This window comes from Salmo trutta, chromosome 7, assembly GCF_901001165.1.
Source record: "Salmo trutta chromosome 7, fSalTru1.1, whole genome shotgun sequence".
NCBI lineage: Eukaryota > Metazoa > Chordata > Actinopteri > Salmoniformes > Salmonidae > Salmo > Salmo trutta.
Genome location: NC_042963.1, coordinates 37455471 through 37526890, shown reverse-complemented (window position 1 = coordinate 37526890; position 71420 = coordinate 37455471). Strand labels below are relative to the sequence as shown.

General features: G+C 42.0%; 3 protein-coding genes and 1 long non-coding RNA gene across 10 annotated transcripts; all 4 read right to left on the bottom strand.

Annotated features, from left to right (window-relative positions):
- Positions 1-16306: 16306 nt before the first annotated feature.
- Positions 16307-35738, bottom strand: LOC115197339 (protein NEDD1). 4 transcript variants are annotated; one of them, XM_029758752.1, is made up of 16 exons: positions 35493-35738; positions 34540-34683; positions 34235-34329; positions 33988-34104; positions 32020-32160; positions 22153-22382; positions 21678-21882; positions 20929-21097; positions 20659-20784; positions 20483-20536; positions 20055-20162; positions 18238-18461; positions 17780-17948; positions 17419-17566; positions 17256-17322; positions 16307-17115 (listed from the first exon to the last, which is right to left on the bottom strand). In XM_029758752.1, the coding sequence occupies exons 2-16, from the start codon at positions 34673-34675 to the stop codon at positions 17011-17013; spliced, it is 2094 nt and encodes a 697-aa protein (XP_029614612.1). In that variant the 5' UTR covers positions 34676-34683; positions 35493-35738; the 3' UTR covers positions 16307-17010. The 4 variants fall into 4 exon arrangements, with proteins under 4 accessions (XP_029614612.1, XP_029614613.1, XP_029614614.1 ...); XM_029758753.1 differs by having other exon boundaries at positions 17419-17563; positions 35493-35737; XM_029758754.1 differs by having other exon boundaries at positions 20489-20536; positions 35493-35737.
- Positions 35739-38777: 3039 nt separating this feature from the next.
- On the bottom strand, positions 38778-47600 carry sh3gl3b (SH3-domain GRB2-like 3b). The gene is made up of 11 exons (XM_029758751.1): positions 47411-47600; positions 43963-44031; positions 43731-43803; positions 43494-43637; positions 42837-42970; positions 42368-42526; positions 41949-42052; positions 41682-41806; positions 41452-41484; positions 41249-41302; positions 38778-41028 (listed from the first exon to the last, which is right to left on the bottom strand). The coding sequence occupies exons 1-11, from the start codon at positions 47453-47455 to the stop codon at positions 40820-40822; spliced, it is 1149 nt and encodes a 382-aa protein (XP_029614611.1). The 5' UTR covers positions 47456-47600; the 3' UTR covers positions 38778-40819.
- Positions 47601-47951: 351 nt separating this feature from the next.
- glsl (glutaminase like) lies at positions 47952-60771 on the bottom strand. Of its 4 annotated transcripts, none has more exons than XM_029758749.1 (22): positions 60685-60743; positions 60452-60495; positions 57981-58081; positions 56543-56610; positions 55649-55748; positions 55241-55382; positions 55065-55131; positions 54839-54951; positions 51969-52098; positions 51736-51800; positions 51435-51598; positions 51164-51222; positions 51019-51063; positions 50845-50903; positions 50595-50661; positions 50409-50459; positions 50148-50324; positions 49445-49576; positions 49242-49334; positions 48697-48758; positions 48424-48564; positions 47953-48167 (listed from the first exon to the last, which is right to left on the bottom strand). In XM_029758749.1, exons 2-22 carry the CDS (start codon positions 60475-60477, stop codon positions 48071-48073), a joined length of 1959 nt encoding a protein of 652 aa, XP_029614609.1. In that variant the 5' UTR covers positions 60478-60495; positions 60685-60743; the 3' UTR covers positions 47953-48070. The 4 variants fall into 4 exon arrangements, with proteins under 4 accessions (XP_029614607.1, XP_029614609.1, XP_029614606.1 ...); XM_029758746.1 differs by adding an exon at positions 59368-59479 and having other exon boundaries at positions 60452-60734; XM_029758747.1 differs by lacking the exons at positions 60452-60495; positions 60685-60743 and adding an exon at positions 59368-59599 and having other exon boundaries at positions 47952-48167; positions 51736-51797.
- A 1322-nt stretch (positions 60772-62093) lies between these two features.
- On the bottom strand, positions 62094-64758 carry LOC115197337 (uncharacterized). Its single transcript, XR_003878997.1, has 4 exons — positions 64514-64758; positions 64045-64169; positions 63448-63568; positions 62094-62866 (listed from the first exon to the last, which is right to left on the bottom strand). It is a non-coding gene; the product is annotated as an uncharacterized LOC115197337 (long non-coding RNA).
- Between the last annotated feature and the right edge of the window lie 6662 nt (positions 64759-71420).

The following is a 71420-nucleotide window of genomic DNA, read 5'->3' as shown; positions in this document are numbered from 1 at the left end:
AGACAGTACCGTGCATTATTGAAGAGCCCTCTCTGCTGCTCGATCATCCTATTTTTTCCAACTTAATTGAGGAAAATAAGAACAATACAAAATGTGTTTTTGATACTGTCGCAAAGCTAACTAAAAAGCAGCATTCCCCATGAGAAGATGGCCTTCACTTCAGCAGTGATAAATTCATGAACTTCTTTGAGGAAAATATCATGATCATTAGAAAGCAAATTACGGGCTCCTCTTTTAAATCTGCGTATCCCTCCAAAGCTCAGTTGTCCTGAGTCTGCACAACTCTGCCAGGACCTAGGATCAAGGGAGACACTCAAGTGTTTTAGTACTATATCTCTTGACACAATAATGAAAATAATCATGGCCCCTAAACCTTCAAGCTGCATACTGGACCCTATTCCAACTAAACTACTGAAAGAGCTGCTTCCTGTGCTTGGCCCTCCTATGTTGAACATAATAAACAGCTCTCTATCCACCGGATGTGTACCAAACTCATTAAAAGTGGCAGTAATAAAGCCTCTCTTGAAAAAGCCAAACCTTGACCCAGAAAATATTTTAAACTATTGGCCTATATCGAATCTCCCATTCCTCTCAAAGAAAATTGAAAAAGCTGTTGCGCAGCAACTCACTGCCTTCCTGAAGACAATGTATACGAAACGTTTCAGTCAGGGTCTAAAACCAATCATAGCACTTAGACTGCACTTATATGGGCGGTAAATTACATTTTAATGGCGTCAGACTGAGGCTCTGCATCTGTCCTCGTGCTCCTAGACCTTAGTGCTGCTTTGGATGCCATCGATCACCACATTCTTTTGGAGAGATTGGAAACCCAAATTGGTCTACACGGACAAGTTCTGGCCTGGTTTAGATCTTATCTGTCGGAAAGATATCAGTTTGTCTCTGTGGATGGTTTGTTCTCTGACAAATCAACAAAGTTTTGGTGTTCCTCAAGGTTCCGTTTTAGGACCACTATTGTTTTCACTATATATTTTACCTCTTGGGGATGTCATTTGGAAACATAATATTAACTTTCACTGCTATGTGGACGATACACAGCTGTACATTTCGATGAAACATGGTGAAGCCCCAAAATTGCCCTTGCTGGACGCCTGTGTTTCAGACATAAGGAAGTGGATGGCTGCATATGTTCTACTTTTAAACTTGGAAAAAACAGATACTTGTTCTTGGTCCCAAGAAACAAAGAGATCTTCTGTTGAATCTGACAATTAATCTTGATGGTTGTACAGTCATCTCAAATAAATCTGTGAAGGACCTCGGTGTTACTCTTGATCCTGATCTAGCTTTTGACGAACATATCAACTAGCTTTTGACGAACATATCAAGACTGTTTCAAGGACAGCTTTTTTCCATCTACGTAACATTGCAAAAATCTGAAACTTTCTGTCCAAAAATGATGCAGAAAAATGAATCCATGCTTTTGTCACTTCTCGGTTAGACTACTGCAAGCTCTACTTTCCGGCTACCCGGATAAAGCACTAAATAAACTTCAGTTAGTGCTAAACACGGCTGCTAGAATCTTGACTAGAACCAAAATATTTGATCATATTACTCCAGTGCTAGCCTCTCTACACTGGCTTCCTGTTAAGGCAAGGGCTGATTTCAAGGTTTTACTGCTATCCTACAAGGCATTACATGGGCTTGCGCCTACCTATCTTTCCGATTTGATCCTGCCGTACATATCTACATGTACGCTACGGTCACAAGACGCAGGCCTCCTAACTGTCCCTAGAATTTCTAAGCAAACAGCTGGAGGGAGGGCTTTCTCCTATAGAGCTCCATTTTTATGGAATGGTCTGCCTACCCATGTGAGAGACACAGACTCGGTCCCAACCTTTAAGTCTTTATTGAAGACTCATCTCTTCAGTAGGTCCTATGATTGGGTGTAGTCTGGCCCAGGAGTGTGAAGGTGAACGGAAAGGCACTGGAGCAACGAACCAACCTTGCTGTCTCTGCCTGGCCGGTTCCTCTCTCTCCATTGGGATTCTCTGCCTCTAACCCTATTACAGGGGCTGAGTCACTGGCTTACTGGTGCTCTTCCATGCCGTCCCTAGGAGGGGTGCATCACTTGAGTGGGTTGAGTAACAGACGTGATCTTCCTGTCTGGGTTGGCACCCCCCCTTGGGTTGTGCCGTGGCGGAGATCTTTGTGGGCTATACTCGGCCTTGTCTCATGATGCTAAGTTGCTGGTTGGAGATATCCCTCTAGTGGTGTGGGGGCTGTGCTTTGGCAAGGTGGGTGGGGTTATATCCTGCCTGTTTGGCCCTGTCCGGGGGTATCTTCGGATGGGCCACAGTGTCTCCCGACCCCTCCTGTCTCAGCCTCCAGTATTTATGCTGCAGTAGTTTGTGTCGGGGGGCTAGGGTCAGTCTGTTATATCTGGAGTATTTCTCCTGTCTTATCCGGTGTCCTGTGTGAATTTAAGTATGCTCTCTCTAATGCTCTCTCTCTCTTTCTCTCAGGACTTGAGCCCTAGGACCATGCCTCAGGACTACCTGGTCTGATGACTCCTTGCTGTCCACCTGGCCGTGCTGCTGCTCCAGTTTCGACTGTTCTGCCTGCGGCTATGGAACCCTGACCTGTTCACCGGACGTGCTACCTGTCCCAGACCTGCTGTTTTCAGCTCTCCAGAGACAGCAGGAGCGGTAGAGATACTCTGAATGATCGGCTATGAAAAGCCAACTGACATTTACTCCTGAGGTGCTGAACTCTTGCACCCTCGACAACCACTGTGATTATTATTATTTGACCCTGCTGGTCATCTATGAACATTTGAACATCTTGGCCATGTTCTGTTATAAACTCCACCCGGCACCCCTCATAGCCTGGTTCCTCTCTAGGTTTCTTCCTAGGTTCTGGCCTTTCTAGGGAGTTTTTCCTAGCCACTGTGCATCTACACCTGCATTGCTTGCTGTTTGGGGTTTTAGGCTGGGTTTCTGTACAGCAGTTTGAGATATCAACTGATGTAAGAAGGGCTTTATAAATACATTTGATTTGATTTGAAATAAATCATTGTTTATTGTCAGTGTGCTGGAGAGGTTCCAACAAATGTAATGCATCATAGTGAACGTCAGAAGCTCTGATGGGGCAGTCCCAGCAGTTGTCTTATATACGACTATACACAGACAAGTTATATTTGCATGATTTAGCATATTTATTTCATCATTACCGTTTTGTTTCATTCATGTGACTGACCAATACTGGTTCATAACATGTGACAGACCAATACCTCATGAGGCTTTTTCTCTCTAAGCTGGGACCTTGAAACTGAGAGATCTTTCATTCTCAAAACAAGGTCTGGGCATACTGCTAAATTGCAGCTACTGATGGTGAGGATTGTTCAGTCAGTGACGCTCAGATTAAACGAGCGTCGGTGGCGGCCGCACCCCCCGAGTAGGCAACAGCATGGGGATTTTGTCTCCGACCTCAAACTTGTCTGGGACAGCTAAATCGATGCCAAAATCGAGTAGTGAAATGAACGAGTTGCTCAAAATTCATGACTCTCGAGTCAGTAAAAATAGTTGTTCAAAAAGAACAAATCGTTCACGAACTGCACATCACTACATGCAAACTATAGCTGGATGTGCATCCTGCTGGAAGCATGAATTATTGAACCGGAGCCGGAGGCATGTTCAATCCATATGGGGCTTTTCAGTAAACTGCTGTGATCCTTTGAACGCGTTTGGGGGGATGAAACAACGGAGCCCCATTCAAGAAGGGAAGCGAAGTGGGCAGAGGGGCGATTTGCACGTGGAGCTTGGCAAACGGGGGCATGATTTGTTGACCTAATTGTAATCCAAACCCAACCTAATTTACTGTTAGGATGCACTGAGGTTCCAAACTCCATTTTAGACAAGACTGACTTTATGACAGAAATTTGCCTGTTTATGCTTTGTTGTTTCTGACTCGTATTGATGCTACAAAGGACGTTTTAAAATGGATTAGTTGTTTTTTAGCTAGTTCAATGGTTTTTAGGAGCAGGTCCTCTTTTTAAATGTGTTTTTACCAGATCTGTGTTGAAGCTCCTCCATAGAGAATGATAGAGGGCATTAGCATGGGAAACACCATTAAGGGGTTCCACCATTTTAATGTAGTCAACTGGGTGGGACTTTCAACTTCATTGACAGATCCCTCCTGGTGACCCTGTTGGAGTGATGTCCAACCAGGTCGTTAGGAGGGATCAGCTAATCATGAAGAAGAAAATTGACTACTTCAAAATGGATATTGCCTCAATGGTGCTGCCCATGCTGTCACGGATGCTATAAAAGAGCTTGCCAGCTTGTAGTCCTAAAACCCGGAAATGAGTTACCTCTGGTTCGTTCAGCCATCCCTATGTGAAAAATGAATGGGGGAAAGAATAAGGTTTTGGGATAAACACAGAATTTGTTTATTTAACCTTTTATTTAAGTAGGCAAGTCAGTTAAGAACAAATTGTTATTTACAATGACGGCCTAGGAACAGTGGTTTAATTGCCTTGTTCAGGGGCTGAACAACAGATTTTTACCTCATCAGCTTAGGGATTCGATCTAGGAACCTTTTGGTTACTGGCCCAATGCTCTAACCACTAGACTACCTGCTGCCCAAAAATGAGGTATGAGGTTAACACAGGCTTAGGATATCTTATATGTTTTGTTCTATAAGATAATAGCAGCCAGTTAAAATAACATTTATGCATTATGAAGCCTTTATGCTCCTTTTTTTTATAACAATTTTTCAAAATTCACAAGTGACATTAGCTGATTATCTCATGGAACAAACAGTGTAAGATCTATGCCTGTGTTTGCTACAGACCTTATTTTCGATATTTAAAAATGGAGAAAAAAAAAAAGTTTTCCCCATAGGCTTTGTCCAACGAATCATAACGAAATTAGTACGTACAAAATACCGTTACTATTTCTCTCTCAATAGCATATACAAAGATGAGTCCTCTGTCTATCTCTGTGCTCATCTCATGACCTGACTTCCGATTTTCTCAAAGCTGTTAATGCTTCGAACACACCGACTGTTATTGCGTTTTGATACACCAGAAGTACATTCATTTCCAATGGAACGCTGCATTTGCCTTGCAGCATTGCATTGCAGAGGCAGTTGTTGTGCGTTCTGTGTGGTGCATACGTTCGATAATGAACGTATGCATCAAATTGTATGCGTAGACTTGACAGAAAGTAGCAAAATGTGAATGTAAAATTTTTGTTACACACATATCCAGTAAAAATGTGCGATAACATAATAAAAACAGTTTAATTGCATAATTTCTTTTAAAAATGTATTCATTTATTTGCCAAGAATATTATTTATTCGATGACATCCGCAAATTAATTGTGAGCCTATAATATAATTTCCCTCAAATACAGTTTTGGAGCGAAATGCAATAATAAATAGTCAAGATAGCAGAGTAGGCTCTTTCAACAATGAGACCAACGTTGAGGAAGGTGGTCTTGATCGCGCTGTTGGGCCGGGACCAGCCCCGCCGAAAGCGCAGGTCTGTGTGGGTGCAGAGATGGTTAAAGTCCCGAAAGCAGGCAGGGGAGTTCCATCGTCTCATTCAAGAGCTTCGACTGTTTGGAGAGGAATTCCGAAGTTACTTTCGTCTGGACTGAAGTCTGTTCGATCACCTGCTCCAGATGGTTGGAGCCAGGATCGCCCGGATGGATACCAACTACCAGGAGTCCATCAGCCCAGTTGAACGCCTGGCGATTTGTCTCCAGTAAGATACATTCTAGTACATTTTTAAAGCCTTTGATACCATAATTGATTGATATTTGATACATTGGTTTTATGTGCAACCTAGCTAGCTAAAGGGCTCTCTAGTTAATAGTCCCCATTTGACATCAGATGTACTTTTACAGAATGTTCATTAGGACTATAACTTTTCCCAAAGTTGGTTTATAATCCTTTTTTAATTATGCAATGTTACCAAATGAAAAGAAAGTTGAGGTGCCTTCTGCCCTGATGAAGGTAGGCTAGTCTTCTCCAGGACCCATTGTTGTTCATTACATTCTTATTGGACTCACATACACTCTTAAAGAAAAAGGTTCCAAAAGTGTCCTGCTTTCCCCATAGGATAACCATTTTTGGTTCCAGGTATAACCCTTTGGGGAAAGTGTTATACATGGAACCCAATAGGGTTCTACTTGGAACCTAAAAGGGATCTACTATGGGGACAGCCAGAGATCCATTTTAAGTAGATAGTACCATTCTTTCTAAGAGTAGAGTTGTCCTAGGCTACAGTTTATTGATATAGTCATAGACTGAATTGTACTGTTTCAAGGCAGTGTTAATGATGGTTGATGAGTAATATAATTAGTAGAGCATAAACGGTAATGAGGTAGATATAATATGTGGGTGGAATTCTACACCTGCATTGCTTGCTGTTTGGGGTTTTAGGCTGGGTTTCTGTACAGCACTTTGAGATATCAGCTGATGTAAGAAGGGCTATATAAATACATTTTATTTGAATTCAAGTTACACACAATATTGATCATTATTTTTAATTATATTTCAGATTTTTGGCGACAGGACTCCTACAGGACCATAGGATTCAGCTTCGGAGTTGGACGGTCCACGGTGGCAGGCATTGTCCCCTCTGTGGCACAAGCCATTTGGGACTGTCTGGTTGGTGAATACATGCCTGTCCCCAAGGAGGAAGACTGGAGGGTCATCGCTGCCGAGTTCCTGGAGAGGTGGAATTTCCCCAACTGTCTTTGCTCCATTGATGGGAAATGTAGTAATCCAGGCTCCACCGTGCTCAGGTTCGCAATTCTACAACTACAAGGGTACATATTCAGTTGTACTCTTGGCTGTAGTAGATGCCATCTACTGTTTCCGTGTTGTCGATGTTGGTGCTTACGGCAAGGGAAGTGATGGCGGGACCCTCCGGGACTCTGGCTTCGGCCAGGCACTTGAGGATGGCACCCTGGTGATTCCACCACCTGCATCACTCCCTGGGGCTGAAGACCTGGGACCTGTTCTCCACGTCTTCCTTCGGCGATGAGGCCTTCCCTTTAAGACCCAACCTCATGAGACCCTACGCTGGACGCCAGCTGCCATTGCCAAAGCCTGTAAGGATATTTAACAACCGGCTGTCCAGGGCAAGGTTAGTTGTTGAATGCGCCTTTGGGATTCTGGCAGCCCGGTGGAGAATGTATCGGAGAGTGCTTGGTCACAGCCCCTCAAATGTCAATGCCTGCATGAAGGCCACATGTGTTCTCTACAACTACCTGCGGAGGTCATTCCAGGAGCCGCTCCGGATGGAGATGGGCACGCCAAATGGCCACCTACCTGATGTCACCAGGGCAGGTGCCAACAACGCCCCCAGACAGGCACTCCAGGTGAGGGAGAAGCTGACCACCTACTTCTCATCGCCAGCAGGTGAAGTCCCATGGCAGTATGCCGTGGAGTGAAACAGCTCTTTTAAGAGCCCCATAACACAAAGGTTATTTTAAGAACCATCCACCGTTGACCATAAAACTGCATTTTTTTCCCCCAGATTACTTTGTATCATTGTCTCTCTTCATTTGGAAGCTATATTTAAGTGACATTTGGGAGTAAAGACCACACCTTAACCCCTTCCCTCTCTCATTAACGTCAGTATTATACACACCTGGCACGGTACATCAGGTGAGCAGGAGCACTAATTAAGGTTATACGACATACAGTTAGTATGATAACAAAGGGAAAGGGTAACCTATGGTCCATACAAATAGTACAGTTTACCACCATGTTCACTGGCCTGACAAAATACAGGTGGGAAAAATGCAAATTAGGAAGAGAATGTGTTTTTACTTTCATCTTGTCTTAGATCTGCAAAGGTGTAGGGAAGAAATAAGCAGATTAAGTCTAAATGAGATATTAATAAACAACTGACTATGAAAACATAATTTAATAAGTAATCAAGTACTGGAAAAAACATGACAGGTATGTGTTGTAAAAATGTTTAAAAAAATACAACTATTGAAAGAGGTGTGTGTGTGTGTGTGTGCGCGTGTAAAATATTTTTTTTTTAAATGAATGTGTAGCCTGTAATCTGTAAGAGAACAACAAGAGCATGTATTTTTGGCACAACTGCAGACAGATACAGGGACTACTCATAAAGCCTAGACGTAGTAGGGGAACTTCAGACATGGCCATAAAGAGCGAGAGGGCAGGGCACTGGAGATCTGAGGTACAAAGAGGAGTGGAGGAGAGGTGTGTGTGTGTGTGTGTGTGTGTGTGTGTGTGTGTGTCTCTGAAAAAGATAAAATAATATAGTCACGAGAATTTTATCCCAATGTTCTAACCAAACTATTTTATAGCTTTGACCAATTCACCCGAGGTTGTAAATCCCAGGTTCAAAATAAGAATTAGGCAAAGTCTCAGATAATGCAAAAGGTTCGTAGTTTATTCAGAGAATGTTCTAAAGTCAACCAAAATTTTAAGTCTTTATAACCCCCCTCTACACACACACACACACACACACACACACACACACAGGTTGATCACTTTTCTATCACCCTTGGCAGTTACTCTCCTTTCCTCCCCAGATAAGAGGGACCTTGGAAGGGCCCTCCTGTTGTCAGCTTTTTCAGAGTTATCACGTGTAGTCTACCAGCCTCTGTTTTCTCAATCATACATTTCTCCCTCTTAACTTGTCCCACATTACTACATAGTAACACAATGGTCTAGTCACACATATTATGGAATTATGACTCAACACATTTCATACATTTGTATGATTTCAGGGTGGAATCCTTTAGTCATTACTTTAAACATATATAAATTCCCTTTTCAAATATGTAGCCATAACACAGCTAAACAAACAAATGGCCCCTGGACGTCATGGATCAGTTGATGGAACATAACTTCACAAAAAGTTTCAACACCCTGGTTTTCAAGAGGTTTTAAATGAAATAAATATATTCACCTTAAGTCTCGTAAAAGACCAACAAGAGCATCTGTGAATTCTCCGGTGTATGAGTTTCAATTCTGTCAATTCAGAAATCTTTGTAACACTAATAATGAATGCTATCCTAAGACTTTATAAACAAATTACTTTATGAATTGACTGAATTTAAACGGAACTGACGTGTGTGAAAAGAAAAACACAATGAGGGAGGTCAAAACAACAACCAGACAACGCTTCTCCTCTTCCTGTCCTTCCTGTGAGCTGGTCAGCTAAACTGACTCCATCTCTGGAAGGGAAGACAAAAACAACACATACAAGCTTAACATAACAGATCTCACCTTTTATGGTGTTATATTAACTAAATACTGCTTGTATAGTGTAGTTAGAGGCATACATATTGGAACAGTGCGGTAAAGTTGGTAATACTCGCTGTTTACTTATGGAATTTGTATTTCAGATCAAAAGATGAATATGACAGGCAAATATTTAGACAGCAAACTGTTGTTTTGGGATATTTTCTAACCTAGAAACAACAGCTATACATTTGCCTCATATTAATACTTTGATCTGAAATACCAATTAGCCTACATGAGTATACTGTAAAAATGACCTACTTTACTTCACTGTCGCAACACTTATGACACTACCTGTGATGTAGAGAAGAAAAAAAATGTACCATTGAACTCGGCTTCGAAAAGTAGCTGATACATTTTAACCTTGACTGCTGTTTTTTTTTTGCTGAGGCAGCCTCTTCAGTGTTGGCACCAGGCTCATGGCAAAGAGGGTCTCTTCATCCTCCTTCCTGTGAGCATCAGGTTGGGCTGCATCCCTCTCGACGGCTTGGAGGAGCCTCTGCTGAAATGAGTTGAGTGGATCTGGGGGCTGGTACCTCCGATGACGCCTGGTGTGACGTTGTTCCTCTTCGTTTCTCTCTCTGTTTCTCTCCTCGTTTGTCTCCACGGCCACATCCTGTTCAACGAGGTCCTCAGTGGTTACTTCCGTGAAGTTCATAATAATCTCAGGTGGTCCTAGATCCAGAGGTGCTTTCTCCATTTCATCGTCTTCCAAGGCTGCACCGGTGGTGGTCATACTTGTGGATGATGTAGATGTTGGAGAGGGTCTCGCTGCACCGTTGGAGGCGATGGTCGCACTTGTAGATGACGTTGAGGGTCTTGATGCACCGGTGGCGACAACACTTGTGGATGACGTAGTAGAGGGTCTGGCTGTAAAATTGCCACTTGTTGCCATAGGCACAATAAATGGATCCAGAAAAGAAAGAATGTAGCAGAAGCGCCAAGGCTGCTGACCTGAAGCTGCTGACCCAGACCTCTTCTTCTCTTTCTCTGCCCTTCTCTCTCTCTGAAACCTGTCCCCGAGTCCTCTCCACTTCCTCCTAAAATCTTCTTCTACATAGACATGAACATAAGCTAAACCATCACCTAGCATAACTATAGTTATTAGATAGCTATCATGAACATGTTGCCTACTGTACACACAGTTATCTTACCAAATTATCAGGGGAAAAGTAGTATCTACCATTTCTATTACTATTTATCTGACAAACACTTTCAAACATGATTATTTGGTAAAGTTATCAGGGGTAGTAACTAGCATAATTTATGACTTTCTTTCACACTCACACACCTCATTGGCTAGGTTAGCTAGCTAGCTAATGTTAACTAGCCACATCTATCACAAGCTCACTACTAAACTGACCTGGCAATCCTACTATCGTGGACACTTGTCTACAAGCAGCATTTTTTGTGTTTATGTCCCTGTAGCTGTCAGCAGTTGTGTCAAAGACACGGTTTTGAGGATACTGTGAAAATGATTCTCTCCTCTATGTGTCCAACCGCATGCGACCATCTGCAAAAGATACCTGCATCAGTATAGTTGCCTAGCTGCGCAAAATGTTATGCAGCAGTAATGACACAGTTGGTGTGTTTGAAGTGTAAGCTAGCAGCTGCAGTGAGCAGGTTTTCAGTGTAACCGGCAATGGACTGATACCACTGAGCTGATATATTAACCTGTTTAGGATAGGGGGCAGTATTTTCATGGCTGGATGAAAAAACGTACCCGATTTTAAACTGGTTACTACTCTTGCCCAGAAACGAGAATATGCATATTATTAGTAGATTTGCATAGAAAACACTCTGAAGTTTCTAAAACTGTTTGAATGGTGTCTCTGAGTATAACAGAACTCATATGGCAGGCAAAAACCTGAGAAAGTCAACCAGGAAGTGGAGGATCTGAGAATTGTAGTTCTTCTTTCTAGTCCCTTTCGAAACTACAGTATCCGTGGGGTTACGTTGCACTTCCTAAGGCTTCCATTGGCTGTCTAAAGCCTTCAGAAAGTGGTTTGAGCATTCTCCTGTCACTGGGCAGAGTATAGTAGCTCAGTTTCTCAGTGGTCTGCCTGGTGACAAAGAGATTGGATATGCGCGTTCACGCGAGCACGCTGTTTTTTCTTTTCCTCTTTGAATGAATGCACTATTGTCCGGTTGGAATATTATCGCTAATTTACAAGAAAAATACCATTAAAAATTTATTTTAAACAGCGTTTGACATGCTTCTAAGTACGGTAATGGAACATTTTGAATGTTCGTCTCTGGTACCGCGCTCGCGCGTTGTGCCTTTGGATAGTGCTCTGAATGCACAAACAAAACGGAGGTATTTGGACATAAATATGGATTATTTGGAACAAAAACAAAATTTATTGTAGAAGTAGCAGTCCTGGGAGTGCATTCTGACGAAGATCAGCAAAGGTAAGAGAATATTTCTAATACTAATTCTGAGTTTAGGTTGCCCCGAACTTGGCGGATGTCTGTATAGCTCGCCGTGATGGCTGAGCTATGTACTCAGAATATTGAAAAATGTGCTTTCTCCGTAAAGCTATTTAAAAATCTGACACAGCGGCTGCATCCAGGAGTAGTCTATCTATAATTCTTTAAATAATTGTTATATATTTTGTCAACGTTTATGATGAGTATTTTTGTAAATTGATGTGCACATTCACCGGACATTTTGGTGGGAAAACATTTTCTGAACATCACGCGCCAATGTAAAATGCAGTTTTTGGATATAAATATGAACTTTATCGAACAAAACATACATGTATTGCGTAACATAATGTCCTAGGAGTGTCATCTGATGAAGATCGTCTAAGGTTAGTGCTTCATTTCGCTGTGTTTTGGGTTTTATTGACACATGTCCTTGCTTGGAAAATGGCTGTGTGATTATTTTTGTCTATGTACTCTCCTAACATAATTTAATGTTTTGCTTTCGCTGTAAAGCCTTTTTTAAATCGAACAATGTGGTTATATCAAGGAGAAGTGTATGTTTGAGAAAGTTGAATTATGACATTTTGTTGTTTTTGAATTTGCTGCCCTGATATTTCACTGGCTGTGTCCCGCAGGTGGGACGCTAGCGTCTCACGTAGCCCATAGAAGTTAAAGCTAGCTCGCTCTCATGTTTTCATTGGAGAAAGTGGTGAGTTGCATACCGCCAGTCCTTGTCTTTCACCTCTGAATGATGCGGAGGCGTGGGTCCATGGCATGTACCGTTAGCTTTGAAAGGTCTAACCGGTAGCTAGCATTCTAGCTAAACCAGCTGTAGCTAGCTAGCTAACTAACTAGTTACGACTAGTAGCTAGCTAGCATAATGTCGAAACGGTTCTTGTTTTGTTTCAGATTGAAGATCATTGCCATCAACCCCTTTGAGCCATTTACTCCACGTCGCCCATTTCTTTCTCAGCCATGGCAATGAGACAGACCGTCCAGACACTTGCTCTGGACACACTAGACCAGTTGTCGCACTTTGAAGAATCTCAAATATAAAATATTTTGATTTGTTTAACGCCTTGGTTACTACTGGATTCCATAGTTTGTCTAAACTATTATTTTACAACGTAGAAAATAGTACAAATAAAGAAAAACGCTTGAATGAGTAGGTGTCCAAACTTGACTGGTATAAGCAACTTTAGTGGGAAAATGTTCAGCTTCCATGGCCACTGGAGAAGTGTGCGCTTCACGAATTAATCCTGGTTAACTGTACTGGTCAGATAGCATGTGGGTGAGCGGTTTGCTGATGTGAACAGAGTGCCCCATGGCGGGGTTGTGGTATGGGCAGGCAAACTACAGACAATGAACATTTGCATTTTTAATCGATGGCAATTTCAATGCAGAGATACTGTGACGAGATCCTGAGGCCCATTGGCATGACATTCGTCCGCCACCATCACCTTATGTTTCAGCATGGTAATGCATGGCCCCATTTCACAAGGATCTGTACACTATTCCTGGAAGCTGAATGTCCCAGTTCGTATTCAGCAACTGGGACTGCACCAGATTTGCCAGTTCTTGTTGTGAGCTGTTACCCCACTTTTCCACCAAGGCACCTGCAAGTTCCCAGACATTTCTGGGGGGAATGGCCCTAGCCCTCATCCTCCGATCCAACAGGTCCCAGGCATGCTCAATATTCAGCAACTTCGCACAGCCATTGAAGAGTGAGACAACATTCCACAAGCCACAATCAACACCCTGATCAACTATGCGAAGGAGATGTATTGCGCTGCATGAGGCATGGTGGTCACACCAGATACTGGCTGGTTTCCTCACCAGATACTGGCTGGTTTTCTCATCAACCCTCCTCCTTACTGTTTTAAGGTATCTGTGACAAACAGATGCATATCTGTATTCCCAGTCATGTGAAATCCAGATGAGGGTCTAATGAATTTTTTTCATTTCCTTATATGAACTAACTCCAGTAAAATCTTTGAAATTGTTATTTATATTTTTGTTCAGTGTGTGTGTGTATGTAAACTCAGCAAAAAAAGAAACATCCTCTCACTGTCAACTATATTTATTTTCAGCAAACTTAACATGTAAATATTTGTATGAACACAGCAAGATTCAACAGACAAACTGATCAAGTACCACAGAAATGGAATAATGTGTCCCTGAACAAAGGGGGGGTCAAAATCAAAAGTAACAGTCAGTATCTGGTGTGGCCACCAGCTGCATTAAGTACTGCAGTGCATCTTCTCCTCATGGACTGCACCAGATTTGCCAGTTCTTGTTGTGAGCTGTTACCCCACTTTTCCACCAAGGCACCTGCAAGTTCCCAGACATTTCTGGGGGGAATGGCCCTAGCCCTCATCCTCCGATCCAACAGGTCCCAGGCATGCTCAAAGGGATTGAGATTCAGGCTCTTCGCTGGCCATGGCAGAACACTGACATTCCAGTCTTGCAGGAAATCACACACAGAATGAGCAGTATGGCTGGTGGCATTGTGATGCTGGAGGGTCATGTCAGGATGAGCCTGCAGGAAGGGTACCACATGAGGGGGGAGGATATCTTCCCTGTTAGGCATAGCGTTGAGATTGCCTGCAATAAGAAGCTCAGTCCAATGATGCTGTGACACCATGACAGACCCTCCAAATCGATCCCGCTCCAGAGTACAGTCCTCGGTGAAACGCTCATTCCTTCGACAATACACGCAAATCCGACCATCACCCTTGGTGAGACAAAACTGCGACTCGTCAGTGAAGAGCACTTTTTGCCAGTCTTGTCTGGTCCAGCGACGGTGGGTTTGTGACCATAGGCAATGTTGTTGCCGGTGAGGACCTGCTTTACAACAGGCCTACAAGCCCTCAGTTCAGCCTCTCTCAGCCTATTGCGGACAGTCTGAGCACTGATGGAGGGATTGTGCGTTCCTGGTGTAACTCGGGCAGTTGTTGTTGCCATCCTGTACTTGTCCCGCAGGTGTGATGTTCGGATGTACCGATCCTGTGCAGATGTTGTTACACGTGGTCTGCCATTGCGAGGACAATCAGCTGTCCATCCTGTCTCCCTGTAGCGCTGTCTTTTGCGTCTCACAGTACGGACATTGCAATTTATTGCCCTGGCCACATCTGCAGTTCTCATGCCTCCTTGCAGCATGCCTAAGGCACATTCACGCAGGGACCGTGGGCATCTTTCTTTTGGTGTTTTTCCAGTCAGTAGAAAGGCCACTTTTAGTGTCCTAAGTTTTCATACCTGTGACCTTAAATGCCTACCGTCTGTAAGCTGTTAGTGTCTTAACGACCGTTCCACAGGTGCATGTTCATTAATTGTTTGGTTCATTGAACAAGCATGGGAAACAGTGTTTAAACCCTTTACAGTGAAGTTATTTGGATTTTTACGAATTATCTTTGAAAGACAGGGTGCTGAACGGATATTTCTTTTTTTGCTGAGTTTATGTCCATATGAATCTGTCTTTGAAGTCAAGCATCTCACCTTGGGAAAAACTTCAATAGAATCTTCCATCTCTCTCCTTTGTGTAGAGTCATACAAGGGACACTTTGGGCCGGTCCATTGTGTTCGCTTTAGTCCAGACGGGGAGCTCTATGCCAGCGGATCAGAGGATGGAACACACCCATGGCTGTCTGCCACAGACGTTAAGAAATGCGTGCTGCCAGACAATCTGACCCTGTGGTCCATTTCAATTGGATATCATTCCAGAAATATGAAGTAGCTAGCATTTAGACTAAGTAAAAAAATACTTAGTCGGTTCACAGAGGAGCTAATCTCAGACAACTGATGTCTCCTACCCGGCTACACCTGAAATAAAGGCCTGAGGTCCAGGTCCGAGCACAACTTCTGGCAGGGTCCCTATCCACTATCCCTAAATTGGACTTATGTGGAGAAGAGAAACTTGGGAGTCCTAACACATGCGCTAGGTCAGTCAGTGGTCATCCTATTGCATTTCTCTATTTTGATGTGACCATGAAGTGTTTGCCAAGCATCAGATGTCAGTTTTTATCAATAGTATATGGGAGACATGTTTACATTGAGAAAATGCATCAAAGTACTTTGTCTCTTAATTCCAGTGTTGCAGCTGTATTTAATTTAACATGCTGTCTCTATAGAACCATTCATGGTGAAAACTTTAAACAGTCACCTTGAAACCAGAATGAATTACATTACAAAAATCTCTGAAACTGGAAACACTTATCTCCCTCACTAGCTTTAAGCACCAGCTATCAGAGCAGCTCCCAGATCACTGCACCTGTACATAGCCCATCTATAATTTAGCCCAAACTACTACCTCTTCCCCTACTGTATTTATTATTTTGCACCATATTATTTATATTTGAACTTTCTTCAAATTACAAATCTACCATTCCAGTGTTTTACTTTGCCACCATGGCCTTTTTTGCCTTTACCTCCCATCATTTGCTCACATTGTGTATATAGTCTTATTTTTTTCCTACTGTATCACTGATTGTATGTTGTTTTACTCCATGTGTAACTGTGTTTTTGTATGTTGTCGAACTGCTTTGCTTTATCTTGGCCAGGTCGCAATTGTAAATGAACTTGTTCTCAACTTGCCTACCTGGTTAAATTAAAAAAACATTAACAAAATTGTACACATCTAGTATTTATATTCCTCTTCACAAAACATCAATAACAAAATAAACAAATAACTGATGGGCAAACTTGGCACCACTGCTTACTATTAGAAATTGATGACCAATATGGCATTTTCTTGCCTAGTCCAAAGACAGTATCATGATTGGTGAAAGACATGCCCTCATTCTGTTTCAGTGTGCCAGTAAAAGCCAAAGATACTGTCAACTTCAACCATACTATGCTGAAGAGATGTACACAAAACATTAAGACCACCTCTTTCCATGACAGACTGACCAAGTGAAAGCTATGAGTCCTTATTGATGTGACTTGTTAAATATTGCAACTCAATATTAGGAAGCTGTTCCTAATGTTTGGTATACTCTGTATTTAAGCAATGCATCTTTCTGCCCCTGGGTCCTTGTTGACCTCTCTTTATGCGAGGGGAGAGAACAGTTTGGAATTGGGCAGCACAACCACGGTCACAGATGATTTATGTGACTGATAGCACACTTTGCATAGAACATACTGGTCAACCCTTTAACTACCAGTAAGGCACTGAAGAGTAAATTCATTCCAAGATGGAAGGGGGTTAAACAAGGACACAAAAAAAGGCAGTGTCCCACAGAGACCTAATGCTTTGTGGAATACATTCTGTCTGAGTTGAGGGGACAACTGTTTCTAGGGGTGATGAGGTGGTAAGTCCATCAAGTCAACCTCTCAGTAATTGGCTCGGAGTCGTTTGTTCTCCTCCCTCAGCTTCTCGATCTCCTCCACCAGCGTGTCGTTGACTGAGTACTTCTCGATCAGACCATGGATCTCGTTCTGAAACGCAGCAATGAACCAAGAGGTAGGTTAGGGAAATGGAACCACAATGCAGACTGGTTTAGCTAGTGCTTTGTCAAGGGACTCTAAATAGTGTGTGGTGTGTCAGTGGAGTAGAACCAGAGGGACATGTCACTTACCAGCTGAATGTAGAACTGTTTGACCATCTCCACCTGGAGGTTCACTATGTCTCGGTGGCAGGCGTCCCTGTTGAGGAAATGGAGTTAGCCAAAAATTTACAGAACTATTGACGCGCAAGACGGTTCAGCAACAGAGTGATCTGCTGTGAGAAAGTGCAACCACCTGAAGTCTTCCAGGGTCTCGTGGATCATGTTGCGGATGAACTGGATCTGCAGGGATGTGAGGGGAGCGCCTCCACCCTCTGCGCCAACAGCATCCACTATTCTCTCTGATACAGAGGATGCTACCACTGAAGAAACTGCAGGGCCTGCTGACACAGGGTGTTTTTCATTGATGAAATCAATGTACTACCACACACTTAATGTACTATTGTGCTTAGATAATCTCTCATATGCTCTAGCATACAAATACACAGTAGCCATACACAATTTAAACAGTCATGCTGTTATACATAAATGTCATATCAATTAATATTGTTTATCTGCAGCTGTTACCCACACACAAAAAACAACCACAAACTCACCTGGTGCAGTAGTGGGAGGACCACCATTGATGGGTGTGTTGTAGCGCAGTTGGGCCTGCATGTCATTGGCCCTCCTCAGGCTGGGTTCAGGGGTGAAGAACAGCTGTGCTGGTTGGCTGTGTGGGGTGGGGCCTTCACCCTCCAGACTGGAACCACCACCCTTCTCATACTGTCAATCGAATAGACAACAGGTGAAAAGCAGTTTGAACATTTAGACAGGAAAAACAGACCGACTAAATAAGGGGTCTAATTTCAGGTTCTGGGGCCTCCCTGCCCAACTTTGATCCAGCCCAACATTATCACACTTGATTCAAGTAATGAAAGTCCTTGAATATTTTTTATCAGGTCTGATTGTTTAGGTCTGGGAAGACCCCAGGACCAGAATGGAATACTCATGGTTAAAATGGTCTGTCAGCATTCCAAATTGTACAACAGCTGATTGAATAAGGTAAACTGACCCTTTTCAAATCCCGTGTGTCTGTCTGCGCTGGAGGCTCGGCCTCCTCTTTGATTGGTTGAGGGGTCTGGAAGACAGACAGGGGGCTGTAACAGCGCCCGCCTCCAGGTGTGCCCAGGGGAGTCTTGCGGTGTGGGGGTCCACCAGAGTTGGAAGGGAGGAAGTCCAGATTGTTTCCTTTCTTCCCACTTGTTACATCTGCGGTCATTCCATGGGATTTGTAATCTGGAAAGAATGAGTGAATCATGTCAGCTTGTACATTACAGTTAACCTCTACGGGCCACGGGGGCAGTATTGAGAATTTTGAAAAAAATATGTGCCCATTTTTAACTGCCTCCTACACCAACTCAGAAGCTAGGATATGCATATTATTAACACATTCGGATAGAAAACACTCTGAATTTTCTAAAACAGTTTGAATGGTGTCTGTAAGTATAACAAAACTCATATTGCAGGCAGAAACCTGAGAAAAATAGATAAAAAAAAATGAGAATTTTGTGGCTGTACTATTTAGTGTCATTGTTTTAAAGATACCACAGTGAGAAAGGATTCAGTTCGCAACTCCTACTGCTTCCACTAGATGTCAACGATCTTTAGAAAGTTGTTTGAAGCATCTGTGATAAATACACACCGAATTAGAAAGCTTACAAGTTGACACGTCATCACTTCATTTTTTGCGCCTGCGCATGAATCTGAGAAGAGTGCCTTTGTCATTATCGTTTATTCTAGACACTTGATAGGTTGTGTGAAAATATTACTGATGTTTACTGATGTTTCACGTTAAAAATGGAACAAAAGATTAGTGCTAAACAACGTTTGACATGTTTAAACAAACGTAAATAGATTATTTACTAGGTTTTCTTTAGTTTTTCGACGTGACTTTACACTGCCCACCTCATTTTGTGGGAGCCTACTGAACGCTAACTATTTGGACATAAATTATGAACTTTGTCAAAAGAAACCACATTTGTTCTGGACCTGGGATCTCTGGCAGCGCCTTCTGATGGAGATAATCAAAGGTAAGGGGATATTTAGAATGTTATTATCGATATTAGATGATGCTAATGCTAACGGTATAGCTTAGCTTAGCTTAGCATATAGCTTATTGTTGTTAGCATAGTACCCAGTTTATACAAAATGTGATTTCCCAGTAAAGTTATTTTGAGATCTGGCCCTTCGGTAGCAATTACGAGATGATAATATATTATTCTTTGAATGACAATATTATAATTTACCAATGTTTTCGAATAGTAATTCCGTGATTTGTAATGCTGGATTCACTGGGTGCATTCGAGCCGAAAAAAATTCTGAATTTCACCGCGACTGTAAATGCTGTTTTTGGATATAAATATGAACTTGATGGAACTAAAAATGCATGTATTGTATAACATAATGTCCTATGAGTGTCATCTGATGCAGATTGTCAAAGGTAAGTGCATAATTCTAGCTAGTTTTCTGTCTGTTGATGCCCTTCTTTGAATTGGCTAAACATTACACGCAGCTATTGTCAATGTACTCTCCTCACATAACCTAACTTTATGCATTCTCCGTAATGCCTCTGAAAATCGGACAGCGTGGTTAGATTTAGGAGATATATCTTTCAAATGGAGGAAAATAGTTGATTATTTGATTTTTTGAAATGATTACTCTTGCAGTTTTGAATTCCCCGCCATGGTCACATGACAATGAATCCCAATACCGGGATAAGATCGGGATAAGATCCTCAACAGGTTTAATGAGTTTGGAAAAGTTTGCAGGTTTGTGAAGCTGTGCAGACCAATATGAACTTTGAATGTCAAAGGACAAATGGAATCTCACCCTCTCTGACTGGAGAGAAAATGTCCAGACTGTTGCGTCCCACTTTGCAGAACTTCTCCGTGCTGTTTTGCCCTTCTCCTTCTCTGGAGAACATATCCAAACTGGTCCCTATGGTACATGCCACAAATGTGGTCTCAATCATGTATAGATGATGTACAGGGGACAGTGAACTTTATTGAATGTTTTCAGCAGTGTTTCTCAATCCATTCCTGGGTGAACCAGTGGTGTACATTTTTGTTCTATCCCAGCACTAACACACCATCTTTAACTACTCACCAAGCCCTTGATTAGTTGCATCAGGTGTATAACAGAGGGTTAATTAAAAAATACGCACATCTTTTACTCATGGTTAGCTGTGCAGGGTCCTCATGAACTTTCAATGAGAACTTGAACTGTAAAAGAGGACATGCATGGCATTTTCCACATACCATTACCTTTGATTCCACCAGGAGCATCACCACCCATCCCATGGGCTTTGTAATCTAAAGACAAAAAAACAACAAGCTGTCAGTTTAAAAAGAATACAGATGAGAGAGAGTGATGACCAAATCCAAACTTAATACCAGTGAGTTGAAACTAAGTCAAAGACGAGTGGGGAGCTCACCGTCTCTTACGGGGGAGAAGATGTCCAGGCTGTTTCTACCCACGCTACTGAACTTGTCCAGACTGGGCAGGCGGTCAGAACCCGGCTGGCCCTCCGCCTCTCTGGAGACCACTTCCACACTGGAGCCTACGCACACACACACAATGACAACCAGCTCTCGACCTCCAGGCTCAGGGTACCCCTGGTCTAGACCATGAATTGGAAATGGGGTGATGTTTCAGGTCAAGATGTTGGCCAGGAGTATATTTGAGGTAGTAGAGCAAGTCTGACCTGTGCCCTGTGCATCCCCTCCATCTACCGTGTGGGGTGCAAGCAGGCTAGAGGGGGGTGTAGAGGTGGAGCTGTGGGTGGCTGCTGGTAAGTAGGTATTACCCAGCCTGGCTGAGATCCTCTTGCTTGTGTGAGCGCTGGAAGACTTGCTGGATGCCATTTTACTGGACTAATGGGAAAAAAGGGACATGGTTAGCTTGAAAAGGCTAGGTTTAATTGATCTCAGGTTACACATTCCAGTTAAATACCTACGAGCTTCAATACAGTCCCTATTGAGCACATGATTTAAGGTTTTAGATGCATCTTCATTAGTCAGGAGCCCAGCCCATAGCCACACAATACAGAGCTTACAGCACATGCTGTCAAGATATACACACTGAACTAGCAAAGCGCATCACTCTGGGAAAATTATTACTGTAATGACGAAAGGTGACAACATATCCTATCAAGTGAAGTAGAACACTGTCAACTCATTTACATGAATTAAGGAAAAATAGTTGATTCCGTACAATATGCACAACAGACACATGGTCTTGGGGCACCTCCTTGTGCAGACAAATGGCATTCCAAAATCATCGTCTCTGTCACAGTACACCAGTGGTCCCGAACTAAAATTTCCTCTGAACTCAGCTCAAGAAAAGTCCATTTGCGGGATTGAAAAGTAACATTTAAAAATGTTCTAATCTTGAATAGGACTTTTAATTCCCTGACTGGATTGAATTGAAAAGGCGCTGTGGTGTGTAGCCTACCTTGAGGTGTCTGCTCTGGGAGCTCTGGAAGCGCAGGCTGGTGATGGAGGTCTTGTGTGCGGTGGCAGTCTTGGTGGGAGCGCTGAGGTTGCGCAGGTCGTACAGGTACAGTCTGCCCTGGGTGGAGCCCACCACCAGGCCTGCCCCGTCTGGAGTGAAGTCAATGGCGGTCAATGGGGACTCCACACGCATGCTGCGGAGAACACTGCGAGAGAGCAAAAACACAAAATGTCAAGACTACATTAAAGCAAAAGAGCCAGCTCTGATGTCCCTTTGCGCTGTTGAAGAACTAATTAATAGTAAAGGACCGCATCATTGAAAAAAATACAAGGACATTTCAAATGTGAACGTGTTTGACCCCCAAAAAATTGCAACAAAAGCAGCTTGCACAAAAAGACCAAGGTAACAGGCTCTCTCTCAGTCATACAGTATGTCTCTATACTTGTGAGGTCAATACTAAATCCCATTTTCTTACATCTTGCTGGAGGTGTCGTAGCAGATGATCTTCTTGTCCAGGCCCACGGTGACAAAGAGCAGGTCGTTGGCTGGGGAGAAGGCCAGGCCCGAGGCGGGGGCCTTGTGGGCTCCATCAAATACGTGCAGCTCTTTCTGAGTGTTGGCGTCCCACAGGACCACAGAGCCACTATCTGACACACTGCCCAGCAGGGAGCGCTTCACCACAGAGTACTTCAGGTCGTGGATGGGCTGAGGTGGGAGGAACAGTGTTATTTTAGACCTATGAGTAGGGCTCTAAAGTGTGACCATTTCAGTCATATATGCTCTTAAATATTTTGCTGTGTGACCTGACATTTTACTTTGGGAGCACCGTGAGACTATTTAAAAAAAAAATCATCACACAGATAATTGTTGTAATGATTAGGCTTCGCTTTAGCACTTTATGTTCCCTAGAGATAAAATATATGACCCACATTACTGGCACAATGTATTTTTTCTATCGTGAATTGGCTCTACATTCATTAACCATTTCGCAGGCTTTCCCAAAACCACTCGTGGGCATTCGTTTACACCTTATTCAGTCATCTAACCTCATTAGCTAGCTAACAACTTGGGCCCGATTTACCAATAGAACTTAGGCTTGCAAGTGTTTTAACAATACATCTTTCCTACAACGGCCAAAGATGTAACATGTTTCAAACATCAGACTTACCATGGTTACACCATGGATATTCAGTCTGAGAAAAAAATAAATATATATTTTTTTAAAATTGTATGGGTCTCTACAAACCAGAATGTTGAATAAAATGACATTTACACTTACCGTTGTCCGTGCTGTTGGTCCTTTTGACAGTAGGTGGTGGAGATGGGGTATCCACAGGAAAGTATTGTTTACCCAACTTTTTGCGGTGCAGGTAGGTTCTATCGCTTGTGTGTTCAATCTCCTGACGCATTGCATGTGATGCACAATAGCCAAATATAACCGAACGTAGTTGACCGAAGCACATTTCCTGCAATCAGCTGGAAGTGTTTATGAAATTTGCCAGCTGATTTTGTGGGACGACGTTCGGTCTGTGGTTCGGTCATGCTTGGCCATATTGTGTAAGTGTTTATCACGTGCGAGTTGCATCATTATTGAACATACAAAACCAAACCGATATACAGACCAGCGTACTGAAGGTCGGGTTGATAACACTTCCCTGTGGATATTTTGTCTAAGATTACCTCTGACATCGGGCCAAAATCATCAGACAAATGTAAGTAGAAATTAAGTTGGTTCAACATTCTGACTTAAATGGGACTGTTCGGGAGCCTACATGTTAGAGATGAGTGTAAGTATTTCAGATTCTAAAAGAGGATAGTGCCAATACTGATAGGATCAAAAAGGCAGTGCTGCTCTGGGATTCGCTTTCTCCATTCAAATCTTAACTTAAAAAAGGGACATTTCATAATTTTTCAAAATGTATATTCATCATCTAAAGCAGCACCCCAACATTCACTACATGTGGACACCTGCTCATGGAACATCTCATTCCAAAGTTATGGGTCCCCTTTACTGTTATAACAGCCTCTACTCTTCTGGGAAGGCTTTCCACTAGACGTTGGAACATTGCTGCTTCCATTCAGCCACAAGAGCGGTCGACCACTGATGTTGGGCGATTAGGCCTGGCTCGCATTCGGCGTTCCAATTCATCCCAAACTGTGTTCAAAATGGAGCTGAGGTCAGGGCTCTGTGCAGGTCAGTCAAGTTCTTCCACAAACCATTTCTGTATGGACCTCACTTTGTGCACAGTGGTATTGTCATGCTGAAACAGGAAAGGGCCTTCACCAAACTGTTGCCACAAAGTTGGAAGCACAGAACCGTCTAGAATGTCATTGTATGCTGTAGTGTTAGGATTTCCCTTTCCCTAGGGCCTTCCCACTGGAACTAAGGGGCCTAGCCCGAACCATGAAAAACAGCCCCAGACCATTATTCCTCCTCCACCAAACTTTACACTTGGGACTATGCATTGGGGCAGGTAGCTTCTCCCTGGCATTGCCAAACCCAGATTCTGCCGTCGGACTGCCAGATGGTGAAACATGATTCATCCCTCCAGAAAATGTGTTTCCACTGCTCCAGAGACCAATGGTGGCGAGCTTTACCCCACTCCAGCCGAAGCTTGGCATTGCGCATGATCTTAGGCTTGTATGCGGTTGCTCGGCCATGGAAACCCATTTCATTACGCTCCCAATGAACAGTTCTTGTGCTGACGTTGCTTCCAGAGGCAGTTTGGAACTCAGTAGTGAGTGTTGCAACTGAAGAGACGATTTTTTTACACGCTACAGCACTTAGCGGTCCCGTTCTGTGAGCTTGTGTGGCCTACCACTTCACGGCTGAGCCATTGTTGCTCCTAGACATTTCCACTTCACAATAACAGCACTTATAGTTGACTGGGTCAGCTCTAGCAGGGCAGAGATTTGACAAACTGACTTGTTGGAAAGGTGGCATCCTATGACAGTATCACATTGAAAGTCACTGAGCTCTTCAGTAAGGCCATTCTACTGCCAATGTTTGTCTATGGAGATTGCATGGCTGTGTGTTCAATTGTCAGCAACGGGTGTGGCTGAAATAGCCGAATCCACAAATTTGAAGGGGTGTCCACATACTGTAAATACAAAAGTATGTGAAAATGGCGTGTTAATGTTTTGTAGTAAAAAAGATGAAGATAAGTGTTTGCAATGACAACCAATTAGTAGGTAAAATCACAATGCACACCAATGATGTCATTGGAAACTCTTCTTACTATAAAACATAGAAATGCGCAATATTCACATATGTTGATGTTGGGGTGGTGCTGATGAAAAAGAGTTGAAACATTTCCCTTTAACATAATTATTCCTATTGAGATACCGCCCATGTCTGCAAATAAGAGGCGGCTTATTCTTAAAATGTTCTCTTTATCAAAAAATAAATACACATACAAAAGACAACATACAAATATGTACAAACAATACCCACTTGTTCTCACCCCTTATCTCCAGTGCCTGCACTACTCTCCGTACTCAAATTGGACCATTTTGTTCTTCTCCTACACCCACTCTCTTTCAATATTTAGATAACGAAGCATATGATTTTTCCATTGTCTTAACAATTGAGGATTGGTTGATTTCCAGTATATACACCCCATCGGGTATCTCACATGACATGTCTTGACATATACAGACAGATTAAAAGTAAACTCAATACAGTAGTTTATATTGGATTAAGCATACATTGTTGTTCCAACATTCCCTCCATCGAATATCAGTTATTTTTAAGTCTTGGTACCAACAGCTGATATTTTTTGCTAAGCGGGTGTCAGTTAGGCTCTCTGCAAGGTTTTGTATATCTTACCCATCACATGAATATCCTTTTCTGACTCAAATAGGATCCTCCCAAGATTTGATATTTACACCTTTCATGTAAGTTGCAGGTATTTGAAAATATCTACATTGGTCAGTGCAAAATAGATTTTTAATCCTATCAAGGAAATGTATTTATTTCCTATTACCAAGTCATTCACGGTTTCTATGCCTTTAGTTTCCCATAGGGGCAAACGTATTGGTGCATTCTGAAAAAGGTATCCAGGGATTGTTCAATAGGGTTTTTTGGACGCGATATTGGTTCATGTAGAATCGGTTTAAATTCCTTCCATATTGTTAATACGTATATCTTCAATATGTACCCATTGTTCCTCTTTAATGCATTTAACAGTAGGTCTCAAGTAAAAGCCTTGGGTGGCAATTTGATACAATTTCAAGTCTGGAAGGTTAAAACCACCCTTATTGAGATGTCCCTGTTCATTCTATGAGTTGTATTTGCCCATAAAGTCTTATGGATAAGTATACCTTTTTAACCTGTCTGGGCTAGGGGGCAGTATTGAGAATTTTGGAAAAAATATGTTCCCATTTTTAACTGCCTCCTACACCAACTCAGAAGCTAGAATATGCATATTATTGTTCAGGTTTGGATAGAAAACACTCTGAATTTTCTAAAACTGTTTGAATGGTGTCTGTGAGTATAACAGAACTCCTATGGCAGGCAAAAACCTGACAAGGTTTCAAGCAGGAAGTACCCTGTCTGACAAGGAGTCGTGCGTCTTACATCTTTTTATTGAAAAGTAAGGATCTTAGCTGTAACGTGACAATTCCCAGGGCTCCGATAGGCTCTCAGAGCCCGGGAAATAACTGAAGGTTTACGAGGGAGTCTCAGGCTGAAACACATTATCACCTTTTGTAAGTGGCTGCTCCGAGGACCTTTGAATGAGGCGCGTGCACGAGTCGCTTCTGAGGAGAAATTTTATTCGGCTGTTTAGGCTCAATGCATACTCCCGGTCGGAATATTATCACTTATCTACGAGATAACTGGCATAAAAATTGGTTTTAAACAGCGGTTGACATGCTTCGAAGTACGGTAATGGAATATTTAGACATTTTTGACACGCCAATGCGCCATGCGCGGGACCGTGAAGAAGCATTCTGATAGTGTCTAGAACTCACGAACAAAACGTCGCTGTTTGGATATAACGATGGATTATTTGGGACCAAACCAACATTTGTTATTGAAGTAGAAGTCCTGGCAGTGTATTCTGATGAAGAACAAGCAAGGTAAGAACATTTTTCTTATAGGAAATGTGATTTTGGTGGAGGCTGACCTGGGTGGGTATCTAAATAGCTAGCCCTGTAATGCCGGGCTATGTACTTAGATTATTGCAAAATGTGCTTCATCCGAAAAGCTATTTTAAAATCGGACATATCGAGTGCATAGAGGAGTAATGTATCTATAATTCTTAAAATAATTGTTATGCTTTTTGTGAACGTTTATCGTGAGTAATTTAGCAAACTGTTAGTAAATTCCCCGGAAGTTTGCGGGGGTTATGCTTTTTCTGAACGTCACATGCTAATGCAAAAAGCTGTTTTTTGATATAAATATGAACTTGATTGAACAGACATGCATGTATTGTATAACACAATGTCCTAGGTGTGTCATCTGATGAAGATCATCAAAGGTTAGTGCTGCATTTAGCTGTGGTTTGGGTTTATGTGACATGATATGCTAGCTTGAAAAATGGATGTCTGATTTTTTCTGGCTGGGCACTCTGCTGACATAATCTAATGTTTTGCTTTCGTTGTAAAGCCTTTTTGAAATCGGACAGTGGGGTTAGATTAACGAGATTCTTGTCTTTAAATAGCTGTAAAATAGTCATATGTTTGAGAAATTGAAGTAATAGTATTTCTAACGATTCAAAAATCGCGCCACTGGAATTTCAGTAGCTGTTACGTAGGTGGGACGAAATCGTCCCACATACCCCAGAGAGGTTAAAGGCCTGTCTTCGGTTGGGTAGTTGGTATTACCGAGAATATATATAAAAACTTTGGGAGCCTGCCATTCTGAAGAGGTTTATTCTACCTGTAAGATTTATGGGAAGATTGTTCCATTTGTCATGACTCTCCTGTGAGGACCCGAAGGATCAGGTTAGTGGGTCAGCTCTACAGAACCCTCTCTCTACCGCAGAGGGGGAGAAGGATGAAGTTGGCCCGGTTTTACGACTTAACAACTGGATCGTAAAATACCTTTCAAACTCTGCCTTTGGGCTCTGCAGTATTGAACATTTAATTTCAGTGTTACAACAGAGAGACACTTGGCCAAAACTGTAACATCAAAAGGTTGGACATTGAAACAATATTTCTAACGTAAATAAACAATAATCATGTCAAATAATTTGTTGTTTTGTGATATCATTAAGGACGGTATAACTAAATAACGATAACTCTACAAATGTATACACCCCAGTTATCAGATTTAGATCTAAATGTTGTGGAACTTATGAAATGTTATTTTAGCCTTCTACATGAGAATTATCTTTCATGTAAAGTTTTACCTAGTCAGTAACCACGCACACGTGAGCACAGACATTAAGCCAAAAGGATGGAACGCCCCTTTTGCCAGAGTGCTTATAAAAGGAATCCTATTTTTTATAGGAGATCAAAACATGCCGGGTTGCTGCCGATGTGGACAGTGGTCTTAGCTGTACCCTGAATAATCATTTAACTGTTCTACTGCAGTGGATCTCCTCCTCATGGACTGCACCAGATTTGCCAATTCTTGCTGTGAGATGTTAACCCACTCTTCCACCAAGGCACCTGCAAGTTCCCAGACATTTCTGGGGGGAATGGCCCTTGCCCTCACCCTCCAATCCATTAGGTCCCAGATGTGCTCAATGGGATTGAGATCCGGGCTCTTCGCTGGCCATGGCAGAACACTGACATTCCTGTCTTGCAGGAAATCACGCACAGAACGAGCAGTATGGCTGGTGTCATTGTCATGCTGGAGGGTCATGTCAGGATGAGCCTGCAGGAAGGGTACCACATGAGGGAAGGGGATGTTGTCTCTAACGCACAGCGTTGAGATTGCCTGCGATGACAACAAGCTCAGTCCGATGATGCTGTGACACACTGCCCCAGACCATGACGGACCCTCCACATCGATCTCGCTCCAGAGTACAGGCCTCGGTGTAACGCTCATTCCTTCAACGATAAACGCAAAGCCGACCATCACCCCTGGTGAGGCAAAACTGCGACTCGTCAGTGAAGAGCACTTTTTGCCAGTCCTGTCTGGTCTAGCGACGGTGGGTTTGTGCCCATAGGCAACGTTGTTGCTGGTGATGTCTGGTGAGGACCTGCCTTACAACAGGCCTACAAGCCCTCAGTCCAGCCTCTCTCAGCCTATTGAGGACAGTCTGAGCACTGATGGAGGGATTGTGCGTTCCTGGTGTCACTCGGGCAGTTGTTGCCATCCTGTACCTGTCCCGCAGGTGTGATATTCGGATGTACCGATCCTGTGCAGGTGTTGTTACACGTGGTCTGCCACTGCGAGGACGATCAGCTGTCCATCCTGTAGCGCTGTCTTAGGCGTCTCACAGTACGGACATCGCAATTTATTGACCTGGCCACATCTGCAGTCCTCATGCCTCCTTGCAGCATGCCTAAGGCACATTCACGCAGATGAGCAGGGACCCTGGGCATCATTCTTTGTGTTTTTCCAGAGTCAGTAAAAAGGCCTCTTTAGTGTCCTAAGTTTTCATAACTGTGACCTTAATTGCCAACCGTCTGTAAGCTGTTAGTGTCTTAACCTGTTGGGGGTAGGGGGCAGTATTTACACGGCCGGATAAAAAAACGTACCCGATTTAATCTGGTTACTACTCCTGCCCAGTAACTAGAATATGCATATAATTATTGGCTTTGGATAGAAAACACCCTAAAGTTTCTAAAACTGTTTGAATGGTGTCTGTGAGTATAACAGAACTCATATGGCAGGCAAAAACCTGAGAAGGTTTCATGCAGGAAGTGGCCTGTCTGACAAGGAGTCGTTCTTCTTGTCTCTGTTTATTGAAGAGTGGGGATCTTAGCTGTAACGTGACACTTCCTACGGCTTCCATAGGCTCTCAGAGCCCGGGAAAAAGCTGAACGATGACGAGGCAGCCCCAGGCTGAAACACATTAGGGCGTTTGCCAAGTGGCCGATAAGAGGACAAAGGAATTAGGCGCGTGCCCGATTCGACCCCGTGCTGTATTTTCTTTCGGCTGTTTACCTAATTGCAGATTCCCGGTCGGAATATTATCGCTTTTTTATGAGAAAAATGGCATAAAAATTGATTTTAAACAGCGGTTGACATGCTTCGAAGTACGGTAATGAAATATTTAGAAATCTTTTGTCACGAAATGCGCCGTGCGCGTGACCCTTATTTACCATTGGGATAGTGTCTTGAACGCACGAACAAAACGTCGCTGTTGGAACATAACTATGGATTATTTTGGACCAAACCTACATTTGTTATTGAAGTAGAAGTCATGGGAGTGCATTCTGACGAAGAACAGGAAAGGTAATCAAACTTTTCTAATAGTAAATCTGACTTTGGTGAGTGCTAAACTTGCTGGGTGTCTAAATAGCTAGCCCTGTGATGCCGGGCTATCTACTTAGAATATTGCAAAATGTGGCCTCGGGATCTCTTCACGGAATCTCTTCATTCAAATTGTCATCGATAAAATGCAATTGTGTTAGTTGTCCATAGCTTATGCCTGCCCATACCATAAACCCACTGCCACCATGGGGCACCCTGTTCAGCAAACCGCTCACCCACACAAATCCATACATGCTATGCTGTCTGCCATCTGCGCGGTACAGTTGATACCGGGATTCATCCGTGAACTGCACACTTCTCCAGTGTACCAGTGGCCATTGAAGGTAAGCATTTGCCCCCTGAAGTCGATGACAAGCATGCAGATGAGCTTCCCTGAGACAGTTCGTGCAGCAACTCCTCAGTTGTGAAAACCCACAATTTCATCAACTGTCCAGGTGGCTTCTCAGACAATTCTGCAGGTAAAGAAGCTGGATGTGGAGGTCCTGGGCTGGCGTGGTTGCACATGGTCTGCGGTTGTACAGCCAATTGAACGCTTGCCAAATTCACTAAAACAATGTTGGAGGCTGCTTATGATAGAGAAATGAACATTAAATTCTCAGGCAACAGCTCTGGAGGACATTCCTGCAGTCAGCATACCAATTGCATGCTCCCTCAAAACTTGAGACATCTGTAGCATTGTGTTGTGACAAAACTGTACATTTTAGAATCGCCTTTTGTCCCCAGCACAAGGTACACCTGTGTAATGATCATGCTGTTTAATCAGCTTCTTGATATGGCACACACGTCAGGTAGATGGATTAGCTTGGCAAAGGAGAAATGCTCACTAACAGGGATGTAAAGACATTTCTACACAACATGAGGAAAACGCATTGTGTGTATGGCCAATTTATGGGATCTGTAATTTCAGCTCATGAAACATGGGACCAACACTTCACAAGTTTATATTTTTGTTCAGTGTACATTTTGAGACCTGCCTATAATGCATCTTAATTGTCACCAAAATGGTTTTTAATTGTCTTTAATCCTTCAGCCACATATTTGATGACCAGTAACAAACCCTGGTCCCTACCACCCAGAGACTGGGTGAGAATTGAATAAGTATTGGGTAAATCCATTAGAATTCATTCACTTTTTGACAACACAGCTTCTGATTTTATGAAACCTTCCATTCATATTTGCCCCTTGTAGAAGCGCTCAGAAAGTGACTTTTTGGACCTGAATGCCAAAACATTCAAGAGATCGAGGTGCTCAACATTAACCCATTTTGCATACCCCACCATACCAAGAGACCCTGTCTTCAGGAACGTCTCAACCAATGGCGGGCACAAAAAAAAAAAACTTGGATGTGTAATAGGGTTTAAGCTACAACATATGAAAATAAAAAAAATGTACGTTAAAAACAAAATGTTTTATTCCAAAATGGTTTTTTTTTGTTTTTTTTCAAGAAATAAAATAGTTTCACAACACTAAGCTTTTAAAATATAAAAACTTACCCGTTGATCTTCTCCACTGATGAAGACATGGACGTCTCATGGTATGCAAAATAGGTCAACTTTTGAGCACGTTTATCCCCTGAATGTTTAGGCAAAAGGTTACTTAATGACCATTTTTTCCATGGGCAAAACATTTATGGAAAGGTATTTTTTTATTTATTTAACTAGGCAAGTCTTAGGAACAAATTCTTATTTAGAATGACGGCCTACCCTGGCCAAACCCTAACGACACAGGGCCAATTGTGCGAGTCCTATGGGACTCCCAATCACAGCCGGTTGTGATACAGCCTGGAATCGAACCAGGGTCTGTAGTGACGCCTCTAGCCTTAGACCACTGCATCACTCTGGAGCCAAAGGGATGCTGTCAAAAAGTGAGTGAATTCAAATGGACTTACCTTATAAGCAAAAGGGCCATGGTTAGTGTTAACTGTGTCCGGGCCGACAGAACACCCACCTGGTTGGTGCCGTGTCCAAAGGCCTTACTAGACAGGTTGGTGGTGATGCTGTGCAGGATGATGTCACCACTGGTGGAGCCCGATGCGATGTAGCTGTCACTGCCATTAAAGGACACACACGTCACCTCTTCATTGTGGTCCTGGTGAGAGAGCGGAGAGACAAGTGAGGAGGTAGGTTGTGTTGGTAAAAAAGTTAACTCCAAAATGTCTCGATATCTACACCGAAAGCTTTGCCCAAGATCAAGTGCAATGTTACATAGCACCAGGTTTTCAGGTGAGATTCGTTCAAAAGGTAAGTGCTAGGACATACAGTTGAAGTCGGAAGTTTACATACACTTCAGCCAAATACATTTAAAAACTCAGTTTTTCACAATTCCTGACATTTAGTCCTAGTAAGAATTCCCTGTCTTAGGTCAGTTAGGATCACCACTTTATTTTAAGAATGTGAAATGTCAGAATAATAGTAGAGAATTATTTATTTCAGCTTTTATTTCTTTCATCACATTCCCAGTGTGTCAGAAGGTCACACACTCAATTAGTATTTGGTAGCATTGCCTTTAAATTGTTTAACTTGGGTCAAACGTTTAGGGTCGCCTTCCACAAGTTTCCCACAATAAGTTGGGTGAATTTTGGCCCAGTCCTCCTGACAGAGCTGGTGTAACGGAGACAGGTTTGTAGGCCTCCTTGCTCACACATGCTTTTTTAGTTCTGCCCACAAATTTTCTATAGGATTGAGGTTAGGGCTTTGTGAAGGCCACGTCAATACCTTGACTTTGTTGTCCTTAAGCCATTTTGTCACAACTTTGGAAGTATGCTTGGGGTCATTGTCCATTTGGAAGACCCATTTGCAACCAAGCTTTAACTTGCTGACTGATGTCTTGAGATGTTGCTTTAATATATCCACATAATTTTCCTGCCTCATGATGCCATCTATTTTGTGAAGTGCACCAGTCCCTCCTGCAACAAAGTACACCCACAACATGATGCTGCCACCCCCGTGCTTCACGGTTGGGATGGTGTTCTTCGGCTTGCAAGCTTCCCCCTTTATCCTCCAAACATAACGATGTTCATTATGGCCAAACAGTTCTATTTTTGTTTCATCAGACCAGAGGACATTTCTCCAAAAAGTATGATCTTTGTTCTTATGTGCAGTTGCAAACCGTAGTCTGGCTTTTTTTATGGCGGTTTTGGAGCAGTGGCTTCTTTCTTGCTGAGCGGCCTTTCAGGTTATGTCGATATAGGACTCGTTTTACTGTGGATATAGATACTTTTGTACCCGTTTCCTCCAGCATCATCACAAGATCCTTTGCTGTTGTTCTGGGATTGATTTGCACTTTTCGCACCAAAGTACGTTCATCTCTAGGAAACAGAACGCGTCTCCTTCCTGAGCGGTATGACGGCTGCGTGGTCCCATAATGTTTATACTTGTTCATCTGTACAAACAATAGTATACGTGGTACCTTCAGGCATTTGGAAATTGCTCCCAAGGATGAACCAGACTTGTGGAGGTCTACAATCTTTTTCTGAAGTATTGGCTGATTTCTTTTGATTTTTCCATGATGTCAAGCAAAGAGGCACCGAGTTCGAAGGTAGGCCTTGAAATACATCCACAGGTATTGACTCAAATGATGTCAATTGGCCTATCAGAAGCTTCTAAAGCCATGACATAATTTTCTGGAATTTTCCAAGCTGTTTAAAGGCACAGCCAACTTAGTGTATGTAAACTTCTGACCCACTGGAATTGCGATAGTGTGAATTATAAGTGAAATGATCTGTCTGTAAACAGTTGTGTCATGCACAAAGTAGATGTGCTAACCGACTTGCCAAAACTATAGTTTGTTAACAAGAAATTTGTGGAGTGAAAGAATAACAAGTTTTAATGACTCCAACCTAAGTGTATGTAAACTTCTGACTTCAACTGTAGTTATTATGGGTAGGGTCACAGGTGCTGATAAGACTGAGGGTACCTTGAGGGTGCGATGAAGCCTCTTGGCCTTCAGATCCCAGATGTTGACGGAGTTATCAAGCCCCCCGCTCACTAAGTACTGGGACGTCGAGTTCAGACTCACGCGGGTCTGCTTTTTCTGTGGACACAAACATTATAGTAACGTGACACACATTCTCAACATGGGTAATGCGAGGGTAATGAATTAGAACGGAACTGAAATTGTGTCTTTTTTTACTGGCAATGGCTGTCAGGCCTTGTACACTGACCCCCTCTGCAAGTTCCACCACTGGGATAGGAGAGGACTTGAGACTGGATACCACCAGCTTGTCTCCTATACTGCTGGCGCTTACAAGATACTGATCTGAGGAATCAAGTCAAGGTAACCAACTACATCTAGTAATTTATGGCACAGAACAACCAGAATTATTTAATCAATAAGTAGTTTACATGAAGGTGTGGGGGATTGCTCACCACTCCAGTTCAACTAGAATATGACCGAGAGCAAAAGGAAAATAAAAAGTAAGACATTATACGTACAGGGACATGCCCAGAGGGTTAGTAAGAAGGATACTGTTGCTGCTCCAGCACACTTGGGCCACAGGGTGTGTAGCGCTGTGTGGGTTGAACTGTTCCAACACTGTCATGGAGGCTGAGTCCCAGATCTTCACACAGTCGCCTGAGGATACCAGGCGCGTCACCTCCTCCATGGTAACGGCTGCAGAGACAAGGACAGCAGTCAGTGCTGGCACTCAACACATACCACACGCCAAAGAAGTCGAGGTTGCAGTGGGTGTCTTTTCTCTGATATGACAAAGAACCTGTGTGTACTCAACGAGAGAGAACTGCCTCCATCTAGAGAATGCCCATGTTAAGTCAAGATAATTATTTCAAACTGCTACATTTCACCCCCAAAAACTATAACGACCTTGCTAACTAACGTTATAGCAGTGAACAAAATAATGTTCAAATAACGTTTCAGTAGCTAGGTAATATACTGGAGCTGGCTGGCTATTTAGGTTATTGACCAACAAACTAGCCCAAATGGACATACGCTGAGAAAGTGCTAGCTAGGCATTTATCAGCTAGTTACAATACTATGTAACGTTAAACGTTATGTTAGTCAAAAAGAGCATTAGAAAAATATTAGCTAAATAGCCAACAAAGCTATAAGGTAACGTTAAAAAGCTAACGTTAGTTAGCCTGAGTTAGCAAGCGAGTTGGTGGTTGACTATTCAAAAGTATCAAAATGTGCAACAAAGTTGCTACAAATAACTAGTTAGATACCTAGTTAGCTAGCTAGTTATATACCAGGTAGCTAGCTAGTTGAGACGACTTTTGTGAGGAAAGAGTAGCATGCAAAACTAACGTTAGCTAGCGGCTAAGTTTGGTCAAGTAACGTTAGCTAGATTAGCTAGCTAGCTAAATACAGTGTAAAGGCTTTGGTTATACTATCAAGCTAACGTCATTAGTTGATGCAAGCTAGCCAATTCATGACATTCCTGCCAGGATGATATGTTTACTTACTTGTAACTGATGTCCTTGTGAAATTGTCCTACAATTAAAAATAAAAAAAACTTTGACAAGAGTTTGAGCGCCCGTAACTACGGCATATCATAAGGTACAAAAAGGAATAGGTAAATGAGTAGGCTAACTGACGTTGGACTAATGATACTTGTTTGTCAATACATGAATATGTAAATTAGTATGAAATCAATCAGAAAATACGTTGATTTTAGTACAAACAAAAAATGTCCAGGTGCCAAGTCAGATGGGGGGGGGGGGGTCAGGCAAAATCACATATCCAGACCAGTGCGCAAGGCACTTATCCATAGCCCATGAACAATGGAGCGCCACATGATCATCTACTTCGGTGGAGTTTAACAGCGGTTGGCATCCAATATGTATCATTTTTATTTATTTTTGACCTTTATTTAGCATTACCACCCCCAACTAAACTATAGTATAAACCCATTACACTTTGTGGTATAAAATGGGAAAATGCAAAACAGGAAAAATAAAAATATATTTTTACATTACCCTACCAACTAACCTTATACACTCCTTAAAAACCCACTACCCCATTCAGCTCCTGCACCATACCAACAACCTGGGAGGACAGGACACCACCACTAAACACACCCTGTAACTCTTCTGAAGTAAAACCTTGTATATCCAAATACTTTTCTGCAGCTGCCACCACATTTATTTTCTGTGATTTACGTTCCATTTCTGCCATACAGTTGATAACCATTGCTATGAACGGCAAGAAGCCACTCTTACTGAAGCATATAGCGCATTCGGCTAGGAATTCAGACCCATTGACTTTTTCCACATTTTGTTATGTTACAGCCTTATTCTAAAATGGATTAAATAAATACAAATCCTCAGCAATCTACACACAACACACAATACCCCTTAATGACAAAGCAAAAATAGATTTTTAGAATTTTTTGCAAATGTATTAAAATAAAATAACACATACCTTATTTACATAAGTATTCAAACCCTTTTCCATGAGACTTGAAATTGAGCTCAGGTGCATCCTGTTTCCATTGATAATCCTTGAGACGCTTCTACAACTTGGAGTCCACCTGTGGTCAACTGAATTGATTGGACATGATTCAGAAAGGTCCACACATGTCTATATAAGGCCCACAGTTGACAGTGCATTTCAGAGCGAAAACCAAGCCATGAGGTTGAAGGAATTGTCTGTTGAGCGCCAAGACAGGATTGTGTTGAGGCACAGATCTTGGGAAGGGTACCGATGTCTGCAGCATTGAAGGTCCCCAAGAACATGGTGGCCTCAATCATTCTTAAATGGAAGCAGTTTGGAACCACCAAGACTCCAGAGTTCCTCTGTGAAGATGGGAAAACCTTCCAGAAGGACAAACATCTCTGCAGCCCTTCACCAATCAGGCCTTTATGGTAGAGTGGCCAGACAGAAGCCACTCCTCAGTCAAGACAGGTCGCTTGGCGTTTGCCAAAAGGTACCTAAAGGACTCTGACCATGAGAAACAAGATTCTCTAGTTTGAAACCAAGATTGACCGATTTGGCCTGAATGCTGAGTGTCACGTCGGGAGGAAACCTGTCATCATCCTTACGGTGAGCATGGTGGTGGCAGGATTATGCTGGGAGGATGTTTTTGAGTGGCAGGGAATGTGAGACTAGTCAGGATCGAGGGAAAGATGAACGTAGCAAAGTACAGAGATACTTGATGAAAACCTGCTCCAGAGTGCTCAGGACCTCGGACTGGGGCAAAGGAGGCTTCGGGACAAGTCTCTGAATGGCCCAGCCAGAGCCCGGACTTGAACCTTATTGAACATCTTTGGAGAGACCTGAAAATAGTTGTGCAGCAACATCTAACCTTACAGAGCTTGAGAGGATCTGCAGAGAAACTCCCCAAATACAGGTGTGCCAACCTTGTAATGTCATACCCAAGACATGGCTGTAATCCCTGCCAAAGGTGCTTCAACAAAGTACTGAGTAAAGGGTCTCAATACTTATGTAAATATATTTCCATTTTATTTGTAATAAATTAGCAAAAATGTCTACACCTGTTTTTGCTTTTTCATTATGGTTGTGTGTAGATTGAGGGACATTTAAAAAAAACAAATATTGTTTACATTTACGTCATTTAGCAGACGCTAAATGGGGGGGGGGGGGGGGGGTTAGAAGGACCACTCCATCCTATCCCAGGTACTCCCCATATTGTTCAGAGTAAGGCTGTAACCTAACAATGTGGGAAAAGTAAAGGGGTCTGAACACTTTCCGAAGGCCAATAAGTGATATACAGTGCCCATTTCTCTGTGCTGGCACAGAGCTACTACTCCTCCCTGGGTCCCTCACCCTTGACACATCCCCTAATTTCTTCACTGCCTCGGCATAGGACACCATCTGCACTACTGACTCTAGCCATCTCAACCTGCCTCTCTCCCACCGGACACTTCCGATCCCCAGCAACATGGTCACCCCTACACAACTTTATCCACTGAAATTACACACTTCCCACATCTTAATCTCCCTCCTACAAACTGCTGTGACATGACCATAAATGTTGTACCTGAAACAGCGCAGTGGATACAGCACAAATGGATAACTATTTTCCAACTGCGTTGTATCATTCAGAACCCTTTTTCCAAAATATTTAATATTGGTTTCATCAGACCAGAGAATCTTGTTTCTCATGGTCAGTCTAAGGTGCCTTTTGGTGACTCTAAGCGGACTGTTATGTGCCTTTCACTGAGGGGTGGCTTCCATCTGGCCACTCTACCATAAAAGGCCTTATGGGTGGAGTGCTGCAGAGATGGTTGCCCTTCTGGAAGGTTCTCCCATCTCCACAGAGGAACTCTGGAGCTCTGTCAGTGACCATAAAGTCCTTGGTCACCTCCCTGACCAAAGCCCTTCTCCCCCGGTTGCTCAGTTTTGGCTGGGCAGCCAGCTCTTATAAAGAGTCTTGGTGATTCCAAACTTCTTCCATTTGAGAATGATGGAGGCCACTGTGTTCTTGGGGACCTTCAATGCTGCAGAAATGTTTTTGTACCCTTCCCAAGATCTGTGCCTCCACACAATCCTGTCTCAAAGCTCTATGGACAATTCCTTCGACCTCATGGTTTGGTTTTGCTCTGATATGCACTGTCAACTGTGGGAACTTATATAGACAGATGTGCACCTTTTCAAAATATGTCCAATCAATTGAATTTACCAGGTGGACCCCAATCAAGTTGTAGAAACATCAAGGATGATCAATGGAAACAGGATGCCCCTGAACTTATTTCCTTATTTGAACTGTAACTCAGTCAAATCTTTGACATTTTTGCATGTTGCGTTTATATTTAACTTACAGTAGATGATAATACATCCAATGATCATATAACTGGTTTGATTGTTCCTTAGTGTCATTTCATCAACATAATTTAACTATAATTTCAATTTGTGAAACAGCAAGTGTTTGACAATAAATAGGAAAGAAATGTACACTACTTTGATATTACAGCATTCTGGGCTCATTCATAGTGATTGACACAAAATCTCTGATAATATGGCTTACAGCTAAATATTTTCTAGTTCAACATATTATTCCTAGACCCTACAATAGGATATAAATGAGAGGTGATTAATACCTTGTGTGTGTGTGTGTATTTCCTTACTAATAAAGAAAACTTAAGTGTGCAAATACAGTAATTGTCAAGGCTACAGCAACATATTTTTAAAAAGTGCTTAAAGGCAACAAGTGTTTCTACTGTTTGTGGAAGGGGGAAAAACTATTAAAGGGATCATATTTAAGTGGATAAAGCACACACGCATCTAAAACACCTTTAAAGTGTAGTGTAACATGAAACAGCTATAAAGATCACAAATGGTGTTTGATAAGAGATATTTCCTCTTCTCGTGTTCAAATTGATATGCAGACAAGTCTTAACCCTGACCTTTCCACAACGAAGGCTAGCTCATTCAATAGACGGTAATATTAAAACATAATAAACTGGGTGGTTCGAGCCCTGAATGCAGATTGGCTGACAGCTGTGGTATATAATACCGTATACCACAGGTACGACCCCCAAAATAATTATACTGCTCTAATTATGTTGGTAAGCAGTTTATAGTCTCAATAAAGGCACCTCAGGGTTCTGTGGTATATGACCAATATACCAAGGCCAAGGGCTGTATCCAGGCACACCGTGTTGCGTCGTCCCTAAGAACAGCCCTTAGCCGTGGTATATTGGCCATATACCACACACCCCTGGGCCTTATTGCTTAATTATACTGTCTACTCCCAAAGCTGTCTGTCGCCTGAGGGAATGCTCCGCCTAAACACAAATGCGCCTCTCACACGATAGTTTCAGAAACATTTGGAACATTGCTTCTATGATTTTTTTTTAGATACTTACCATGTAAAGTTGCACCCGGCTTTATTTTTAAACACCAGAAATATGGAATGGTTCAATGGAAATGTGAGTGCAAGGTGAGAGGATGTCATAATGGTGTGTGAAAACAGCTAGGTGCAACTTTCCTAAACTGCGCACAGTAAGTGTATCTTTTGTATTTGAAATATTATTTCTCACGTATATAAAAGTAAAGTTCCAAAGATATCCAAAACCGTATCGCAAGTGTGGTGCATTTGCATTTCCACAGAGCGTCAGGAATAAACAAGAGCATTGGGATTGTAGTTCACATGGAGCCAGCTGTGGTCCGTAAAATCCTCTGAGAACCCAAAACAGGTTCCAGCTGTAAACTGGGTATACCCCCCTTAGGTTCTGGAGAGCTAAATGAAGACATGAATATTGACCCTGAATATGGTAATAACAGTCCCAAGATTAAAACAAATCTTAATAAAGCAGCTGAAGTGTTCCATGATATCACAAAAGTGTGCTGAATTAAAAAGTGTCACACTACTAATTGACCCATTATTATGCTGAGGAAAGACCACTAGACAACAGAGGGGGACAGTAACAAAAGGTGAGCTTTAGGCCACCTAACAGCACACAATGGAGACAAATGTAACTAAGATGGGCTTTCAAGGGAGAGAGAAAATATTGCATAGGATTGTCTGAAATGGTGTAGCCTTGATGAAACCTGTGGAGTACGCAAAGACATTGGATGTCAATAGTTCTATGGCCTCAGAAAATAAGGTGAAATGAAGAATTCACAGATCCAGGAAGAAGTGACGGTACCACCAAATGAGGCCGTCCTGAAATGCTTCTAACAGATAAGCTCAGAAATACTAAAAATTCAGTCAATAAACACATCAGAAAGCGGAGTGACATTCATTGCAAAATAAGATTTCTAGAGAGAGTGCTCCGAGGTGATGACGTCATAGCCGGCCCCCATAGCTTGTGGTGCTACCCTGGTATCACTGTGGCAAAGGCACAAGGACATTGACGTAGCTGATGGGAAAAAAGCCAGACTCCCCGCTGATCATGCCCTCATACCAGTTGCCATCAATCTGGTTTGTGAGGATGATGAGGTCGCCCTCCTTGAAGCCCAGCTCTCCTTCATTCTCAGCCACAAAGCGGTAGAGCGCCCGGCAGCAAGGCTGGTCTAGGAAAACCTCACAATCATCTGAAAGAGACCCACAATTGCCTTGAAATTGATATCACTAGATGCCCACTAATTAGTCAATCTAAACAGTTAGTACTATTATGCACATACTGGTTATTTCCTTTTAATTTCATGATTTTATTTACATGATTTCCATTTGCTTGCATCAGCAATATGATAGACAGGACATCATGGAAGGTTTTGGTCTGAAGTCAGTACCATGACCTGTGGGTTTACTCACGGTTACAGATGATGGGACTCTCTGGTCTTCGAGGTATGTTTGTGTACTGGTAATCTGGGATAAGTGGAGAAGGATGACAAGAAATAGCATATCTTAGTTGAAAGTCCTACTTCCCATACAGTTGCTGCATAGAAATATACAAATACTGGTATCCTGTTTTGAAATGCATGAAATGTCATACTCTAAAATGTATCAGTACTTACTTTTTCCATTGACAGCTTGGCTTATCTGGGCATCTGCAACAAATTATAATGGACATATTAACGACTTCAAAATCGGGAAAGCTATAGTGAACCATTCAGATGGCCCCAATTTACAAAAGAGACAGCATTTTACAATAGTAAAACATGTTTTACACTAATAAACAATACAGAAATAACATTATGGAAATGAATTGAACAAATTAAAATTGCTCAACAATTGAGCCAATCACCTGAAGATATAACTGATTTGACTGATGATCTGTGGGAAGATCCATTTTGTTGTGTGTTGATTGTGTTAACCTTAATAGATTTGGGCCTGGGCTCCCTCTTTGGTCGGTTGCTTGCAATGGCTAGCCTAGAAAGAGCGGGAGAGACAAGGTCACAAGTTCACAACCATCAACCAAACCCAGGCAGTATGACATGTGCCTTGAGTACATGTAGCTCATGATTAAGTCCCTGTCTGAAGTGTATTTATTAATTTGGTTGATACAAATCACCTGCCCTGCAGACTTCGATTGAGGCTGTCCAGGATTTGGCAAGACTGGCGGTGATATTCCAGAGCGGCCCCAATCAAAGCTGATAGGTGAGTCACATGCTCCGCCTGCAAGACCCGACCACAATAGATATCAGCACAGGATTGTCAATCTCACATGGCCAGTGGCCAGTATACATGATAATGAGCCAACAAGCTAACTTTCATGAACATGTTTAGAGAAATTTGCATCTCCTTGTTTATAAAGAAAAATAAACTTGTGGATATTTCCAACCCATACACATCTCCCAAGTTGTTACAGGATTATAATAGGTTGATAACACTAATCCTGAATAGAAAAATATGTTTACACAATTACTATGGTATTTCCATGACCATAAAGGGAGTGTGTTGTAGAACTGCAGTATTTTTCTTTTTGCTCACATCACTTTCTAAGAGGTCGAACATGCTTCTCTCTGCCAGCTCTTTGGAGTCCGAAAACTTCTCCCACGCCTGCATGATCTCCTCATCAGGTATCTTTCCTTTGCGTCGTTTCTTGTAGTCAAAGTCTAGCCGACGTCCTTCAAGTTTTCTTAGGTGGTACTGAAGAATGAATGATAAGTACATATGGATCCGAAAACACTCTTTTGCTTGTGAACAAGCATTTGATCCATACTGTCATAATCAACATTATACATTTATGACACATACAGCCGTAAAATGCACTTGATCTTCATTTACAATGATAGGTAGACATCAAAGGACCTTAAACCTTAAGCCTACAAGCCGTAAATCCAAATCCTAGTGGCCTAGAGCACATGGGTCAAAGACTACTAATCTGATAGCTGTTCAGGCTGTTCCCTTTGCTGAAGCATTAATCATTTTGACTATTCTGAGTGGAGATGAGACTCACCCCTATTTCCCTCAACTCTCTGTCCTGGAGTGCCTGCAGTGGGTCGATGAAGTTGTTCTTCACACTGATGTCCAGGGAATCTCTGGCTACGGCCATCTGTTTCAATGCTTCCCCAATGTCCGCCAGTGCACATCCTACATGGAATTCACAGACATGAAGACACATCTAAAAACAACTTTTGATTCTATTGAGCACATCATGTAAAAAGGAATAAACTGAGCTATTCAATAATTAAAATACATTCCAGGTCATATGATAGACCTCTAGATCTTTGGTCAGGGAGGATATTAGTGTACTAAGTGTTTGTACATCTCTAGGCCTGTACTTTTTTTGGAAGAGGCAAAACTTACTGAAGCGTAGAACCTTACATTAGAACGATATTGATTTAACTGCTGAGTGCTGGGTTAAAAGCTTTCAGAGGTGAGACTCCTCAAGTATCTCACTGGTAACTGCTGGAGTATGTGTTTGGATGTAAAGCATTAGATACTGGGTTACAAACCTAGTTGGCGGACAAAAAAAATGAACTATCGCTATGCCTAACTGGACCATAACCTGATCTGAATGTGTATAAAATATGTGGTAGTAGAATATGGTATGATATGTGTTGACTGTAAGCAGAGGCAGGTCGCTCCATGTGGGTTACAATTGTTGATGTACCAAAGGCAGAGCCGACTCCCAGTTCTCTGCCGTAGTGCAACATGCAGTCTCCCAGCATTCCCTCAGTCTGGGGGTACCCCACAGCCTTCACCTGCCCACGGATCCTGGACACTGTGTTGAGCATGCCCAGTTTGGCTCTATATGCTATGGATCAATATTGGCATAAAATATATCACATATACATTTTGTTGTACAATGAAATCCTATACTGGGCCAATATATCAAGTGATACCATACCTGGGTTTGGTTGGAGGTACTCTGTGGTTTTGGGCACAAGTTCAAGAACCATTTTGTGGGTCACATCAATTCTCTAAAACAGAATAATCAATGACAGAGCAGGGGAAAATTCTGTATCAATGTTTTTGTCCCCTCCACATAATTCTGAACAGTATTCGACATTGTTCTACCTAATTTGACAAATTATTGTGTAAAAAGGGAATAATAGAAATGTAATAAAGCCCTGCCTCACCCTTTCCATTTTTTGAAACTCTTCATCCAGCTTTGTTCCCTCAGCCCCAATTATCTTCTCACTCAATAGCTGTGGCAAGATAAGAGATTAAAATATGAGGAAAGAGTGTATAATGGCAAAAGACAAAGAAAAACCTTACTCTTTCAGTAAATAAGTTGGTATACAATTTGTATGGTAACGTGCTCGCTCTTCTCACACGAAAACAAGTTTATTTATATGTATGCATCAAAACATTTAAATTAAAAGGCGGACTATCGTAATGACCCGACTTTAAAAAAAAAGTATGTTTTTTCCCCCCTCCAGAATGAATGGGGCCCTGTACTGGCAAAACCAAATATTGCTAATAAGTAACTAGTAAAGTGAAAGTAGCCTAGGCTACATCCAAAAACTGGTGTGAACTCTTACACGGATGTACACAACTAGTGTAAAGGTTTTCCACTAGGTTATAACAAAGCCTGCACAATTTCAAACCACTCTTACTGTCAGCATTTCTAGTCCTTTGGCGGTCATTCGAAGAGCACTCACTGTCAGTGCTGGCATGCACATTACAAGGAACATAAAGTGTCATCATGTACAAACATGAACACTCACTAGCATAAAACCAAACTAAATGTTATGCCTGGAAGGTAATTGTGTGATTTGTATGCATGTTATCAAGCAGTCTCTCCATTGGCCAATCATAACTGAATACATTTAGAAACATAAGGCTTATAGTAAGTCCAGTATTGCATGCATGGTAAGCCTAAGCCATTAAATGCAGGGTTCTAAATTACATGGGTGTCTGGTTGGCATTCAAACGAAATCTGGGCACCCCCATAATAGTAGAATAATATGGGCAACAGCATGGAAATGGTGTTGAAAATGGGCTCCCAATGTGAAGGCAATTAGGATTTAAAATCTCCTACACATTCATACCTGTGCTGTAGGCATTACTATCACTTATGCATGATTCATGCTTAATTTTCACACTTGAGTTGTAAAAGTTAGCCTAACTGTTCCTCCTCTATAGAAACCAAGCATTACCACACTGATACCTGTCTTGTGCCAAGATGACAATCTCTCCCTCAATGTGATCAAGACAAAGGAGATGATTGTGGACTACAGGAAAAGGAGGACCGAGCACGCCCCTATTCTCATCGACGGGGCTGTAGTGGAGCAGGTTGAGAGCTTCAAGTTCCTTGGTGTCCACATCACCAACAAATTATCATGGTCCAAACACACCAAGACAGTCGTGAAGAGGGCACGACAAAGCCTATTCCCCCTCAGGAGACTGAAAAGATTTGGCATGGGTCCTCAGATCCTCAAAAAGTTCTACAGCTGCACCATCGAGAACATCCTGACTGGTTGCATCACCACCTGGTATGGCCACTGCTCAGCCTCCAACTGCAAGGCACTACAGAGGGTAGCTCGTATGGCCCAGTACATCACCAGGGCCAAGATTCCTGCCATCCAGGACCTCTATACCAGGTGGTGTCAGAGGAAGGCCCTAAAAATTGCCAAGACTCCAGCCACCCTAGTCATAGACTATTCTCTCTGCTACCGCACGGCAAGCGGTAGCGGAGCGCCAAGTCTAGGTCCAAAAGGCTTCTTAACAGCTTCTACCCCCAAGCCATAAGACTCCTGAACAGCTAATCAAATGGCTACCCAGACTATTTGCATTGTTCCCACCCCACATTTTTACGCTGCTGCTACTCTCTGTTTATTATCCATGCATAGTCACTTTAACTCTACCCACCTGTACATATTACCTCAACTAACCGGTGCCCCCACGCATTGACTTTGTACCGGTACCCCCGTATATAGCCTCGCTACTGTTATTTTATTGCTGCTCCTTAATTTTTTGTTATTTCTTTTTTACTTAAGTTTATTTAGTAAACACTTATTTAAAACGGCATTGTTGGTTAAGGGCTTGTAAGTAAGCATTTCGGCGCATGTGACAAATACAATTTGATCTCACCTGCCCTTTCCAACAATGTCAATATCAGAGCTTAAAGACATTTGGTATATCCTTGTTTACACTGAACAAAAATATAAAAATATAAAATGCAACATGTAAAGTGTTGGTCCCATGTTTCATGAAATGAAAAAAAAAAAAGTTTTCCATACACACAGAAAGCGTATTTCTCTCAAATTTTGTGCAGAAATTTGTTTATATGCCTCTTAGTGAGCATTTCTCCTTTGCCAAGATAATACATCCACCTGACAGGTGTGGTATATCAAGAAGCTGATTAAATAGCATGATCATTACACAGGTGCACCTTGTGCTGTGGACAATAAAAGGCCACTCTAAAATGTGCAGTTGTCACACAACACAATGCCACAGATGTCTCAGGTTGAGGGAGCGTGCAATTGGCATGCTGACTGCAGAAATGTCCACCAGAGCTGTTGCCAGAGAATTGAATGTAAATTTCTCTACCATAAGCCACCACCAATGTCATTTTCGAGTACTTGGCAGTACGACCAACCAGCCTCACAACCGCTAACCAGGACCAGCCTGCACAAGTCTTCCACAGCCGGCTTCTTCACCTGCGGGATCGTCTGGGGGAGCCCCTAAATGAACCTAAGAATTGATTTCTGATATGAATTGTAACTCAGTCAAATCTTTTAAATTATTCCATTCATATTTTTGTTCAGTATACAACAATTGTATGTTATGCAGTTAACTGACTGAAGCTGTAGGTCAGTCATGCACATCTCACTCCAGCGTTAATGCCAAATTGAAATTATTTCACCACTATGGCCTATTTATTGCCTTACCTCCCTAATCTTACTACATTTGCACACACTGTATATATTTTTATATTGTTATTGACTGTACGTTTGTTTATCCCATGTGTAACTCTGTGTTGTTTGTGTCGCACTGCTTTGCTTTATCTTGGCCAGGTCGCAGTTGTAAATGAGAACTTGTTCTCAACTGGCCTACCTGGTTAAATAAAGGTGAAATAACAAAAAATTAAAAATGCCTGTAGATCCCCAGTTTATTGGCTTTGCTGTGTAGATAGTTGCTCTTGATAGGCCTATACTATTTGGGACAGTCATTTTAGTGGTGACCCAGTTAGTATCCCTGGCACTGGCATTGTTTACTGAAGGTGTGTTCAATCACGCCTTTACAGCTAGAGTAATCTCTTATTAAAACCACTTTAGAAAACAAAGTCCAGAATCCACCAGCACAAAAGCCTACACAATCGCAATTTCTGTTAAAAAAAAACATATGATACTTTACGCATTGTGTCTTTATTATTCCTATCTGTAGGTCTTTACAGTTGATATTGGTTGGTAGGCCTATACTGCCCTAAAATAAAGACATGAATTCATTGCCCTTCTTGGCGCGTTGCCACAAAACGTCATACTAATTATCGCTGAGGCAACGGTTGCTTGCTGAAGTGTATGGGCTTTATCCACATGGCGCCATGCTAACAAAACACAATGCACTGTGTCGTCTCCTTACCTGACTTGCTTTGTGAAATTGCTTCTTCAATCCGGCTACCGACATCCTTCAAGAATCAAAATGCCTAAATAATATATGGAAAGAAGTAATGGATGCCAACCGTGCTCTAATAGTTGACCCGTTGGTTAGCTACATTGTGTCCAGATTGCCCTCCATCGTCGCAATGTATCAATGCGCTAAATCACTTCACGAGGTCTGTTGAGTCCTCGAACACGATTGGTTGAGAGCTTCTGGTTGATGTACATTAAAGTGCCGACGTTTACGTTGCATAAGGCATATAACAAAACAGTAACATTTACACAAAAAATCAAGTGGGACAAAATTACTGTTAAAGCCTATCAGTACATTTAATTGTTTTACAAAATATGCTATTTGTGGTGCATGTCAGGTGGCCTAATTAGCCTATAAAAAGGTAGGCCTATAGGATGCTACTGTATAAAAAACGATTAAAACGAATTAATGTGGATTATCTAGTCAATTAATTACATAAATTAACTACCAGGAAAAAGGAAAACAAAACCAAACACCCTAAAGGCTGCACCTGTTTTACATCATGGAAAGTTTATTAACGTATAGGAATTACAACACATTTCCACATGTATTGGAAAATAATTGACAGACAAACTTCTGTTTAGCGCCAACCGTTGATCCTGTATGTGCTCACAGAGTCACTGGCTGCTCTTCATATTTCTTGAGTAGTTGGGCTGCAGGTCCATGGCTGTGTCTCATAGCCTCCTGCATGGGTGTGTTACCCCATCTGTCAAGAGAACATGCCACAAAAGTGTGAGGTTATAAGTCTGCTGTATAAACTTAAAGCCTCAATAGCCTATGGGAGCTTTCACTCCTTGTGTCCTTTCCCTCATCTGCACTGGTGAAAGAATTGGACAGGTAAAACCAGATTCCTAGTATAGGTCCATCGTCTAGCTTTCACCTGTCCTGCCTTTTCAGCTCACGGCAGAAGACATAGGAAGGAAGCAATTCAACTATTGAGATGCAGCCTTCTTAGTTTTTACCTGTCCTTGAGGGAGTAGTTGGTGCCTGTGTTCTCCACCAGGAACCGGATGACCTCAGAGTGACCCTCGGAGGCAGCCACATGCAGAGCGGACCTCCCGTCGTAGTCCACGGCATTCACGTCAGCCCCAGACAGGAAGTACCTGGCGAGGGACAGATGATCAAGTGTGTACATTTAGAAGATTATAATGTTTTTAAAAAATACAGTGTCTTTTATTTTTTTCTGTTCTAATGTATGCGAGAAAAGACAGACATTCTAGTTAGGGCAACACTACCTTCGCAAGGATTGTATGTCACCTTTGAAGGCAGCCAGTAAGATGTTCATGATCTGATAACCCTGTCAAATAAGAAGGATGTAGAAAGAAAAAAAGAAAAACACTTTATTTCTCAATATCCCTAGAATAGGCCTTGACAGTGAGTTTGATTCATCGTTAAAAGGTCCAATGCAGGCATTTTTATCTCAATATCAAAAAATGTATACGTAACAATTAATTACCTTACTGTGATTGTTTTCAATTAAAATGGTAAAAAATATACAAAAATAGCTTTTTAGCAAAGAGAAATTTCTCAAGCAAGAATTTTGCTAGGACTGGCTGGGAGTGGTCTAACTGGAGATGGGGAAAATGAAAACTAGCTGTTATTGACAGAGAGGTTTGGAACTCTCTTTTTTATTGGTATATTAACAAATCTGCCGTATGGTTACCTCACCATGGAAATGCCAAAGCTCCATCCCACAAAAACAGGCTACATTTCATGCTTTCTTTTCAAACAGCTCTTACAGATGCAAAGTGTTGTTGTGTAGATGGCCTCAAATACTGACCTCAGACTCTGCTTTCCATTGTCTGTATGTAAGCACCTGTCTGAATGGTGTTCGAATGTCAAAACTGTGTAGCTGGAATGTTGATATGAGTTCCTTAAAAACAAACAAAAAATGAAATAAATCAATGAAAAGCAAGGAAGAACAAACCACAATTATGCTATAAAAGGAAATTGTTAATTAGAGAGTTGTGATGGTTTCACAACCTCACAGAAGTGCACAGCCTTCCAGCAGTTTCCAAAAGAGTCTAGGTCAGGTGACCAGCACAGCAGGCCTAGAACTCCTGGGACAACTGCCAGCATAACTCCTGATTTACTGGACTTGGCCGGTGCAGATGTCTGCAAAACATAACATTGATTATCATTAACCAATGCTTAACTTGGACTGAAATAGGTACCGGTACCCATTTTGGGTGCCGGTACTGTTTATATTTAGGTGCATGAGTGCCACAATACTTTTGAACTAATATTTGTTAAGAGGTGCAGGAGCTCAAGCAGGAGAACATTTGAGGTGCCGGTACTCAGCTCCGGTAAGCTCCTGCCAATGGGAGGTTTCAAAGCATTAATTCAAATACATAAGTAAGACAAGAAGAAAGTATGAGATTCAATGAATGGCTTAATTTGCTTTACTTGCCCAAAAATGCTCTTTCATCTCACTGCTTCAAGCCTATGACACGTGTAGTGCATTTTCTTATCTAATACTCTCGTGACAGAAGTAAACATAAATGTACAGCAAAGAAAGATACAGCACAAAAACAGTCTATAACTTGGGTGACTGGAGTCTTTGACAATTTTTTGTGTCTTCCTCTGACAGCGCCTAGTATATAGGTCCTGGATGGAAGCTTGGCCCCGGTGATGTACCCACCACATGTAATTTCAATGATTGTTTTGAGAATGCAAACAAACCAACCTTAAAATTGAATATTCTGGAGTAGTCATTCATTCCCGCCACTTGCATCATGGAGAGCATACTCTTTGTAGCCGAGGGCGACAGCACCTGGTCACCTGACAGAGGACAGAGTCCCCCATTGGCTAACGAGGCTGCCATGGCTGCTCCTGATTCGCACGTGACCTCTGTGGACGCACACTGACACACAATAAAAATGCATCAGAAACATTTCAATCTATATCAAAGTATCTAACTATGGAAATGAAATGGTCAAACATTTACCTGCAGCATTAAATCCAACGTGGCATTTATGTCAACGGTCTCCGGAAAGCACTGCCAAAATTAGATAGTGAACATTTTCAGGTCTAAAACAGTAAAAATAGAGAATTACATCTATCAAGTGTTCACAAAAATTGTTTTTTTACTACCTATTACTGTATTTTAAAAGTTTGACGTGGAATTACTTACTTTCTTTTCTTGAAGGTAAAAAGATAAGGCATGAAGTCTGATGCTGTCCTTTCTCAAGCTCTGGTAACTGTACGACAGACAGACATGACAGGTCAGCAGGGACAAAAAAAGACATCAATACAAAAAACGTAGCAAATTGCTAAGAATGAGAGATATCAAACTTTGGTAATAATCAATCTATTGTTAACAAGTTAGTTTGTTTGTAAAATATATATAGATATATAAATAAATTCCATAAATTGCTAAATACCTTGTGCAGTTTAAGTTTGCATGTTCCTTATTGCAAAGTCTTTTGACAGCATTCAAGACCTGCGGAGATGACATAAAGATGGCATTGTACTTGTGACTTGAAAGTTATTTTTTTAAATTGTAAACATAAACATAAGGATTAAAAACAGTTTTTGTTGCCTTCTGCCTTACTTACAGATTCATACTTTTCCTCCTCCTCTGCACCAAGACTGGCAGCCAACTGTACAAAAACATAAAATTACATATAACATCACTTGAAAATGTATTGGCATTATATTTTAATACAAATAGCCATTGGTGAGGGAGTGTGTGTATATTACCTGTAACAAAGATGCGGTAATAATGGCGCCTGTCTCAATGAGCGGACTGTGAGGAACTCCTGTGTAAAATATTTGTTTTTACATGATTAAAAACCGCATCCCAAGGACTCTATTAACATCACAAGCCATGCATACTTAAATAAAGGTTAAATAAAATAATAATACAAAATACTTTGCTTACTGGATTGCATATAAGTGGACTTCATGGCTCCATGGCTGTAATACCCAAAGTCTTGCAAGCAGAAATAAGTAGATAAGTGTTTTACTGTACCTTGTTTGGTGAGGGTGAAAGGAGAGTCATATTTTGAGAACTCCTCCATGCCCACATATCTGTGCACGTTGTCCACTCCGAGCTGGTCTATTGCAATGCCATAAACCAGAGGCCAGGATACTTCCCCCAGAACACAGGATTCGGCCCAGTCGCCTAAAGACAGCCTAAAAGACCACAGACAAGGCAGGACAAGAGGATTAACTTCCAAAAATGGTCTTGTTAATCAAATTAAAAGGACTGCTCTATATAGTCCCCAGTAATGTTGATGACATAAAACATAGTGACATTGGTTTTACGATACCTCTGACCATCGACCGTACAGATTGAGACTCCCCATTTTGCACTGTCTCTACTATCCTTCTCCTGCTGAGACAAACAATTAGGTTTTTTAGGCATTGTTTTAGCACATACCCACGCCAAGAGAAGTTTTCATTTCCTACAATATCAAAGGTAGCATTTTATTGCATGACTAAAATAATTTGGGGCATATTCTTGAAGCATGGCTTCAAAACACCAGATGAAATTGTACCTTACCTTGACTGAAGACAGCTGTTTACATTTCATGAACAACTTTTGAGTTTCGTCGGTGAAGGTGGCAAAGTCGGGGATGACAAACCTTCCCTGTAGAGCTTTCAGAATGAGGGACACAAAGCCTGTAACACACCTTAGGGGGAAATTCAAATAACACCTTGTTTATCAGAGTCACTTTCATAACGTGATCAAGGAACACAACCTGTTTAATTGGTCTGACTAACAGCTTCTCTAATGTAGTTGATTATATATTTGGGTTCTGTCCATGATTGGACTTATGTATGTATTTTGAACATAAGTGTACGTCTCTATTATCTATAGCAGGGGGTATTCAAAGTCAGGGGCAAATTGCAGTGGGGCTGGCAAATAAAGCAAAAATCGAATATATACACTGCTCAAAAAAATAAAGGGAACACTAAAATAACACATCTTAGATCTGAATGAATTAAATAATGTTATTAAATACTTTTTTCTTTACATAGTTGAATGTGCTGACTGACAACAAAATCACACAAAAATAATCAATGGAAATCCAATTTATCAACCCATGGAGGTCTGGATTTGGAGTCACACTCAAAATTAAAGTGGAAAACCACACTACAGGCTGATCCAACTTTGATGTAATGTCCTTAAAACAAGTCAAAATGAGGCTCAGTAGTGTGTGTGGCCTCCACGTGCCTGTATGACCTCCCTACAACGCCTGGGCATGCTCCTGATGAGGTGGCGGATGGTCTCCTGAGGGATCTCCTCCCAGACCTGGACTAAAGCATCCGCCAACTCCTGGACAGTCTGTGGTGCAACGTGGCGTTGGTGGATGGAGCGAGACATGATGTCCCAGATGTGCTCAATTGGATTCAGGTCTGGGGAACGGGCGGGCCAGTCCATAGCATCAATGCCTTCCTCTTGCAGGAACTGCTGACACACTCCAGCCACATGAGGTCTAGCATTGTCTTGCATTAGGAGGAACCCAGGGCCAACCGCACCAGCATATGGTCTCACAAGGGGTCTGAGGATCTCATCTCGGTACCTAATGGCAGTCAGGCTACCTCTGGCGAGCACATGGAGGGCTGTGCGGCCCCCCAAAGAAATGCCACCCCACACCATGACTGACCCACCGCCAAACCGGTCATGCTGGAGGATGTTGCAGGCAGCAGAACGTTCTCCACGGCGTCTCCAGACTGTCACGTCTGTCACATGTGCTCAGTGTGAACCTGCTTTCATATGTGAAGAGCACAGGGCGCCAGTGGCGAATTTGCCAATCTTGGTGTTCTCTGGCAAATGCCAAGCGTCCTGCACGGTGTTGGGCTGTAAGCACAACCCCCACCTGTGGACGTCGGGCCCTCATACCACCCTCATGGAGTCTGTTTCTGACCGTTTGCGCAGACACATGCACATTTGTGGCCTGCTGGAGGTCATTTTGCAGGGCTCTGGCAGTGCTCCTCCTGCTCCTCCTTGCACAAAGGCGGAGGTAGCGGTCCTGCTGCTGGTTTGTTGCCCTCCTACGGCCTCCTCCACGTCTCCTGAGGTACTGGCCTGTCTCCTGGTAGCACCTCCATGCTCTGGACACTACGCTGACAGACACAGCAAACCTTCTTGCCACAGCTCGCATTGATGTGCCATCCTGGATGAGCTGCACTACCTGAGCCACTTGTGTGGGTTGTAGACTACGTCTCATGCTACCACTAGAGTGAAAGCACCGCCAGCATTCAAAAGTGACCAAAACATCAGCCAGGAAGCATAGGAACTGAGAAGTGGTCTGTGGTCACCACCTGCAGAACCACTCCTTTATTGGGGGTGTCTTGCTAATTGCCTATAATTTCCACCTGTTGTCTATTCAATTTGCACAACAGCATGTGAAATTTATTGTCAATCAGTGTTGCTTCCTAAGTGGACAGTTTGATTTCACAGAAGTGACTTGGAGTTACATTGTGTTGTTTAAGTGTTCCCTTTATTTTTTTGAGCAGTGTATATTTATTTAATTTTTTAAGTGGGGAACCAAATATTAAGAGTACAGATTATTTTATGAGACAATATAGAAACGTTTTTGAGAAAGATCATTTGAAGAAAACATTTTTTATTGACTAAATGTATTTATTGGTTTTCTTAATTTATATAAGAGATGAAAATATAATGAATTTGTCACGACTTCCGCCGAAGTTGTTCCCTCTCCTTGTTCGGGCAGTGTTCGGCGGTCGACGTCACCAACCTTCTAGCCATCGCTGATCCATTTTTCATTTTCCATTGGTTTTGTCTTGTCTTTCATCACACCTGGTTCCAATCCCATCAATTACATGTTGTGTATTTAACCCTCTGTTTCCCCTCATGTCCTTGTCGGTGATTGTTTATTGTAAGTGTATGTGTACGTCTGTACTAGTGTGCGTCGGGTTATGTTACCCACTGATTTTTTATTATTATGTTTTCCGGTGGGTTTTTTGTAAATAAACTGCGCCGTTGGAAACACAGTTATTTCTCTCCTGCGTCTGACTTTTCTGCCGCCAGTTAAACACCCTTACAGAATTTAAAGTTATTTGTTGATGTGAAAATCAAAATGTAATGATTTTAAGGTTGTGTCATTAGATTTGGGGTGGGACAGGGTCAGCAGAATTTCTGATGGAAAAAAAATTGAGTCCCCAGAAATGCTAGCGAAGGAAATGGGGTCCACGCTGAAAATGTTTAAATATCACTGCTCTATAAGGCTCTATTTGCCCAAGTCTGCACATACTGTGTTGTTTTAAATTGTGAATGTGAGTTTTGTTGCAATTGGACCCATAGTATCTTAACCGGTGTTAAAAAGGGGTTTTCTGTGTGGAAGAACCATCCTTTTCCGTCACGGTAGGCCAGTAACTATGATTGCAATGCAGTTCTAACCTCACCTCTGAAAGGTGTTCCTGTCTACTGTTCCATCCTCATCCTGCAGTTTCCTCATATGGAAGTAGCAGTCCTTGATTCTGGGGTCAGATCTGTGTAGGCCTGAGCTCCACACTGTCTATGGAGGAAGAGAATTTAGTATACATCTTTTTCTTTGTTTGTCACTGTAGTTTATATGTGTGGATGCTGCTTCTTGTTCAGGTCTCTCTAGCAATAGCAATTACTAGCTACCTCAAAAAACTGGTTCATGCCGACTCTCTCATCAGAGGCAAAGCTGTCAAAGAGAACATCAGCAGCCCTGGAAGAAAATAATGTATTTCATCCACCACAGGAGGGCATGGTTAAGCAATAAGAACATAACTGGTAAAGATAATGTATGAGTCCAGGATCATTTGTGAGAGACTCACGCCCTCCTCTTTGAGTGTCCCTGCGTGGTCTCTGTCCTGCCCACATTGAGCCAGGGCTGGGGAGATGTGGTGACAGGCCTCTCCTGCTCTGCCTGGGGCAGAGGGGGCTTCAGAGCTCCATTACTGACCAATGATGGCAGGCCTGTAAAGATAGGTACAAAAGAGTACAAATGAGGTGAGTGGTTGGGTGGTTCGGGTGGGGGTTACAAATGTGAGATTAATACCTTTGATTTTCTATAGACACTATCAGTTTAAGAGATACATAAAATGGACTGTATTGTGTATTTGAGGATTTGACTATGCGGGTTCTGCTAAGAAATGCAGACAACTGCATAGTCTCTTGTATTTCCACTTCACATGTGAAGTGGAAATCTACTTTTCTCCTCACACCTTCATCACTATCCTTACCTGTTGATCCAGGGCTCACTAAGTTGACAGGTCTCTGAGACTGGGACTGAAAGGAATTTCTTGGCATGGGACATGGAACATTCCCTGATGAAGCCATATCCTTAGGAAATGAAAAACAACAAACAAACAAATGCAGAGACAGATTTTGAGAGAGCAGGAAGAGGCATTCTGCAGTTATAGACTGGTTATATTTGAGTTTAGCCACAAAATAAGCCATTTTACCCTCAATCAAAGCTATAAGACATGATCCATGACAAACTGTGACAAGGTAAGAATTTCAAAGTCTTAATCAGTGAGTCAACATATAATATCTACATTTTACTATATTCAAATTCACACATATCGGATGGACATTTTGAGCCTAATTTGACTGTCCCCAGACATCCCTTTAATGTTTTCAGTAATCACAGGTTCTCTTTTGTGAAGTAAAGTTTAATTGTTACCTTTACAAGGCAATGTGGGGGCTTCAGCAGTGACAAAGCATGGAGCGATTACTTTTTACTACTACTGGGGTTTCTAAATGGCCCTCTGCTTCTGCACCAACATTCACTCTATTTAGAAGCTGAAAAGACATCCATCTACTGTACTTTTTCATGAAAGCGGCACTTCATCCTCCCATCCTGACTTTATTTTACTGTTCAGATTAAAGACTGTAATTTAATTCTGAATAACCTCTGCTTTGATTTATTTCATGCCTTAGCTGACCACCTTCCAATAAGACCCTGACAATGTAGAAATCTTGCTGCTTTGGCTTATTTGACAAAAGTGCAGGTAACTCCCCCACTTTGATCTAGTGAGGTGGGTGTATTAGGGTGACTCAGGGGTGTGTTGTGTGAAAAAGTGATATCGGCATGTTGTTTTGTGTGTCAGATTCAGGCAGGACACAGCACGTACCTGGCTCTCAGCCCCTTTCACTGGCAAAGGATTCCTCTCTTCATGGGCCTCTGTCATCACGTCATTTTCTAAAGCAAAACAAATTACAAAGAAAAGGACATGAATGACAAAATCAAGGGTTTTTAGTTTAATCCATGTGTAGTTTAATCCAAATTACATTTGTTGGTCTTATCAGCCATGTTTCTAGGGTTCCAAAAAAAGTTTACAAAGCACAGAATAGTCTATTATTATCACAACAAGAGTTGAGGAGAATTTTGTAAGATAGACGATGATAATAGTATCCCAAAATTATGATTAAATGTGCATTGTGTAAAATGTGTAAATGCAAACAGCCCTGAATGTCATGTGACGCTATAAAGTTGTTTACTGTCAGAGTCCACTTTCAAATACAAACAGCAGCATTTTCCTGACTCACTATTAGTTCTTGCTCACAGAAGTTGACAATAATAAAAAATAAAACAATATTTCACATCCCGGTCAAGTCACTTTCTGAAATAAATCTCAAAACCACAAAAAATTTTAAAAACTTAACCACACCGCACATACCAACAACAGTAGATAAAATGGAAATCTGCACAGGGTTAAATGGTTTTATTTTTTACTTTTACTCTTGAGAAGAGAAGTGAAACACTCATTGTTACCACACAGACAAGAGCAGTATAAATGCCATTCCCTTCCAAGTATACTGTTTGACATCAGCAATTCTGACATATCTAGTACAATGTCATGTCTAAACACAGCGTTTGTGAACATTGGCTATTGCTCATCAAAACGTGAGCAATAAAAACTACACACAAACTTTAAATAAACATATTTGTAGTTTTTGTACTTCAATGCTTGAGTCTTCAGTATCTTGTTTACTGGAGTTGATGTCTACACTGTTTGACTGGAACATTCCAGACAGAGGAATGCAGACAGCATTTCCCCTGAGCCAAGAATGGGGTAAAGAGAGGAGTAGCCTGTCTGAGAACACTATTACAACCATCTGTATAACACGTCGGTTGTGAAAATATCCCTGTCATGCACGCATATAAAGGTTAAATACACTGTTGCATGTTCATTTCTTTAATAAGACAAGTTGTAATAAATACACTCATGGACTTCGACTGGCTTTTGTGTGGAAATTATTTTACTGTTTTTTCAGATAAACAACCAGATCCACATCAACTCATCTGGACTTGATTTTGCCTCCTTCTTTCCCTCACATGTTGTCGGCCCTACAACAGTCCACATACTCCGTTTGACTGACCGACGTCTGGTTAGAGTAGATCTTCCTCAGTTTCACCATCCCACTCAGCTCCTTATTATAGCACTTTGAGGCAACACCCACAATAAAAAGCCCCATAGGCCAAAAATCACAGGGGGAAAAAACCCACATCGTTAACATCGCTGAAACAGTCTCATACACACAATTAGACGTTCCTGCAATGTAGCCTACCTCTCACGTCCTCCTCCTTATTTGGCTCCAGTAATTTGTTGCCGTCCAAACCTCCATACCGTTTCCTCCATTTGCGTCTTAGGGAAGGGGTTCTTTGGAAACTGGAAAAACAAAAGATTTCAGAATAGATGGTCATATAACGTTGTACATTTTTGTCAAACAATATAATCTTGGCAACCAAATGACATGGTCTCTCTCAATAGGTAAGACAACAAAGTGTCACAACCAAATGAAACATGGATCAAGTGAAGGACAATGAAAACCCTTGAATAACACACAGTTTGTGGACACCAGGAAGAGTAGAAGTGATTGTAACAGAACAGCTAATGGTGATCAAAATAAATATGAAAATCAAATCAAACCATTAACTTGGTTCAAAACCAAGTTTTAAACAAATGTTGTGCCTGACTAACCCTGTTCTAAATGCATTAGGTCCTTAGAACTCCACTAAGACAAGTCTAGTCATGATGTGGGGAATAAGTGGAATGTTCGTCTCTATGTAGGGGAGTTATGACATGGTGAGCTATCATCAGCATCTCCACTTAAAGCAGCACCTGGGCTGCAGGTTGTCTTTGGTGTGGGCAGCCTGGCCTTCTGTTAACTCCACTGCAATGCCACGTCTCATGATAACATTCATGGAACGTGCAGCAAACAAGATTCTCAGATGAGACATGAAAATGTACCAGTTTTCCTATGACTGGCAAATGTATAAATGGTAAATATGTAAGCTATTGGGTCGTTCCACAAAATGCATCCCTTCGATATTTGTGATATTTTTTTAAAAGTGCTCTTTAATATAAACCACATGGAGAATCTGAATAAAGAAACATTGAACAGCTAATAGTCAAATCATAGTGAAGGTGAACTGGTTCTCCTCTTTTTGGACATGTTCTGGTGTTTTGGGTTGGAAAACTGAACGGGTCGACCATAACATAGATAGACAGGCTACAAATGTTTTAACAATATTTTTTGTGGGGTGAAGCTTGGATTTAATTGCCACTCGCTGTTGTGCACAACAATCTTCCATTCCCCCATCACAAGGGGATTTAGGGCTGATTTAAGATAAAATCGTCAACCCTGTTAAGGTCAACCCTGTTACTTTATTTGGCACTTAATACCCACTGGGCACAGACGCCAATTCAACATCTATTTCACGTTGGTTCAACATCATTTCATTCAAATGACTTGGAAACATGTATTTTGACGATTTTGAACATGTGCCTTTATGACAGAATGTTAGAATTAGGTTAATTAGGTTAAATCAAACATTTTTGGGGGACCAAGTTCCATTTCTCAAAAGGCACCGAATTGGTTGAACGACCCTTCTGCCTTTCCTAACATCTGACTACATAGAATCCCAAAGTGGTGAAATATTAGTTCTTCTTACCATAGATAAGGATTATCCTCTGTGTCTTGGCTTGGAGTTTTTTCCATTGAGGGATGAGACTTTCACTGGATACTTGGTCCACAATTATTTTGTCAATGTCTTTTGTCAACTTCTGAGACGAATGCAACAGGGTAGCCCATGTAGGGATAAGACACATTTGAGATTTCCCCTGCTCCAGCTCTAAGCTCTGTGTGTGAGTGTGTGTGCTGTGTGTTATGCTGCTTGCTCTGAAGTTTCTGAATGAATGGGAAGAACTGAAAGGGGACCCACTGAGAAAGTGGGTGGGATATCTTAATTCAGAAGGAATTCTGAGCCACTCAACTGCAAGGAAAGGCAGTCATAGGTTTTGTGGGGGGTGGGATTGGTTAACATTATAGAGTTTGAACATGCTGAAACACCTTGAAATTTAAGGGGCACATAAGGACTGCATTACACATTCATAAGCAATACATAAGCATTTACAAAATGCTTACTTCAGAACCTGCAAGTTTCTGTTAAAGTTATGTCACAGTATGTTATTATACTGCAGCTGTTTATAGGTAGCCTATTTCATAAATGCTTGTGTTGTGTACTACTCATGAATGTGTTGTGGCTTATGAATGAAGTTATTATGTAGCTGCTCTTCAACTAAAGTGATACAGAACATGTTGAAGTACACTAAACATAACAAATAAGCATATGTTATGTGGGATAATTGTGTAATTAATTTTCTGAATGTCTTACAAAAAACAAGAAACCATTTAGTTAGTTTGCACTTTAAAATAAATTACACGAAATGAACTACCCAACTCAAGCAAAATAATTACGAGCAACTTAAATGGAGGCTGATACAGCTGATGCAGTTCATGATTTGAAAACATGCGCAGATAAGGCGCAGAGTTGACACCGAATGAGACAAGTGTTGCAACGTTAGCTGTGTTTACATTTTTTGACCAACTGTGCCTTGAAGTTACAGGAGATTAATCAAAGAATGCACTGTATTTTCAATAGTCACGGACAACCCCGTTCTCTTTGTTAAACCTGGACACCATTATTTATTATATATTATATTATTATTTATTATCCAAAACCATCTGTCTCTCACCTTCTGTCGGAGACTGTCCCCATCATCACATCAGTTTGAGGGACCTTTTGCAGCAAGAAAATACGCTGGAAAGCATACAATGCCCGAAAAGACAAAAACGGTAGGGCTGTCCTAAAACAAGCACCATGTAGGCTATAGTTTTACTAGCCAGCCAGAGGTTTAGTTAAGATAATTTACTCAAATAATTTTCATGCAGAACAATGGCTACTTACTAACAGTACTACTGTACGTACGTTCTAAACATGTTGTGCTCCTCTCCTTTCCGCAAAATTAAACTGTAGGCCTATAGAAGCCGTCGCAGACACCTTCGTCTTCTAGGCAAGTAGCTCGAGACAAGAACAACGTGGTGACAATTTAAGTGCACGCGAAGCCTGAATCTGAACTGAACGCGATTACAGGTGTACACTTTTTTGTATGCGGAACACTGATGGCAAAATAAGCTCTAATTGAGTATTTAGTTGTTGTTTTTTACCCCCCCCCCCCCAAAAAAAGTATGTATTTTACGTAGCTAATGTACAATATGTTCCTTCCTAGTTGTGTCTATAGTGGCAGTAGGTGTCGCTATTGCCACACCGCCAACTGATGTGCAGGCCAATGCGGAGCTTGTTCGGTATCTCTCCAAGGTGCTGGAGTTGAAGAGAAGCGAAGTCGTTTTGGACAAGGTTTGAGAGCTGTGAATGGACATCTCTGGATGCTTCATGATGCATGTTTATATACTGTGTTGCCAATAACAGAACAGTTTCAGGAATTTAAACTAAAATGTTTCATCATGTCCTTATGCCTCTCTGTAGGGCTCAAGATACTGAGAATATTGTCAAGGTGACACTAACTCCAGAGCAGGGGTTAGACAGGTTAAAGCAAGAGGCTTCTCTATGACATCATGGAGGACTTTTTAGTTCAGGTCGTATGTACCTTTACAGTATTGGCTGATTTTAGACATCTATGGAAAACAGCTCAGATAATATAGTAGCCTACTTTATTAATCCCCAAAGGGGACATTTGTTTGCATCAGCTGATACATACACCAATGAATGCACAATTTGTGACATGCACTATAGTCAAGCATTCTACAAGGATTTTAACTGTATAGGCGTCTGAAATAATTTTTTCCCCAAACTGTTGAAAGAACCCTTGTTTACTGAGGCTTCCTCAGAAATAATTTGCTGTCTTATCATCTGTGACATTATTTTTTTGAAGTAAAATATCAATCACAATAAGTCTTGCCTCAGGCATGGTTACTGATATGATTGTTATTGATACTGAAAAAGTTCTCACAAGTTCCCACCTTTTCAGGCCATCTACCTTCAACTCATGAGGTATCTGAGGTATATTTTTTAGCAAATATCTTAGATCATTTAGCCTTTTTTTCATGCTTTTGTTGCCCCTAAAACGTATGTTATGTTTATTTTCTTGGACAGCATGTGGGTATTTATTTCTGTATCGAATTGCTGTAGTTGTGGTAAATGAAATGAGAGAGATTTGGCAATGGAAATAAAAATGTCAATGATGTCTGTGACTCCACCGGCCCTGTGGTGTGACAGCGGGACAAGGCAGTAAGCCTGAAACCTGTGCTTTTTATCATGCTGTGTGGATGAATGTTTGCTTCCCAGCAGGAAATACTTCAAAAGTAACCTTTATTTTGAATGACACTTCAACCATTACTAATGTAAACGGTACTTAGCCTAACATAAAATATGCAATACATTTTTCCAAAATGTCCTTTTATGTATGCAGCTGGTTACCAAAAAATGCAGCTGGTTACCAAAAAAGTGGCAGGATGACCGCTTTATTGCTTTTTGGTTCCCAGATTGCCCCTGTAATTTTTATAATCTGATTGCATATCCCCATTACAGGTAATCCGTTACTACCCAACCTGCTCAGCTCCAAAGGACCTAAGTAAGGGCCTCCAGCCATGTTGGAAGCGGAGCAGCTTGTCCACGTGCAGCTACCCCATACCCAGGGTCTTCCTCATCATGCTGGGCTCCACTGTGTTCAACACGTCCCCATCAATCTTCTCCCTCTCAAAGGTCTGGCATTACTAGCCCAAGTTGAGCAGTCGCAGGCTGGAGCACACCTGTGCCACACTCAGGACCCGTAGATTAGAGGGCACCTCTGCTAAGGAGCAGAAGAGTGGGTGCCAAGAGCGGCCAGAGTAGGACTGGGAATTGTTCTCCAATGATGAAGAAAGGGTTGGAAGTTTGTGTCTAGCTATTTGTAAATATTGTGGTTTAGGCGGTAGAGGTGGGGGTCTTGCTGCTTTGCTCTGTAAAGTAGGAGGCTCGTTGTCTCATAGTCAAGGTGCTGGTAGAGGTTGATTTCATCACCTGGATCTTCAGGCTCATGTACATGTAGATTGGCTTCCCCTCCATTTATTCGTGACCCTTTTCAATCAACTCTAATTGAAAACGGTGATATCTGCAGAGGCAGACTAGGTTTTAGTTATTTTGGACATTTACATCTGTCATTTGCCAATTAGGATATTTATGTGCTACAACATCGCTATAAAGAATGGTGAGGTCACAAACAATGTATGTTCTGATACCACACTACTGGAGTCCCACAGGGATTTGTACTTGGTCCCCTCCATATTTAATTTCAGATTTCTCAAATGCAAGAAGACAGACTCCTATGCAGCATCCTGCATCAATTCTTGCTTCATTAATACTGTATGTTGGCTAAATGGCAAACTCAATTTCTCTAAAACTGAGTTAACCAGTTTAGGCCCTGGCTCTTCAACTGTGCCACACTCACACCGAACCTGAATCGAAGTCTTCTTTTACATTATATGGGAAATCAGATTTTTTTTCAAGAGGACCTAGTACAAATCCCTGTGGGACTCCTCTGGGTCTGCTGTAGTGTGGTGTACTGATGCTATTGCTGATCCACACTTAGTAAATTGTCACCCACCATCACGTTCTAAGGTGAGGTATGTGGTCACTCACCAAAGGGAGGTGTAATGTAACAATACTTTTTTCATGCAGAGGGCTGCTGTTTACCTTGAAAGATAAAATGTTCCTGTGGCCCAGCTCATCGATCTCTCCAACCCCTCTGCCAGTGCACTATGCACCTCCTTCATATACATGGGCAGCACCAGAGGAGTGTGTCTGGAGAGGATTCCTGCATAACAACAACACATAATAAGTTCTCGGAGACTAAATCTGCATTCTTTTGGACTCAAATGCAAAGTTCTCACTATTTGTGGTAAAAGGCTATATGACAAACGTATACATATTTGAGGTCACCATACAAATGACCTGCTGTAACATTCAGAGCAGGTTTCAACTAATGATAGATCAGATTTCTTTAAAATGAATTCAAGCCATGAATACCTTTGCTGCTGAGAGGAAAGCCCATTAAGAGCTGCTCCTCATAGGTGCGTGTGATTGTCAGTGTCCAGCCTATGACCTCCTGACAGCCACGGCAGAACGAGTGGCGTTATTTGTTGGATGATGACTGGCAGTGGGTTGGACTCCAAAATAGCCTGAAGACTGATTGGTGGTCCTACTGTATGAGTGATTGTCAAAAAGACCCAGTTTGGAATGGTCCCTAAACTAAGAGGTTGTAGATTCACATCACTTAACTGTGCGACTCACCTTCTCTTCTATAATTTCTGATTATGTAGAAGGCTACAGTGGAGATGGTGACTGGTAGGGACTTTCCCGTGTTTGCTCTCAAACACTGCTCTCCGCTGGCAGAGCAGGAGGTGGACCAGGGCGTGCTTTGGGACGTTGGGGTGGGAGGTGGTAACAAACATAAACTACATAAGAGCTGCACTTCGTTTCAAGTGGTATTAGTACGTGAGTGGCGAGATTCTTTCATATACTCTCAGTAGAAAAGGCATTGCAAATCTGAACACTTGAAAAAGTCTGATTCGGTCGATAAAAGACAGGTTGTCTATTTGCAAAGTTTACAAACCTACAGTACAGTATTACAATACAGTCCATTTTTAGAAAGATAAAGTATTAAGAGACATTCATTATTTGAACCTCTAACCACTGTGCTAAAATAGCTTCAGGCAGTTGATAATATCACTAGGTATCAAAGGAAAGAAATCCCACTCACTGTGCTTGAGCTGATACTGTCCAAGATTATATTCTTGATGTCCCCAGTGTAATTTGCTAGTGTCCATGTTCATTTTAGCATTCACTGGGCAAAAACAATTGAGGGATTTGGAATGTTCAGGAAGGTTAATCAATGATTAAGCGACTTAACAGATTTCCCTGCTCCATTTCCTTGTAACATTTGAAACTCTAAATACCTGTGTAGCCCTGCACTATAGGTAAACATCACACTCAGCTATCGCAGCAATGCTCTGTGACTCTGTAATGGTATCGAGTTTGACTTATTCCACATTTTGTTGTGTTACAGGTTGAATTCAAAATATATTAAACATATATTAAACATGTTTTTTCTCACCCATCTACACACAATACCCCATAATGACAAAGTGGAAACGTGTTTTTAGAAATAAAATATATAGTATAAATATCTAATTTACATAAGTATTCACACCCTTGAGTCAATACTTTGTAGAACGTTGGCAGAGATTACAGCTGTGAGTCTATCTGAGTATGTCTCTAAAAGTTTTCCACACCTGGATTGTGTTTTAGGTTACTGTTCTGCTGAAAGGTGAATTAATCTGACAGTGTCTGGTGGAAAGCAGACTGAGCCAGGTTGTCCTCTAAGATTTAGCTGTTCTTAGCTCCATTCCGTTTCTGTTTTAACATGAAAAACTCCCCAGTCCTTCACGATTACAAGCATACCCATAACATGATGCAGCCACCACTATGCTTGAAAATATGGAGAGTGGTACTCAGTATTGTGTTGTATTGTATAATTTCAATATTCCTTAATCTCCAGAACTCTCCAGTCCTCTAGCCTCTTATTAAGTCGCCCTGTCATACAATTTTTTTATTTTACCTTTATTTAACCAGGTAGGCCAGTTGAGAACAAGTTCTCATTTACAACTGCGACCTGGCCAAGATAAAGCAAAGCAGTACGACACAAACAACAACATAGAGCTACACATGGGATAAACAAACGTACAGTCAATAACACAATAGAAAAATCTGTATACAGTGTGTGCAAATGAAGTAAGGAGGTAAGGCAATAAATAGGCCATAGTGGCAAAGTAATTACAATTTAGCAATTAACACTCAAGTGATAGATGTGCAGATGAGGATGTGCAAGTAGAAATACTGGTGTGCAAAAGAGCAGAAAAACTAAAACAAATATAGGATGAGGTAGGTAGTTGGTTGGATGGGCTATTTACAGATGGGCTGTGTACATCTGTAGTGATCGGTAAGCTGCTCTGACAGCTGATGCTTAAAGTTAGTGAGGGAGATATAAGTCGCCAACTTCAGTGATTTTTGCAATTCGTTCCAGTCATTGGCAGCAGAGAACTGGAAGGAAAGGCAGCCAAAGAGGTGTTGGCTTTGGGGATGACCAGTGAAATATACCTACTGGAGTGCCTGCAACGGGTGGGTGTTGCTATGGTGACCAGTGAGCTGAGATAAGGCGGAGCTTTACCTAGCAAAGACTTATAGATGACCTGGAGCCAGTGGGTTTGGCGACTAATATGTAGCGAGGACCAGCCAACGAGAGCATACAGGTTGCAGTGGTGGGTAGTATATGGGGCTTTGCTGACAAAACAGGTGGCACTGTGATAGACTGCTTCCAATTTTCGTAAATAAATTATGATGGCAGGAGTGCATAATGCAGGGCAGCCGGGAAGAGTGGGAGCAGGCGTGGCAGTACCGCCCCCCTCTAGGGGTGCCACCTGGCGTCCCACCAGGGTGAGCCGGCCGAGATATGGGCGCTGGGCAAGCCGGCTGGGGGTAAACTCCCCACGAACAGGCAGGGGCGTGGGAGCCTGGTGAGCCGGATGAGGCATAGGAGCCTGACGATCCGGCTGAGGCATGAACGCCTGTCCATCCCGCTGCGGCGTGGAAGCCCGATCCGGCGGAGCATGACGTGGGATGGGAACCTGCCGAGCCAACTGAGACAAGGAAACCTCTCAAGCCAGCTAGGACGTGGAAGCCCGACGAGCTGGCGTAGGCACCCCTGGTTTCATTGGCGGTGGAATCCAAGCCCGACGTCACCAACAAAACAAGAAAACTCATGGGCCGGCTGGGCGAACAAGACCTGACGATCCGGCTGAAGCCCGACGTGGGATGGGCGCCTTCCGAGCCAACCGGGGCAAGGAAACCTCTCGAGCCAGCTAGGGCGTGGAAGCTGGCTAGGCACCACTGGTTCCATCGGCAGCGACCCAGGACTGATGTCACCACCAACTGGAACAACAGTACTCCCCAATGCTTCGTGTGATGGCTGCTGCATTCTGTAAGGATTGACGCCGGACAGGAGAAGCAGGTACGGGGAGTCAGACATTTATTCGGGAAACGACATAGAACAAGACAGGAACAGCGTCAGCACAGTAACACGGACATATGACAAACAATGCAGCCGCGGGGAACAGAGCTGGGGAACTGACAAATATAGGGGAGGTAATAAACAGGTGATTGAGTGAGTCCAATATCGCTGAAGCGCGTGACGAGGGAAGGCAGGTGTGCGTAAATGATGGTGGCAGGAGTGAGTAATGCATGGCAACCTGGCGCCCACGAGCGCCAGGGGCGAAGAGCGGGAGCAGGCGTGACACGGGGTTGGGGTAGCCAGGTGGAAAGCATTGCAAGCCGTAGAGAAATGCTTATTGAAATTGTCGATTATCGTGGATTACTATCAGTGAGCCATCCCATGTAAGTAGCTAAAAACCTGGCAACTGGTCCCAAACTTTACTATTTGACCTTAATGAGCTGCACCACTACTTAGCAGGATGAATTCAACCAATGCAGAGTGCTATCTTAATGCCTGATATCAAGACCTCTGACTGTGAAACATTTTCATTGCTGTTGCTGTCAGGACTGTGTTGTCTGGAAAGCATTGCTGCAACTGAAGGGGGAGATGTGTGTCAGCAATAAGCCTTGAGACAGAACGCTTTGCCCTGTCCAAACAGAGAGCCAAGCAAATTTGCATGACAGGAAAGAGGAGAGCTAGGTGAGTGGAAGAGAGAGATGGCCATGGGGTGAGAAGAATTTCATATTTTAGTCCTAAAATCATGTGCTGGAACTTTTAAAAAGTTATTCATGTGCGAGAGATATGTTACATCATGCAACGAGTCAGCCTTACATGATGAGTAACCATGCTTGAGATCTACTGCAACTCATAGATTGAAATCTACTACTAGGTAATTTAATGTTTGTTCAGATGCCCCATTCCTTTTTTCCTAATAACCATTGCAAACACATAATGCAAAGACAAATTCTGTCTTTGTGTATCGTTGTATGATATATTCCCCCACTTGGAGGAATCTATATGTAAATATGAAAGAGGACGTCATGGTTTAAGTCTCACGCCAACACAGAATCAATGGTGGCATTAGGGTAGCTCAGCACGTGAAACAAGACTTCCCATGGGGCTACACGTGCAGTATATGATCCTTCAGTTTCTTCATACGGACGTAGCAGTTCTTGATTCTGGGGTCGGATCTGTGTAGGCCTGAGCTCCACACTGTCTAAGGAGGAAGAGAATGTAGTATAAATATATTGTCTGTTTGTCATTGTACTTTATCTGTGTGGATTCTGCTTCTTGTTCAGGTCTCTCTGGCAATAGCAATTACTAGCTACCTCAAAAAACTGGTTCATGCCAACTCTCTCATCAGAGGCAAAGCTGTCAAAGAGAACATCAGCAGCCCTGGAGGAAGAGAATATATTTCATCCACCACAGGATGGCATGGTTAAGCAATAAGAACATAACTGGTAAAGATAATGTATGAGTACAGGATCATTTTTGAGATATTCACACCTTCCTCTTTGAGTGTCCATGGTCACTGTCCTGCCCACACTGAGCCAGGGCTGGGGAGATGTGGTGACAGGCCTCTCCTGCTTTGCCGGGGGCAGAGGGGGCTTCAGAGCTCAATTACTGACCAATGATGGCAGGCCTGTAAAGATAGGTACAAAAGAGTACAAATGAGGTGAGTGGTTGGGTGGTCGGGATGGTTGGAGGGGATTACAAAGGAGGTCATCGATACAAATGTGAAATTAATACCTTTGATTTTTCATAGACACTCAGTTTAAGACAAACATAAAATGTGCATTTAAGGATTTGACTCCATGGAGCATGCTAAGAAATGCAGACAACTGCCTATTCTCTTGTACTTCTGGAAACCTACTTTTCTCCTCACATCTTCATCACTATCCTTACCTGTTGATCCAGGGCTCACTAAATTGGCAGGTTTCTGAGACTGGGACTGAAAGGAGTTTCTTGGCATGGGACGTGGAACATTCCCTGATGAAGCCATATCCTTAGGAAATGAAAAACAACAACACAAACGCACAGACAGATTTGAGAGAGCAGGATGTGGCATTCCACAGTTATTGACTGGTTATATTTGAGTTTCGCCGCAAACTAAGCAATTTTACTCTCAATCAAAGCTATAAAATATTATCCCTGCCAAACTGTGACAAGGTAAGAAATTCAACGTCAGTGAGTCAACATATAGTATGTACATTTTGCTATATTAAAATTCACACATATCGGATGGGCATTCCGAGCCTCCATTTGACTGTCCCCAGACATCCCTTTGACGTTTTCAGTAATCACAGGTTCTCTTTAGTGAAGTACAGTTTAATTGTTACCTTTCCAAGGCAGCGTGGGGGCTTCCATTTTATATCAGCAGTGACAAAGCATGGAGCGATTACTTTTTACTACTACTGGGGTTTCTAAATGGCCTCTGCTTCTGCACCGACATTCACTCTATTTAGAAGCTGAAAAGACATCCATCTACTGTACTTTTTCATGAAAGCAGCACTTCATCCTCCCTTTACTTTACTGTTCAGATTAAAGACTGTAATTTGATTCTGAATAACCTCTGCTTTGATTTATTTCATGCCTTAGCTGGCCACCTTCCAATAAGACCCTGACAATGCAGAAATCTTGCTGCTTTGGCCTTTATGACAAAAGTGCGGGTAACTCTCCCACTTCGATCTAGTGAGGTGGGTGTGTTGGAGTGACGCAGGGGTGTGTTGTGTGAAAGAGTGATATCGGCGTGTTGTTTGTGTGTCAGATTCAGGCAGGACACAGCACGTAACTTGCTCTCCTCTCTTCATGGGTCTCTGTCATCACGTCATTCTCTAAAGGAAAGGATCTGAATGACAAAATCCGGGCGTTTTAGTTTAATTTAGTCTTTTCATCTTTATGTGGATGGATTTTTTTTTCAAATTCTGACTACGAATGTAATTTGTTGGTCTTATCAGCCATGTTTTTATGGTTCCAAAAAAAGTTTGCACAACACAGAATAGTCTATTATTATCACAACAAGAGTTGAGGAGACTTTTGTAACAAAGATGATGATAATAGTATCCCAACATTATGATTAAATGTGCATTGTGTAAAATGTCTACATTCAAACAGCCCTGAAAGTCATGTGACACTATAAAGTTGTTTACTGTCAGAGTCCACTTTCAGATACAAACAGCAGCATTTTCCTGACTCACTATTAGTTCTTGCTCACAGAAGTTGAAAATATAAAAAATAAAACAATACTTCACTTCCCTGTCTGAAATAACTCCCAACCCACCCCCCAAAACCCCAGAACCACACTCCCCATACCAACACCAGTAGATTCCATGGTAAATCTGCACAGGGTTTAATGGTTTTATTTTTTACTTTTACTCTTGAGAAGAGAAGTGAAACACTCATTGTTACCACACAGACAAGAGCAGTATAAATGCCATTCCCTTCCAAGTATACTGTTTGACATCAGCAATTCTGACATATCTAGTACAATGTCATGTCTAAACACAGCGTTTGTGAACATTGGCTATTGCTCATCAAAACGTGAGCATTAAAAACTACACACAAACTTTAAATAAACATATTTGTAGTTTTTGTACTTCAATGCTTGAGTCTTCAGTATCTTGTTTGCTGGAGTTGATGTCTACACTGTTTGACTGGAACATTCCAGACAGAGGAATGCAGACAGCATTTCCCCTGAGCCAAGAATGGGGTAAAGAGAAGAGTAGCCTGTCTGAGAACACTATTACAACCATCTGTATAACACGTGGGTTGTGAAAATATCCCTGTCATGCACGCATATAAAGGTTAAATACACTGTTGCATGTTCATTTCTTTAATAAGACAAGTTGTAATAAATACACTCATGGACTTCGACTGGCTTTTGTGTGGCAATTATTTTACTGTTTTTTCAGATAAACAACCAGATCCACATCAACTCATCTGGACTTGATTTTTCCTCCTTCTTTCCCTCACATGTTGTCGGCCCTACAACAGTCCACATGCTCTGCTCTGTTCACCCAAATCCATCCTCATTGTTTAACCCGGACACCATTATTTCAGGTGTAAAATGTTTGCTAACCTTCATCAGAGACTGTCCCCACATTACATGAGTTTGAGGGACATTATGCAGTGAGAAAAAATTACTCTGGAAAGCATAAAATGCGCAAAAAGTACAAAACTGTAAGGCTGTGCAAAAACAAGCACCGTGTTGGCTATAGCTTTGCTAGCCAGAGAAGTTTGGTTATGTTAATTTAATAAAATAATTGTCATGCAAACACATGGCTACTTACTAACACATACGTTCTAAACATTTTGTGCCCCTCTCCTTTCTTCAGAATAAAACTGTAGGCCTACAGAAGCCCATCTTCTAGGTAGCTCGAGACAAGACGGAGTGGTGACAATTTCAGTGCACGTGAAGCCTGGATCTGAACAGAACGCGCTTACAGCTGCACACATCGTGTATGAGCCAAACTAATGGCAAAAGAAGTTCCGCTAGTAAAGACTAATTGAGTATTTTGTATATAGATACTGTATAAAACTAGATGGTAACTTTACAAGTGAAGTTGGTGGGGCTAGCTACAGCTCTTTAAACGTTTGTGATAGTGAAAGTGTAAAAATG

Coding starts and splice junctions, on each gene's coding strand:
- LOC115197339 (XM_029758752.1), bottom strand. CDS start 34,675: ATGGAGGAGGTGACGCGCCTGGTATCCTCAGGCGACTGTGTGAAGATC. Junction 34,330..34,539: donor AGTGTGCTGGAGCAGCAACA/GTATCCTTCTTA, acceptor TTGATTCCTCAG/ATCAGTATCTTGTAAGCGCC. Junction 22,383..32,019: donor TTGGACACGGCACCAACCAG/GTGGGTGTTCTG, acceptor CTCCCACCTCAG/CCCATCCACGACCTGAAGTA.
- sh3gl3b (XM_029758751.1), bottom strand. CDS start 47,455: ATGTCGGTAGCCGGATTGAAGAAGCAATTTCACAAAGCAAGTCAG. Junction 43,638..43,730: donor GTACCTCCAACCAAACCCAG/GTATGGTATCAC, acceptor ATTGATCCATAG/CATATAGAGCCAAACTGGGC. Junction 41,029..41,248: donor GAGTCCCATCATCTGTAACC/GTGAGTAAACCC, acceptor GGTCTCTTTCAG/ATGATTGTGAGGTTTTCCTA.
- glsl (XM_029758746.1), bottom strand. CDS start 59,414: ATGGAAAAAACTCCAAGCCAAGACACAGAGGATAATCCTTATCTATG. Junction 56,611..57,980: donor TAAGGAGGAGGACGTGAGAG/GTAGGCTACATT, acceptor GTTTTGCTTTAG/AAAATGACGTGATGACAGAG. Junction 49,577..50,147: donor CCAGAATATTCAATTTTAAG/GTTGGTTTGTTT, acceptor TATGTTTTGCAG/ACATCTGCACCGGCCAAGTC.